Source organism: Callithrix jacchus, chromosome 16 (genome assembly GCF_049354715.1).
Source record: "Callithrix jacchus isolate 240 chromosome 16, calJac240_pri, whole genome shotgun sequence".
In the NCBI taxonomy this organism is placed as follows: Eukaryota; Metazoa; Chordata; class Mammalia; order Primates; family Cebidae; genus Callithrix; species Callithrix jacchus.
Window position 1 is genome coordinate 58,304,792 of NC_133517.1, and position 72,089 is coordinate 58,376,880.

Genomic DNA, 72,089 nt, shown 5'->3' on the forward strand with positions numbered 1-72,089 from the left:
CTGTTGTCAAGTAGGTTGCCTGTTTTCTTATGTTGTATATATATCAGTCTCAGCTTCCCAAGAATTTATCTAGGTACAGCATGCAGAGTTAGCAATAGCACAGACATTTAAAAAATTTAGCCAAGAGGCAATATAGAGCAATATTCTGCATTGGTATCCCATGACCAGATAAAATTAAAGCAGAAAGTGAGCAAAAGTCACATTAGGAATGATGTCAAAAGCTACCCATTAGGTGGACTAAAGGGTCTGTCCCGTTAGGTTCTGTCAAATTACCAGCAGAAACTATTCAGTACGACATTTCAACAACACCATTATCCTGCCAATTAAAGAAGGTAGCATTACGGGGGACGTAAGAGTCTCATTATGATACGGAATCTTATTCTTACATCTTGGGAAAAGCTTCCTATGGGATGAAAATGTCAACTTCTCATGGTGGTTTGAAATTTGAATGTCTGGCTCGGGGATTGGGTGCTTTGGTAAACTTCTGGTGTGACCCATACACATGGCACTATATTCCTTAAATTTCTCACATTTCAACCTAAAGGGCTTCAGGAACAGCAGTTTCAAGTTTTAATAATTTCATGAAAGAAAATTGGATAGGAGGAATCTATAAAAATTCTGGATCTAGTTTTGTCTGTAGCCAGAGAAGAACACAATGCACAGAGCTACAATCTAGAGGTGTATTATGGTTTTTCCTTTAGAAGCACAACTTTTTCCTCTCAATAACAGAAATCTCGGATGCAAAGAAACCTCTCAAGGATAGTCAAAGCAAGGCAGGTTCTTCATCTCCTCCTGAGACTATCAGGAAGTCATAATTTTACCCCTTCCTCTGTAAAATCAGAAACACTAAAAGTCTGACACTTTATGCACATTCTCCAATGTGACATTCAGTCACAGTCTTGGTAATGTAACCAATATTTTCAATTGTATCCTCTTATAAAAAGGCAGCAATTTTTTATTCAACTTATTTCTATAAGAGTATATTTCCATAAGAATACTCAAATATTTTCTGAATTTGAGAGAAATAAGAAAAAGCACGTTTCCATCTTTGTTCACAAAAGCATGTATTACTGCATTATTATAAACTATAGATAGCTTAAGGGAGAAAATATGGAAAGCAAAACACTTATGAAACAGTATTTTTCAAATAAAAATCTTAAAAACATTACCTTCAGGTACTTAACTCACGAAAGTAATTCTTGTCTGCTTCATCTTGATTAGCAGTTTTATGAACCCATAGGATTCTGTATTAGAGTTCTGGAAAATATTTAGTTCATTGATCTTAAAGTTATTAGGAACTTACATTTAGGAATATTTATTAAAGATCTTTTCATGATTCTGGTGACAGATACCTTTAGAGAAAAATTAAAACAATAGTTAGATGACAGAAACATAACATAGCCGTGGTTAAAAATCTGATGGGAGGGTATCGTAATCAGCAACTGCCAAGAAAATTTGGTTATTTTTGTCACATGTAACATAGTAACAAGAACTAGGACTGGTGAAATACTACATTTCTAAAAGTTTTAGATAATTCATACATTCATTTAAATAACATGCTCATAAATGTAACTGCAAGAAAATTTAACATCACTTATCATTTGACAATGCTTCCCATCCAATTTACCAAATAAGCCTAATCATTTAATATCTCCAAGATGAGAGATATATCTTTTAAGACTCTCCAGGGTCCCAACTGGGAAATCTCAATTTTTAGGTAAAAATACTTATTTTGGAATTTAGATATTGGAGAAATCCATCGAAGATGTGTAAAAATACTCAAAATTCTTGATATTCATTTAACCAGTGATAATAAAAGACTTTAAAAGCAATAAAGCTACATGAATATTAAAGAACACACACCTTTATCCTTTCAAAGCTCCATTTTCCCAAATTAAAAAAAAAACTGAATGAAAGCAATACACAAAATTATCTGGATAAGAAGCAAGATCTTTGATTCTTAGGCTTGACACTAAAAACCTTCTGCAATGTGATTTATTTTCCTTATGGGAAGACCATTTAGATAAACTGGAAGTTGAACTTGATGAAAAAGGTGGTTAAATTTAGATGCATGAAGAGTTCGTCCAAGCGTATGAACATACACCATATTATGAAGAAAGATAAACAAGAAAACTTGTATCGAGCAGGAGAATACATGGCTCTTAGTAATAGCAGGGGAAGTTTCCTAGTTACCTGGAACAATTCAGATGCATCAAGAGAAACTAAGTAAAGAATCGAGTTATACTGGAGAAAAACATTGCTTTTCTAAGCCTTTAAGACAGAACATTTTAGTGCCAGGTGAAAGCAGTTAGATTTAAAGTCATAGGAGCTGATAGAAACGCAGAGAGAATGATCATTCCAGTCAAGCTAAAAGATAGTCCTTTTCATGGGGAGAAAAAAGAGCTGAAGGCAAAAATGTGTGACCTACAAATCATGTGCTGCGAGATGCAGAAGTGGAACTTGTGAGACATGAGTCGAAGAAGCTTCAGGATAAATACTACCTTGAGAAATCCCATTATCACTCAAAACAAGAAAGATAGCTTTTCCAGCCTGAAACTAGGGAAATTAAATGGATCTCAGAAAGAAATGTAGCAGAAATAGAAACTGCAGTTTAGAAGATGGTTATTAAACAGATTTTAGAATGAAAAAAAGTCTTAATTTTTTTTTTTACAAGTTTTGATGAATACTTCCAAAAAAAAAAAAAAAACCCCATAGTTCTAACACGAGAAAATGCCTTTTTACTTTTTTAATCAGTATATTTTTAATACCAAAACTAAATCTTTAGAATGACTTATAAATAATTATAGCCAACTTAATTATACATAAGATTCCTTTTATCAGTTTTCTCCATGAGTATTTTATGACCTGCACAGACTGTTTACAACCTGTCTAAACTATTTTGTTTCTGTATTTTATCTTTCTTAAATAACCAGTTGTTTTGGCTGGGCATAGTGGCTCATGCCTGTAGTCTTAGCACTTTGAGAGGCCAAGCCAGGTGGATCACTTGAGGTCAGAAGTTTGAGACCAGCCTCACCAACATGGCAAAACCCCGCCTCTACTAAAAATGCAAAAATTAGCCTGGCATGGTGGTGCATGCCTGTAGTCCCAATTACTTGGGAGGCTGAGGAAGGAGAATTGCTTGAACCCGGGAGGTGGAGGTTGCTACGAGCGAAGATGGCACCACAGTCCAGCCTGTGCAATGGGAGCGAGACTTCAGCTCAAAGAAAAGTAAAAAAATAACCAGTCGTTTCACCACGGGAGACAAACTACGAGATTGTCTCATACAAGATTTTCTTTTTCACCTTCCTTACAAAAAATACATCTTCATACTTACAACTTTCTTCACATGTCTGCTACTTGCTAGTTCCTTTCTATCTTGTTTCTATTTCTTTCTAAACTGGTATTATAAAAAAAACTTGACAAAAATAATTCTTTTGTCTCAACAGAGGATATTTTTATACTTAATCTTACATATTTTTCAGACACTTTGCTACAGTTTGTATACAGAATTACATGTTAGAGTTTTATAATCTTACTTTTCAGTAAAAAGTTACAAAGCAATTTAAATACTGATGTATCACATCAGTATTTGATAAATGAGAATAATTTTTAGAAACATATTTATCCATAATGTAACTTTATGTACAACAATACTCAAATACATTATTAAATTTAAGAAACCTGGAACAAGCTTATATTTATGTTCAGAAGTTCGTTTATCTTATTTGGAATGAGGCAGACAGTAATGAGTATCATTTAATATAACTGATTACAAATTACAAAGTTTATAAATTTTATCCAATGTACATTTACTTTTTAAGCAATTTACCTATATTACTTATAAAAACTGAGGCATTAAAAGTAGTTTCATGTCATCTCCCTGTTAACCATGTTTATAGCCTGTCAGCATAAAGTGTTCATATAAATAAGAACCCTAAAAATTGAGTATTTGCTGATAACTCAGAAGATGGAATTTTCAAAAGACCAAAAACAGTCTGATCAAACAATTACAACAACAAAGATTGTTTTGGGTGGGTTTATACTTTTATAACTTTTTGCCAAACCCTGTCACCTAAAAACATCTATCAGAGACAAATGTCTGATGAGTAAACCTGAACGAAAATGTATGCTGACAATTCTAAAGATTTTTATTTTGCCAACAATTTTAAAGTAACTTATTAAAACATTGCTTAAGTCACATGAACTAAAAGGCATTTAGGTTAATTACTACATATTTTATATGACATACCTTTATCTAAGCCAATCTGAATATAATTCCTGAAGGGATTTCTGGTGGGCTATGCCAGTTTTTACCATATAAACACACATACATACAGACAACAAACGTATAGACAGAAGCACACATTAAAATACATGGGATTCAACTTAGTAACACATTTTGTTTGCTGGTTTGGTTTGCTTAACTCGTCACTGCAGGTAGGAAAAAATGTTAGCAGTTATTTTATGTTGGCCATGTGTAGCCGATAAAGCAAAAGTTTTATGCCAAAGATACCTTATCTTATTGCTCTGAGCTTAAAATTTTACCTCTGATCTGAGAACCCTAACTTTAGGGAACATTTATCTAGTTCTTTTTTAGAACATGAATCCTTCAATTAACTGTTTAATCACCCTAAGCAATTGTTAGCCAAGGAAATTAAATTTATGTTTCCAAAAGGTGTCTTAGCTGTTGGTCGGCATGGAGCTGTTAAAATTTGTAAAGCCAATAATTTGAAATCCCTTTAAGACTTATCTATTGGCTGGAATGCCATAAGCAGTAAGTTTTATTTCAAAACCTGAAGAGTTAGCAGATTCAAGGAGACAAAAATAAAGAGAACATAGAAGTCTCTACATGTTAAGTTTAAGGGTTTTTTTTTTGGAATTCATATAATGATCACTGAGCTCTGAGTGTTTCTTGATGCACTTGCTCAGTTAAAAATGTACATGAGAATGGGCCGTAACAGAGTCACCTGAAGTCCTAGAAAATCTGCTTGGCCCAAATATTTGAGAACCTTATTCCATTTGTTAATCTGTCAAAAGCAAAGAACGTTCTGTAACTTCTGTCAAAGAATGTTAGAAGTTTGGTCCAGTGTTGTAGAAGGTGGTGAGGGTCTAGTGGTTTTTAATGAGCCATGGTGCATCTACCATTTAGAATGTTTAGTTTTACTCCTAGATTTTCAGAAACAAGGGAAAAGAGTCCATTCATTTACAGATGTCTAATAAAACCAATATGAAACCAAAATTAGAGCATTAAAAATTTTAGCCCAGGCATGTAGATCAAGATGTTAAATTAGGCACACAGAGAACCAAAGTCAATTCACCAGAAAAGATGTGCCTCATAGAATGTGAAAGCCAGAATACCCCAAAACAGAAGAACATTGTCCTTATAACAAAGAGGGAGGCTTTGTCTGAAAGACGACTCATCAAGGCAGAAAAGGTGAGCAGTGGAGGCAGCGAGCTCAAAGGGCTCAAGAGATTGCTGCACACCAGCTCCAAGAATTGATGATTCTTTTCAATAGTGATCTTTCTTTAAATCCCACCTCTGACACCATTTATGTGACCCTAAATAAGAGATTATCTAAGAGAAAATTGTATATATTCAAGAATAGGGCACTGCAATAGGAAAACACATGCCATAGTAAATGTTGTGAGTCTTCAGGGGGGTTAAGAAAAAAAGACAAATGTTTATAAAGGAAAAGTGAACAGGATTACATAATTATCTTGAGATAATTATACTTGGCTATAAGGATCAAAGCAAAGGTGCCACTCGTTTCTGCTCTATAGAGAAGTTGATGGCACTTCATGTCTGCAGGTGTCAGGGGGTGAAATTGGATTCTGTATTTAATAGCATTTGAAGGTCTCTGCTAACCATATACTGGGGAAGGAAAATACAAACAAATGGCTTTAGCTCACTCTGAAAAAGGACAAGGCAATTGTTACTACAGCCACTTGACGTGATACTGCAAGATTTTTCTTCATAGAAACCTGGCTTCTCGTTCAGTTGATAGGCTTTCAGACTGAAAAATGGCTCAGATGTGGCAGTTGCACAAAGGGTTTTGACTTTCCGCTGGGGTGGTAAACCTCAACCACATGCTTGTCCATTCTTGATTGTGACAAAACATATTAAGCAATAATTCTGCTGGAGACACATCTCTCTTATCCTCAGGATTGTTTATCCTCATTGACATCTACATAGATCCCTGAAGATCAACTAACCTGTGTTTCTCCAATCTCACTACCCTTGATGACAAATTATGCCTAGGTGTGGTCTAAAGGCTGGATGCTTCCCTTCAGCCTCTGCTGCTCTGGGATTCTTTCATGTCTGTTGCCATGGGGAGCCTGGTTCTGCAACTCTGCGGTTCCCTAGTCTGTATAGAACAGCACCACCCAGCTGTCAAACGGTGCTGGTGTTCCCTACTTGCATAGGCCTCCTTACGCCAGCCAGCCAGCCACAGCAGTTTCTACATCTGCACTTCATTTCACGCAGGCCAGCATTTACGAGTTTTCAAGTAACATTCAGGCAGACATCTGAACCATGCCTCAAGTCTCCTACAAGAGTGGTAAAGATTTTGTCACAGGATTTAACTGGTCTTATTACCTGCCCCTCTTTCCAGCATTTCCACGTGTGCCTTTAGTTCCTGCTGACGAAAAGTAGCAGCCTGCGGCTCCTTTAAAGTTGAATCCTTTCCATTTTTTAGCCTTGGTGGGCTATGCTGTGGGTCTTTACCTTAGATATGCATCTGGTGGCCAGGAGCAGTGGTGGGGTCAATTTTGAGGGCAAGTATTCCTATAGGTTACTTTCTCTTATGGTAGTTTCTTACACGGTTGGGCTATTTCTTCAGGTGCAGATTGTTCACGGGAATCTGCGGACTCAAGGTTTGCAAGTGCATCTGCACAGATGTCCCCAACCCAATCTCAAGCCCTCCTCCTTTTGTGACCCCAAAGTTGTTATAGCAGAATTGTCCAACCTGATTATTCGGGCTTCTTTGAAGTTCTGTCATGCTTACAATTAACTTCTATGCCTGATTATCAGCTGGGTCTGCTCACCAGCTGCAAGTGATGAATGTGTTTTCAGATGCTACCAAGAATGCCTTCTGACTTTCATGCTTCGCCTTATGTTAGTGATTAACACAAGGGAGCCTGTCATTTTCTTTTCAATGCATCAATTCCTCCCAACAGCCACATGCTCAGGGTCTATGACTATTTCTCCCAGTCAGTGTATACCCTTCCACCTGCATTCCATCCTCTTCCACTGCAGGTGAGTATCTTGGTATTCATGCTGCAACAGCATGCCAGGGACCATACTCTTCCTCACAGTGATACATCCTTGTTTCCAGCTCAGTGATGGGTGACCCAACTCCAGAGCCTCTCCTAAGACTGCTTCTCATACAACTAACTTGGGTTGGCTTCTCTCAAAGTAGAGTCCGACATGAGGATTCACTGAAGAACACTTTAGAAGACAAGCAGACAAAAACCAACGTGTAAACAGAGTCTCAAAGGCAACAAAGCTAAGCAAGATTATCAAAGGGGGTGTTGTACTGATCACAAGGGGAAGAGTCTCAGGCTGCTGGCTTAGAAGACAAAGTCGATGATGGTTCCTCTGAGTTTATCTCCTGAAGTTTCCTCATGCCTGAGTTTTCTCCATCTCAACTGCTGCCAGTGTCTTACCTGCATTGCTAAGAGGCACTCTCAGACAGCCACCCTCCAGCAGAGTCCTCCCCACAACCTTCCATCTCCCAGACAGGCCACTTGAGTTGTTTTCCTAAAATCCTGATCCAGAATAAAGCTCTTTCCTAACTCACCAGGACTGTTATGCACATAATGCTCCCTGGTCCAGCATGAAGGTCTTACCTCTGCTAATTAATTCTGTGTCTACCAGTCTTGCAGTGCTCACCGAGACCAAAAGAATCCTCTTTTGTTTGTATTCCTTTGACTTTCTGTGGTCTTCCTGACCCAGTCTACCTGGTGGACTCTTACTCATCCCCCAAAGACTAGTGCACAAATGCTACCCAGTTGATAATCCCAATCAGACCTCCTGATCCCACGTGTAAGATGCTCAAGAGCAGCATCTACTCAGGTGTGCGTATTCATCTCTACAGACTGAGGGCCCAGCAGGACACCCGGCATTTCAGATATGTTTGTTCAATACATACATGAATATGAAAATACAATGCATGATTAAAAGGATAATATAGAAATGAGCAATTGAAAGAATGCAAGCATTTGTTCACTGTTTCCAGGTTTCAAACTGTTCAGACTTCCTTTCCTTCTTTCCCTAGACTCTGAACATAGCACAGGGTACGTGAAGAGGCTCCTCTGAAGAGCATTTGTGCTGATTGGATAGAAATGGGATTCTTTTATTCAGAATCCACTTGTGTTACCAGCCAGGCAGATGAGCCCTTTAGCCTCCCTTTCCTCTCCATGAGCTCCGAGGCTCCTAGGAAATAAATTACAATGCCCTTGGTCATTCATTAGCATGTAGAGTGGGAGTCCTGTCTGTACAACTCCAGGTACCCAAAGGGCTTTATCTACCACTTGCTATCATCATAATCTGACTAGAGAAAGCTTCATCCAGGTCAGGGCTGGAGCAAGAAGTGGAAACCTCTTCCTACCAGTGTAAAAATAATGGAGGAATAGGTGCAGCTTGTATATGTTGAATGTCATTCACTCCCCCAAAGTATTTACATTTAGTTGTTTCCGTTAAGTAGCTGAGGCTGTTAGAATAGGCCATTAGAATGGCCTGGAATATGAAGATGGTCTGTATGCTGTAGGAGAAAAATGCCAGACCTAGGGACTTGGAGAAACACACCTTTGACTGGGCCCTGCTGCTCACCAGCTGTGTGGCCCCGCCTTTATGAGATCTGGTAAGGTCAGGGAACCTCAGTTTCCCTACTGCGAGAGCCAACTTCTGGGGTATGAGGCATGCAACTCTTGCATGCTCGGAGGGGCCCATGCCTGGTTTAGTGCTCTGCTGCTGCCATCTTGAAATTCTTTCCTTTGAACTTGTGTTTTGTAGCTGAAGTCCGATGGGACAGGGGAGCATGTGCATTAGCAGGGGAGGGTCCTGCAGTATCTGTGCCCACCTTTGCTTTCTGCCCCACTAGCACGGAGTGTTTACCATGTTACAGGAGCAGAGAATTCCAGTGGTTTCCCCAGTGTGTGGGAGCTCAGGGGGCCAAGAAGTGATACAAGCAAAGCAGGTTTCATGGATGGTGGAGTGAGTGGGGGTGCTGGCAGCCCTGAGAAGCCATACTTCCACTGGGACCAGAACTTATTTGGAAAGCCAAAAGGTGGCAGTGGTGTTCTAAGAGGATTAGAGAACCAAGGAACTCTATCATGGCCTTTCACTCATGTCACTTCCCTGTATTTGCTAACCACTTATGCTGAACATGAGAACGTGGATGGAAAGGGAATGGTAAGAACCCACACTTCCTTTTCTTTCCAGTTCTTCCCCACCCATCAGTAAACCACAGTGAAGAGTCTTAAAACAGAAGCATATTCAGAAGTGAAATAAAGACAGTCGAGTTGGTTTTATGCAGTGTTTCCATTGCTTTGGTAAGAACAAAATCCATTTGTATGTATGAGCTACAAATTTTGTACTTTTGGTGATGCTGCATGCAAGTTAAATACTGTGATATTTGCCTTGGGAACTGGCATTGCACATTACAGAGATGAACAGTAAAAGTTGTGCTCAAAATTTTAATTTTTCTTTACCTAGAATGACATTAATGAGTCAAAAACACCATAACATTTCAAGAGACCTCAGAAGCAAAACAAGTTATATGTTTTAGTATGTTTACTGGCACTTTTTTCTAATTTATAAAAGGGCCCCATATTTTCTTTTCATATGCAAATTACATAGCTAGTCTTGTTTCTAGGTACAAACAGATCAGGCCAGAAGTTTCCTCTCTAATCATTCATAGGTCCGTGACTTTCAGTTACTAAACATCATACAACTTGCATGGAATAATAATTAGCTCATGTTTAAATGCAAACACGGACATGATGCAAGTCTGAAATTTAACCCCAGACATCCCGAATTCCTTTATTCTCAACCCCACATCCCACACATTTCCAATTCTAATTCATCCTACCCTTTAATCTCGCTCCGATACAACCGCTTGATTCCATTCTTCCTGCCACTGTTGGATAGAGCCACCACTGCTTCATCAGCAGCTATACAGCAGTCTTCTGGGGGGTCTTTGCGCCTCCAGCCTTGCCCTGCTCACTCCATATCTGGCTACAGGAGTCACATCTGAAACCACCACTCTGATCATGCCTCCTGCACCTCCTCATGCTTGTGATCCTTTCATGGCCCCCCCATTACCTGTGGGGGGAGGAAGTCAAACATGCCCACGTGGCCAAGAGCCAGGTTAATCTGGCCCCAGAGGTCACAAGTCCACTTCATCTCCAGCAATTCCACCAGTTGCTCATGCACTCACCTCAAGCTCCTGCCATCCCAAATAGCTATTCTTAGAAGGAACTTGACTCACTCAGAGCCTCTGGCCTTTGCACATATGCATGAGGCCACATGGCTTTCCCCTTTGTCTGATCAGCTTTTTCATGCCCTTCTAAAATTTCCAAATTCAGATCAGGACTTGCCTCTTTCAGAAAGCACTTCCTAATGTCTCAGCTGGGTGAGGAAAATAATCCAGATGCTCTCGTCATCGTATCTTGGACATCTCCTGCTTTATCATTTGCTTTTGATACTGAAATGGCATATTCTTGTGTCTTTCTTCCATTGGGCTCCCAGGAAGCAGAGATTTTTGTCCTGTTAATGTTGGAATCTGAACTACATGATAGTCTTTAATAAATATTGACCACATTCCTTTCTTCTGTCTCCACCTGCCTTCTCTCCTTAACTTTAACAGAATATCTCAATCCAATTAACAAGACAAGAACAAAAACGTTCAGGCTTTTTTTGAGACAGTCTCGCTCTATCGCCCAGGCTGGAGTGCAGTGGTATGATCTTGGTTCACTGCAACCTCCACCTCCTGGGTTCAATCAATTCTATGCCTCAGCCTCCTGAGTAGCTGGGATTACAGGCACCACATACAGGTATTTTTAAGGGATGGGTAAATATCCAACACCTGCTCATACCTACAGAGGGTACCATTTGTGTGAGAGAGAAATAGGTAGCCACATTGCAGAACACCTTAATCTGAGCCACTGCAGATCCAGAGCAAGTAATCATCCTGCCTGAGGGAGTCAGAAAAGATGCATTTCCAGGGCAGATCTGCAAAGCATGAGTAGAGAAACATGCGGTAGGCACTTGGCACACAGCAGGTGCAGCCACTCAATCAGCAACTACAAAATCACCCATCATCTCCCTCGATGACTTCGGCTTGAGTGAGATGCCATTCCCATTGTTTTTGCATTAAACAATTGCTTCTTTATTTCCCAGCACCTTGCATTCTAGTCTGTTTACCTCGGGAACATTTTTCATTTTCGTTCCCGGCCCTTATTTATTTCAGGCAATTCATCTTTTCTCCTGGCGCCCTTTGCTGCCACCTAGTTAATTGCTTGTTGTTAGAAGTTTTTCAAGTTGAAGTTTACTTTTTTATTCATTACCCAGGAAAGAGGGCTTTTGTTTTTTTCTTTGTTGTAAAATATAATGGAAATACAGTTTTGCTTTTCTTTGCATCCCCCACCGTGAAAATGTTGAGAGGCAAGCTAGCAGAAAGGCAGGCTTTCTCCCGACACCCACTGGGGCTGTGAAAGGGCCCTCTCTACTTCTCCTCCCTGGCTCAGAGACCAGGTCCTTGTGGATATTCACACTAGATTTGGAGGGAAATAAACTCTGCCTCTGCCTTTGGATCTTTGAAGGCCCCAAAGTTAAGTTTAGAAGTTCCATCTGGAAACATAACAAACGTGGACAAAGACAACACAAGAGGATGCCTGTCAGTCATTTTCACCAAATCAGAAAATCTCTGCCTGGGCAGGATCCGGCAGGCTCCAGTCCACTGTCCCACTAGCAGCTCCAGATCTGGAACCTTCTTCCCCAAATCACCGCTTGACCTGCTCCTATGAGGTTCTGACTTCTACTGAAAAGTCTTCAAGGACATCTGCTCTGACCACCCTCATCTCAATCTCAAACCTGAATTACACATCAGAGCTCTTATCCCTACCTGAAGTTATGTGTTCGTTGCCTTATTTTTGCCTCATCACAAAATAAAATTCTACCAATTCTGTGAAAGAAGGGACATTGTCTTGCTGCCTCCTCTACTCCCTGGTAGTGACTCAAGTACTTGGCTAATAAGGGAGAGAAAGCAGTCTTGGCAGAATTTACTAGAAAATACTTCTTTATGGGTCAAAATGGTTGAATTTCATCAATTTAATATAGGTCAAAAAAGATACTATAAATTTCACTATAAAAAATAAAATACTTCTTTATATGAAAATGACAAATGGCAATATTGATAGTAAAATACTACAATTTATTGGTTAAGTTTCAGGTATCATATAAAGAGGTTTTTGAGTCACATATCATTCCCATTTTACAGACAAGGAAACTCAGGCTTAGGTGAGTCCTGAAACCTGCCGGAGGTAACATTGCTTGGAAGTGATGGATAGAGAGCATAACCCAAGCCTGACTCCACTGAGCACAAACCTTCACTGTGATGCTAAGCCCAGTTGTCCCTGCCTGCCATTTCTTTCACAGAGTACAATCTGAGTCTTGCAGCAAACTCCAAACAAGTCCCGAGATCAAACCTTGCAAATCTCACCGTATGTTACATAGGGTGAATTTCACTGCACACGTGATACATCTACACAGTCCTTCTCATGTACCCTCTGAAAATGGAAACAGCATTATAAGGCAGTTTTGAGGGGAAGCAGCATGGAAGAGACCAACACAGATGAACTTAGGTTCTTTCTGAGCGTGGTTTGCCCCTCTCCGGCCTTGGGGAGGCCTGGACTGCTTTGGAACATTTTTTAGCACCATCATATTTGAGGGGAAATGGTAATAACAGCAAGTTACAATAATAACAGCAATGGAGTACTGACATGCTGTACAACGTTAAATGCTTTATATAACTTATTTCATTTACTTCCCTCAACAGCCCTGTGAGGTAGGCAGCTCCATATCAGAATGGTGCAGCAAGCCCTGAGATGTTATATAACTAGGCCATGTCACCTAGCTAGCAAGAGACAATGCTCGCATTCAGACTCTGCCAGCCTCTCCAAAGCCTATGATGCTCCAATTACTCCATTCTCCCAAAGTACATTATGTCCCCTATTAACATTTTTTCAAATTACCTTCCATTTTATGCAGAATGGCAAGCCCAGTTCCTTCCTGCGTTCTTCAGTTTAATATAAAATAATGACCCTTAAGCTCTGCCAAACAATAAGAGGAGAAAAATTCAAATGAAATAGGGGGAAAGAAAAGCATGCAAAGGAAAGTGGTTGCAGAAAGGAAAACAGGAAAACCAAAGATAGTTGTTTTGCTGGTTTGACCAACCCCACGTGTGAGCGTTACCGTGACACCACCTGCCATAGTAGCAAGCCTTGACCCTGATCCACGACCTCCATTTCTGCTCACAATCTGCTGGAAAGTTCTGCCTCTGCATCCTGACTTCCTAGGGGAGAAATGAAAGCTGTATTCTTACTTTGTTGTTTGTTGGCCACTGAATATGCATTTGAACACAGGCATTCTAATTTCCTGAATTCCATACGCCTCATACCCATTCCATACCTCTTGTCCACAGACCAAGAGATGGGGGTTACACTTGGAGAGGGCTAAGGGGCAATTTGTCATCCAACTTCTCCTTCTGCATCAAACTCACTTCTGATGCTTGTTTTACAAAGTACTTGATAGAGACCCTTTAGGCACGGCATTATTCTACAGTAACATTTATTTAGTGTACAGTTCTGCATGATTTGACAAATGCATAAAGTTATGTAACTACCAAGAAATGAAGACACAGAAAAGCTCCACTCTCAAAAAAATTCTGACAGGCCTTTTTGTGGCAAATCCATCCCCCCACCTAGAAGCTCTGTCAACAACTGATCTGTTTCTCCTATAGTCTTGCATTTGCAAGAATTTCACGTAAATGAATCACACAGGGTGAAGCCTATTGAGCCTGGTGTCTTTCATTGGGCTTAGTGAGTTTGACATCTGTCAATCATTTCTGGGTGCAGCAGTTAATTCCTTTTTATTAAGATTCCATTATGTGGGTGTAATAGTGAGTTTGTCCATTCAGTGTTAAGTATTTGAGCTGCTCCCAGTTATTGGCAATTATGAACAAAGTCACTGTCAAGATTCAGGTAAAGGTTTCTGTGTAAACCCGATTTTCCTTTCACCTGGGGTAAATACTTAGGAAGGAGATTACTGGTTTTGTTTAAAAAAAAAAAAAAAAAAAAGGCCACGTTAAAGAAACTGCCAGTTTTCCCAACTGGCTGTATCATTTACCTTCTTCCTGGTAATGTATGGCAGTTCCAAGTGACCCCCATCTCAACCAGCACTGTCTCATTGTGGTTTTAATTTGCATTTCCTTAATGGCTAATGGGGCTAAGAATCTTTCCACCTGCTTATGTGCCATGTGTGTATCTTCTCTGGTGAGTGGTATGTTCAAATCTGTGACCACTTACTGAGTTGTTTCCTTATTCCTAAATGTTGAGTTTCTTTGTATATTATGGATATAAGCCTTTCTGTCAGATGTGTGATTTGCAAATGTTTTCCCCAAGTGTGTAGTTTGTCTTTTCCTAATATTGCCTTTTGAACAGACAACTCTGTATATAAAGCTAACCATGAGTTCATACCAGAGTCTCTGACCTGATCCCATCCCACATGGTTCATTCTAGCGTTTGCCTCTCAGTTACCTGTAACTTCTCCCTCCAAGAATGAGAAACCTGGCCCCCATCTTCTACCATCTGTTTATTTAGTCCATCCAGCAACAGTTTCTGAATGGTTGATCTATACTCCTGTGAGATACAAGTTATTAAAGATTACAGTGTTGATGTAGAATTCCTTTTGTTTTCAATCTGGCAGTTTCCAGTCAAGACACCACTTTCTAAAGGTCGGCACCTTTATCCTTCCCCGCTGTGGTGAGGTTCTGTATTACCTCTGTAACATGTTCAATCATCACAGTAGTCCATCTTGAGATCCCAATTTCCTGATTGATTTTTCAAAACTTTTACACATTAAGGTCCGTGTTTGGTGCTATCAATTTGTGAGTTTTGAACAGCGCATAGCATATTTCCACTGCCATAGTACGTGCCATACAAACCAGTGCCACCATCACGAGGATATGCCCTGGGCATCCTCTAGACATATGACCTCCTCCTCCCAAAACCTTTGACAAGTACTGATGTGTTTTCAGTCCTTGGAGTTTTGTCTTTGCCAGAATGTCATATGATTGAAATTATACAAGACGTAGGATGTAGCCTTTTACGTATGGCTTGTTTGTGATATCCGTTTAGGATCCATCTCTGTTTTGGGTGGATTAATAATTTGTTACTGCTAAATGGTATTTTATTGTATAGCTATACTGCACTTTGTCTTATCCATTTAATGGTTAAGACATCTTGGCTTGTTTCCAGTTTTGGGCAATTAGGAATTAAGCTATTATAAACATTCTTGTGTGGGTGAGCAGATACCTAGGAGGGTGATAGCTAGGTTGTAGGATAAGCTTATCTTTAGCTTTAAAAGAAACTGCCCAATTGTCTTCCATAGTACTTGTACAATTTTCTATTTCTGTCGGAGATGAATCAGAATTTGTTGTTCCACATCCTTGCCAATAACTGGTATTGTCAACTTTTTTTTTGCATTTAGTCATTCTAATAGGCGTATGATCTCATTTTGTTTTTAATTAGTGTTTCTTTAGTGACAAATGTCAAGCATCTTTTCAAATACTTATTTTCCATCTGTATCTTCCATGCTGGATGTCAGTACACATCTTTTGCTCATTATTAAAATGGGTTGTTGTTTTCTTATTACTAGGTTCTAAGGATTCTTTCTGTACCTTGAATAAATCACTTATCAGATATGTGTTTTACAAATATTTTCTCATCTGTAGTTTCTCTTTGCATTCTCTTAATGTCTTCACAGAGCAAGATTTTTTTTTAAGATAAAATTCAATTTATTAATTTTTTCATGGATTTTGCTTTTGGTGACATGCCTGAAAACTGATTACAAACTCAAGTTCATGAGGATATTCTCTCAAGTTATCTTGTAGAAATTTGTGTTTTACATCAGGTGTATGATCCATTTTGAGCTATTTTTCTGGTGTGAGATGTGAGGTATTGCAGTTTTGTTTTGCTTTTGAAAGTCCAATTGTTCCAGTACTGTGTATTAAAAAAAAAAAAAAAAAAAAAAAAAAAAGAATTTCTTCACTGAATTTCCTTTTCACCTTATTTAAAAACCACACTTTGAGTAGACCATTGTCTGGGCTTTTTATTTTATTCCGTTGATATTTTCTCTTTTCACTAATACTGTAAATTTGCAAAAATCAGGAGTGTTGTCTTAAAGTTGGGTAATATGAGTTTTGTTTTCTTTTTCAGAATTGTCTGGCTATTCTCATTTAGATCTTTGAAGTCTTTGTAGTTTTTTGCATACAGACCCTGCACATGTATTGGTGTATTTATATTTAGCTTTTTGACCTTCCATGGTTTTCAAAAAACTTCAAGTTCTAATTGTTCACTGCTGATATATAAAACAGCAATTGACCTCATGCTGAGACCTTGCTAAGCTTGCTTATTAACTGCAAAAATTAGTTTGTAGGTTCCTTGGGGTTTTTAGATAAACAATCATGTTATCTACAAATGGAGATGGTTTTACTTGTTTTCCAACCTGTGTGCCCATTTTCTTCTTGTATCATTGCACCAGCAAGGACTTCCAGTATAATGTTAAACAGTTTAGGCAAAAGGACATCCTTTGCTTCTGATCTCAGGAGGAAAGCTTTCAGTTTTCCACCATTCTGCACATTGCCTTCAGCATGTTAGCTCTAGATTTTTCAGGAATACCCTTCACTAGGTGAAAGAAGCTTCTGCATATTCTTAGTTTGAGAGTTTTTATCATCAATTAGTATTACATTTTGTAGAATGTTTTTTCTGTGTATGATTTCTTAGTCTGTTAAAATGAATAATTATGATTTATGAATGTTGAACCCTCATTGCCTTTCTGGGTTGGCTCTCACTTTAAGACTATTTAGGATATCTATTTCTTCTAGAATAAGCTTTCTTTCAAGAAATTATTCTACTTCATCTAAGTTACCAAATTTATAAGCATCCAGTTGCTCGTGGTGTTTCCTTTTTTTTTTTTGACTTCCCTGTGGATAAGTAGCAATGACCTTTTTTTCACTTTTGATAGTAATTTGTGTTTTTCTTCAGTTTTCCTGGCCATCAGTTTATCTACTTTAAACTTTTCAATGAGCCAACTTTTAATTCTAATTTCCTCTATTGTTTTCCTGCTTTTGATTTCATCATTTTGGCTCTAATTTTTACTATTTCCTCTACTTTAGTATTGTTTTCCTTTTTCTAATTTCCTGAAGTGTAAGCTTAGGCTACTCAGTTTAGGTCTTTCTGCTTTCCTACTATATAAATTTAATGTTCTAAATTCCCTATAAGTACTTTTTTTGCTGCATCTTATAAGTTTTAATAATCACATTATTTTAGCCTCAAAAATGTTTAAATTTTCCTTAAGACTTCATTTTCTGGCTACCTTTCATGCTTTATTTTGGTTTCCTTCAGTTGGAGTACAATATGCCCAGGTAACTTTGCTTTTGGTTTTCATCCCACTTGGTGTTTTCTGAGCTTCTTGAATCTGTGGTTGTGTGCCACCCATTCTGAAGTATTTCCAGGCATTACTTCAGCTATTTATGCCCTGTTCTTTCCTGTTCATTTGGTTTTTCATTTTTCTGCCTGTGATGTGGTTACCATTTTATGTTGTCCCACAGTTATTGAATGTTGTTTTTAAATAATGTTTCCTTTGGATTTTTGTTTAAGTGATTTTTCTAAAATTATCTTCAAGTTTATTAAGTGTTTCCTTAGCTGTGTTGAAGCTACTAATTGGCCTCTTAAGGACCTTATTTCTGCGAGTTTTGATTTCTAGAATTTAAGATTTTTATCTCTTGACATCAGCCACCTTGTCGTGCATGTTGTCTACCTTTTCTCTAACTTAGCATATCATTTTACATTTCTGATAATTATTCCGACATCTGTGTCACATCTGAGTCTGATTCTAATGGATTGCTTTGTTTCTTGAGTCTGATTTTTTCTATTGGCATGCCTTGCATGTGTGTTGAAAGTCGGATATATAAGACAATGGAAATGGGAGGTATGTCAGCCTTTAGTACGAGAATGTATGTGCTTGTTTTCTGTGTTTATTGCACTGATGAGCATCCGTGGATTCAAATTCCTCTAGTGACTGTTTTTCTTCCTCTTCCTAACCTTGGACTTCCCTGGGCCTGCTCCTCAGGCAGTGTCTGCTCCACAGCTCTGTCAGCTTAAACCCACTGTTACTGGACTCTTATCAGCATGGTGTTGCTGTGTCAGTGGGAGAGAATTTTTTTTTTTTTTTGAGACAGAGTTTCACTCTTGTTACCCAGGCTGGAGTGCAATGGCCCAATCTCAGCTCACTGCAACCTCCGCCTCCTGGGTTCAGGCAATTCTACTGCCTCAGCCTCCTGAGTAGCTTGGATTACAGGCACGCACCATCATGCCCAGCTAATTTTTTTTTTGTATTTTTAGTAGAGATGGGGTTTCACCATGTTGACCAGGATGGTCTCGATCTCTTGACCTCATGATCCACCTGCCTCGGCTTCCCAAAGTGCTGGGATTACAGGCTCGAGCCACTGCACCCGGCCCGAGAATATTCTTTATTCAGGTTTTGAAGGGCATGGCCTTTACAAGCATTCCCATCTTCCCTTCAGAGATGGAACATTCCCTCATTATCCCTAACTCATTTTCCTTCTCCAGTGTTCTCAGTCCATGTACTTGGGGCCCGCTGCCGACTGATTAAGGCTTGAGCCCACAGAATATTTTGACTTATTTTCCTTATTGAAATATAATTCGCATCATAAAATTCACCCTTTTGCAGCATGCAATTTGGGGATTTAGCATATTCACAGGATTTTGCAACCATCACCACTAATTCCTGAGCATTTCACCACCCCAGAAAAAGCACCTGCACCCATTAGTAGCCCCTTCCTTAGCCCCAGAATGTCACTAATTGACTTCCTGTCTCTCCAGATTTGCCTATCCTGCATATTTCATATAAAGAGAACCATGTGTGGCCTTTCGTGTCTAGCTTATTTTACTTGGTATAATGCTTTACAAAAATTAGTGATAGATTTTTTTTAAACAAAAAAATTAATGGAGATTTATGTTCCTGGAATGGGTGTCACAGTGAATAAATATGGCTTTAAATTCTTTGCAGGAGAGGGAGGAGGGAGAATGCATATGCTAAAAGCAAAAGATGACCGATATTGTTTGTTTCAAGGTATTGGAGGGAAGCTCAGGACTGCCTCTGGCTCACATCTGAATTTGGCTAATCTTGTATTTGTACGACAGCTTGGGGCACCAGGGGCAGGCTTTGCATGGAAGCAGCAGGATGTTGATGGCTGAGGTTTGCTGAGTGGGTGAGCCAGTCACCCAGATGTGTGTTTTTTTTTTAAACAAACAATAATCTATTCTATCTTATTTTCTTTTAGCATCTAGAATCAGATCTATGGATTTTTATGTTTATTACAAATTCTTCTCACAGGGGATCTGCTTATAGGAAGTTTCTAGTTTAGGCTATATAATTTTATTTCCAACTTTTAAGTTCTAGGGTATGCATGCAGGTTTGTTACATAAGTAAACGTGTACCATAGGTGGTTCACTGCAGAGATCATCCCATGTATTAAACCCAGCATCCATTCTTCCTGATGCTCTCCCCTCCTCCCACTCCCCACCCTCCGACAGGCTCCAGTGTGTTGCTCCCCCACGTGTTTTCATTACTCAGCTCCCACTTAAGTGAGGACATGTGGTCTTTGGTTATGAACCCAGGTTTGTCTTCTCAGCACCTTAGGATAATGCTCAACATTGTTTTTTTTTTTTCCAGTGGCTTTATGCTGAATGTCTTAGGCTCTAGCACTGCTTACTTTAAGAATATCAGTGATTTCTTAGAGTAAGAAAGTAAGTTTGTACACAAACCAGCTGAATGCTAGGCCCACTTTTCTGGAATCTTGGGTCCTAAGTCCTGGCTGCCTTGACACCCCCAAACCCCATTGTTGGGGTCTTTACTGCCCTGTAGGATTTCCATTCCGATTTCTCTGCCTTCCAGCAGTGGTCCTGTGTCAGTTCCTTTATCAGGGATTTGTAACCCCAATAATCTTAAGCATGAATTAGCAAATACACTGAGGGGAAAGGCAGGTGCGGAATGAGTATGTTTCTTCAATTCCTTTCAAGTTTCGTTTTCGCAAATCCCAAGTGTTGCCATAGCAATCTGATGCCTTGGAACACGTCTTCCAGTCTTCTGTGGGCTCTGCTTTTGAGGTTACATTGCTCTGCCGCTGGCCACTCCATCATGGCTGGAAGCAGAAGTCCTCAGGGGACAATTCAATCTAGGTGGTGGTATTTCTAATGAGCTCTAGAAATAGAGCCGATACAGGAAGGTCACTTGGTAGCTTCAGAAAGGGAGCTACCGTAGAGGCAGGTTGTAGGCAGAGTAAAAGGCACAAGCAAAGTAAGAAGGAAGAAATGGTGAAAACTGGGGTAGGAAATGGGTAGTTCAGAATGGCTGGAGCCATTTCGGTCCTCACCAGGAGTGGGGAATGAAGCTGGAGGAAGTGGTTTGGGGGCCAACTTTGAAGAGCCTTGAACTTGGGCTCCCCCTCCCTGCCACAGCAAGAAGCTATTTAAGAGATTTCAGCAAGACTGGAATTTCTCAAACCTTTCAGCAGACAGTTCTGACAGTTGAGTGAAGCATCCTGTGGGTCTGAGATGGGGGAGACCAGAGGAATCTGGGAAACAGCAGGTTAACAGGGATGTGTAGCATTTGTAATGATGTACTTGTGGGTGTGGGGGAGTGCGGCAGGACTAGACAGGGGGAGACCTTGGGGGAACCCTGAGAGTTCTTCCTGAGCTTAATGTGGCATTGTCTTTTCTACTAAGCTGGCCATTCCCGAGTCATGAATCTGGAGACATACGTGTTAACTTACATTGTAAAAAACAAGGCAAAATTAACATGCAGAGTTTATCTGGGCCAAGGTTGAGCACAGCAGTCCAGCTCTGGACACACTGGGAAGCTCCAGAGAACAAAGGCAGCTAGAGATTTTAGTGAAAAGAAGGACCAATCAGGAGAGGAGGCAAGGACAAAAGTCGTGTTTCAGGTAATCTCAGTCTCACAGAAATAACGCTGATTGGTCATTGGCTAATGTTATTCAGCTTTAGAATGTGAGTTATTGTGTCCAGTGTTTGGCATTGTTTGGTTCTGGCTACTTGCTGTCAGCTGGAGCCCATCTAGCAAGTAGCTTCCAGAAATGCTTACTTACCTTAAGTGGGGAGTGGGAGGTGACTGCCCCATTTCAATGCCTTCCTGGGTCTGATCATTTAAAAGAGCTCACATTCCTCAGATAAAATTTCTTTCTCATTTGTCATTCTTCTAAGAGGGAAGCAAGTGCCTGGCTTTGTATCCATAAGAATGTATAAAAGGCGGAGGCTGAGAATGCCATTTCTCATTCATACCATTATAATGACCAATTAGTGTTTGCTTTCCTCTGGGACAAAGGTTCAAGTCTGGAAGTAATTGCCTGGTGAGTGTGCATCTTTCTCAGGAGAGCCAGTTCACTGCCTGGCAGGAAGCCTCAAGAGGGAGCATTCACCTTGATTAATTCACTAGCATCCAGGGGCTTGTAGGCTCGGAAAGATGATTTCAGCAGCCCCCAGGGGTGTCAGCTTCCCTCAGAGAGCACTCACATTAGCTAATCGCACAGGAGTGGATGAAGTAAACCAAATGCCACTTGATTAAATGACAATGAGAAGTAATCCGGCCACACTGGTAGACGTGTGTTCAGGTGTCAATCCCATTCTCCCTAGTAAGCAGTCCTGTCAGAAATTCCTGAAACCTTTGAATAAATTCCAAGAAACAGTTACTAATTCAGGAAAATACTCGGAGCTATGCACACAAATATTTACATGTGTAAATGCTGCGACGATGTAGTTTGCGATAGAAAACAAACACCCTGCACTGAGGGGCTCAGCTAAATACGTTATGGTCGAGCCAAATAATGAACCAGCAGGCAACAGTTTCAACTTCTATAATTAGTGTGCAAAACACAGGCAATATATTCACTTAACAAAGCAGATTGAAAAAGTATGTGCCATCATTGAATGTGTGTGTGCCAACAGGAGAGAGGCTGGAGTAAAACACTACATTTTTGACATTTATCCCAGTGACTGTCCCTGTATTTGCTTGAATTTTCCATTCATTCCTAATGAGCATTTGCCATGTTTGTGTTTTAAGCATGTTTATGTGTGTACACTTTACTTATGTTTACACATCACACATCAATATGACACGGCTGTAGAAGTAGTTTCAGACGGCAGAGTATTCTGCCTGACTCCAAAAGATTTTTGCTAGATCTATCTGAAATCAAGACTGCCAATTTCTAGCTCTTGGAGCTTAGATTTTAAGATAGTTTACCTTTCTTTGCATTTGTTTATTCAAAACGGGGAAAAATAAGAGCTACCTTATATGATTTTTGTGAGCTAAAATGTAAAGCATTTAGCATATCATGAGTGCTCAAATGAGGGAACTATTTTTATTATTGTGAAAGGAGAAGATGACTCAGTTTTCTTCCATGCAGGGGCTCTTGCAGATGTGATTCTGTGACTCAGAGCAAAGGCTGCTGATTGGATGGCTCAACATTTTCCTGGCTTCAGGGCATGCAGCTGCGCGTATCCCTGGGGTGAGGGCAGCTGGGCACAGGGCAGTGCTTGCTGGGCACAGACAAAGTTGGCCTTGATGACCCTCCTTTCTTTGTGTTCGCCGTGGATTGACCTGTCCTGCCGTGGGGTGTCTGCGTATGCGAATGACGTGAGTCAGGGCAAGGATGGTTATAGGCCAGCCCTTCTTAGGAAGAACAGGGGTGTCTCTGCTCATCCTCTTTTGTCTCCCTGATGACCTCAGAATTTATAACCACGAAGCACTGACAGGTATAAACGTGGCACCTCTTATGAACCCCCTGCATACACAGCATGTGTCTTGTTTCAAGCACTGGCAGAGGACAAGGACAATAACATAAGCTCTGGAACTTGTGGCCCAGGCCTCACTGACATTCTTGCAGTGGAGTTTTATTTTTTTTAAAAGCAATGTTTAAATTCAAGCTCTGCCTAGTCTTTCTAGCTGTATCATTTGGGGTGAGTCACTTCCTCTCTCTGGGCCTCTGCCAATTTCACATCTCCCACCTGAAAGGGCCTTTATGCTTCATCATGTCCAGACTCCTCTTTTTTTTTCTGGTGAACAATCACTCCACCCTCAGCCCAAGTACTCTGTGGCCTCATTGATCAGTCTTGGCTCACCCTCACCTCTTCTCCAGTGCGGTGGAGGATTGGAGTCACAGAAGAGAGGACCCCAGGTGGGAGGAGGGAGCCGATGACTCATGGAGGGGACTTGACAGCCACCTCCTTTGCACAACAAGGAAAGTCATCAGGATGGAGTCTCATGCCCTGAGGAATTGCATTTCTGATTTTGTTATTGACCTTTGTTTTGCTAATTACAGCTATGACTGTATTGGGTCCCTATTAGAAGGGAGTGCAAGGTATACCAACGTTTTGTATCTAATTCTTATGTCAGTGTTTCAAGGACATTAATGTTATCCGTATTTCCAAGATGAGGATATTGCATATTAGAGATTAGATTTAGAGATGACTGGCTGTCAGACAGCTAGTAGTGAGACGTATAATGCAATTGGTGATTATTGTAATAGGAAGAAGCTGGAAAGCTTATTAAATCTCACTTTCTCTTTCACCAGTGAGGAGAATGAGGCTTAGAGATGGCGGGGAGCAGGTCCAAGTTCATATGGCTGAATGGTAGTTCAGAGACTCAGACCTTCCTGCCTCTTCCAGCCTTCATGCTACTTCTCCATGCACTCATTGGCTCCAAGACTTTTACTTGTTTTGCCTCTGGGCTGCCTCTGTGAGGTTCATTTTGGAAATTAGCTTTCTCTTTAGTATTCAGAGATGTCCATGGACTCAGGCATATCCATCCACAGTTGTAAGTCCTTTCGGAGAAAATCTGACTCAGCTTTTTAATACAGAAGAGATCAAAGAAGTGTCCCTAAGGAGCCACCTGCAGCCTGATCCTGGGTGTGGAAAGAGAAGGGCAGAGATCCAGAGGGCCTTGGTGAGACAGAGGAGCTGAGGAGAACAGTACTAAATAGTCTGGTTTTTTTATCCTGGTAATTTTGGTCACCTTATTACCTGTCTTTGGAAATTACTGTCTTCTTGGTTCCTGAATAGTGTGCTTAGAACAACCCTGGGGTGATATTTGTCATAGTTCAGGGTCAGACTCCATAGCAGATTATATTACATGTATATTTAGAGTGTGCGAGTATACAGCAGGTGCTTAATAAGTACTTGTTGAATAAACGAGCAAAAGAATGAGCTCTGACTTCCACGCATCCAGGTTGTGGACTCAAAGTGATCAGAGAACCAAAATGTCTCAGTTCAGCAGAAGGACCACAGACTGATGCCAAACAGGTGTGACTTCGCACGCGGGTGCCAACTTCCGACATTTGAGACTCACTTTTTTCTAAGGATAGCAAGTCCTTGGCTGTGTGGTTTTGGGAGGATTAAAATGCTGGGCCCAGTGCCTGACACGGTAAGCACTGAGCAAACGTTGGCAACGATAAAGGCTGGGCTGAGTGGGCCAAGTCCGTCAGACGGGCAAAGGCTGGGGCCCGGGTGCAAGGACCTCCCCCAGCCCCCGTGCAGGACTGTAGCCTTCGCTTCTAGCAAATGCAGTCAACCTTGCAGCCGTGGGTGAGCCGCCGAGGCCTCCTGGCTTAGAGGGATGTGGAGGGTGGATTCCACAGGGTTATAAAATCTATGAGCAGAGAAAGGCGTGGGCTGGTTTTGTTGCCTTTTCTAAATTGTGCTGTTTGCACTGAGTTCTGTTTCAGTGAATCCTGAGCGCGCCTCTGTCTAGAAACCAGAGTGAGACGACGGAGGCGGCGGGAGGTGGAGGCCCCGCGGCCGCCTCTTCCTGGGCCTGCAGCGCCCTCTCGTGGCTCAGAGCCCGAGCATCCGCTCCAGGTTTCCTCTGCAGGTGCTGCTGCAGAAGGGGTGCTTCCTGGGCGTCCTTCCTTCCTAGGGCTGTGCGGTGCCACTCCTCTTTGGAACCCGGAGCCCTGAGCGGGAAGGAAGAGGAGGGAAGACCTCCCATCGTGTTCCAAGATGGGCTCCTTTGGCGGACCTCAGGGTGTGCTGCCAACTGGCCGGATGACCCGCAATTTCTGCCTCAGCTCTTTGAGCCTGGGTCCTCAGAGCTGTGTTATGAGATGGAAGAGGGCAGATAGTGCATGTGGAAGCACCTTGTTTTCGGAGGCCCAGTGGTTTCACATTAAAAATTAGTCATTTTGCCTTCAGTATTTTCCTTTCTCTGCTGGATAAAATGGCTAAAATCTGGAAAACAACCTTTTGTTCTTTTGATATTAGTCAAGTGCCAACGAGTGATTCGTTTGCCAATCTCTAAAACCTATGTCCTAGGTTCAAATTAGTTCCTGTCTTGCCATTTGACCTGGGAAGTTATCTAAACCCTTTGGTGACTCAGTGTCCTCTTGGTAAAGTTAGAATATTATGATCTTTCTTACAGGGCCCTTATGAACATGATGTTAGTATTTGGGAAGAGTTTGAATAGTATGTGGAGCTACTATTTTTGATGTCTTCTCATTACAGTCTCATTACCATCATTTTGATTAGTGCTGTGAGAGAGGGAGAGTCTAGTGGAGACTGGGAAGGGCCTGGAGATACGACGCTGTTAGATCCCGAACAGTTCCAATTTCCGTGGAGTAGAAAGCAGGTCATGTTAAGAGGCAAAGCTGAGGAAGGGTCTGGGTACCCATGGAGTTTGGAGTTTATGCTAGAGAGATCTTGGAGACTTATAAGGGAAGATGTGGGGACAAGCATCGTGTCCCAAAAAAACATGCTTACATCTGCGGTCCAAAAACCCATAGGTTTGGTTGACGGCAGCCACTACCAAGAAATTATTTCTTCAGTGTTTCAGAATACATATGACAATACAAATTCATACACATTTTATGCTCCAGTTTCATGCCTGTGACACTGGAGAAGTTCAGCAGGCAATACAAGAAATCCAGTCGAGTTCCATGGAGTTAGTTGACTTGGCAGCAGATTTTTCAGATTGCACATCCAGGAATCCAGCGTCCTTTATGGTTTTCTTCAATTTTCGCCAGAGCCATAAATCTGACAGGGGATGAGCATGGTGAAAGCAGCCTGAGCTGATTAAGTAGCCAAGGCTGCTCTGTGTCCCACAGGGTGCTGCTTCCATGTGGCTTTTCTGGACACTCCAGAACAGAATGTCAAGCTACCCTCTGCAGCACAGATGGTCCCTCTGTTATCAGCAGAGAACCGGACACTCCGTGCAGTGGCTCACCATGCAGGTGAGCAAGTCAGGAGCCAATTAGATGCTAAGAAAAACAAGCCCAAGGCACACATAAAGGAAAATATTGCAACACAGGTTCCTATCAATCAAGTATGTGATGCCTTCCTACAGGGCCTTGGACAAGTACTGTTCTAAGCATTTGTTCTAAATGCAAGTCCAGTGAGCCCCCTAAAACCTCCTTGTCTGATTTCAAGAGTTGTTCAATGTCCTCAAATTAGAGGCAAAGCAAGAGCCTTTCCATTTCTTTCCTGACCATGAGTCCGGTGACCTTTCAGAGATTGTGTGACCCCAGTAAAGCCATTGGCATAAATATTGAGCAGCTTTGGGTGCCTATCTGGCTTATCCCAGCCAGAAAAAAAAAAAACACTTCTCACAGTGAGCCAGGGACCTACATTTCCCATGGTGCCCAATGCCTTTGTTAGTTTTATTTTCTATCCTAAGTGGTTGTAGCAGGAAGGCAAAAGCGGTTTATAATCTCCAGACCTATCATTGATTGGAGAAATATTTATTAACTATCCACTGTGAGCCAAACGTTGTTGTTACGTGCTGCATAGGAAGTTCTATTAATTATTTCGTATCAAAAACCTCGGTGTTCTGCACCTGAGGCTACAAACAGTAAAGAGCTGGTCTTTATTCTTGCCTGGCAAGACCTCCTCCTGGTCTAGTAGAGGGAATATGCAGTGACCAGAGAACTGCAATTATATGAAGTTCACAGTGTAAGTGTGCTCTGGGTAATCTGGGCTACCTCCATGGAGGCCCAAAGGCACCTGGGTCCCCTTGGAGAAGGGGGTGCAGGTATAGAATGCTTCTTGAAAGAGGCAACATTTGAGCTTAGAATTTAATTCTGGGCTTCTCAATCTCAGTAGTATTGACATTTCGGGCTGGATAATTCTTTGTTGTGGGGGCTGAGTGTCTCCAAACACTGCCAAATATCCCTGGAGGCAGGGCAAAAGTTACACACAGCCCCTCGCTGGAGAACCACTGATTTAGCTCAATGAAGGCAGACAGGAAAGTGTCTGGACAACTTTAGAAGCTTGTCTGTGGTTGCAGGTAGTAAGGAGCTCCATGAGGCCTTTTCCAGAAGAACTGGGCTTTAGAAAGGTCATCCAATTGCTGTGTGACAGACAGGGCAGAGGCAGTAGCTAGCTAGTGGCACTGTCCATATGCCACTCGCCTTCTAATTAGGCAGGAGACCTTGGGCCAGCCACTGGTCTGATCCTGCCCCAGGCAGCCTACTTACAAAACAGCCGCCATGACGCCTCTGGTCTTCCTGCAGGCCCTACCAGGAGAGGTGTGATCTAGGAGAACTCTTCCTCCTACAATGACAACCGCCCATGAGCTAAGGGACTTTGAATCAGAACCTGGATCTTGCTAATGTTTTTCAGCGTGAGGCTGTTTGAAATTCTGAGATACAAAGCTGTATCTGAGCCAGAAGTGGAGAGGGGAGGTCATCTGGTCCATTAGTGGGTGAGTCTGACAAATAAAATTTCCCTCCAAGATCCTCTGTCCTTTCACAGTAAATCTGTGGGCTCCATACACTGTTAGATGGTTTATCCTGTCCTGGGTGATGGCACACGTGAAATGGTGTAGAATGGACAATGGGCACATTTTATTCCACTCATTCTTTCTGAATGCAGACAATGGAGGTGGTATCACAGGACAAAGACTTCTAAGCCATAAGGAAGTGGTTGGCCAACTCAGTCCACCTACTTTTTTTTTTTTTTTAAGACAGGTATTCACTCTTGTCACCCAGGCTGGAATGCAACCATGTGATCTTGGCTCACTGCAACCTCCACCTCCCGAGTAGCTGGGATTACAGGCACCCATCATCATGCCCAACTAATTTTTGTATTTTTTTTTATTAGCTGTGGGGTTTCACCATGTTGGTCAGGCTGGTCCTGAACTCCTGACCTCAGATAATCCACCCGCCTCAGCCTCCCAAAGCTCTGGGTTTACAGGCATGAGCCACTGTGCCCGACCCACCTTTTACTCTTTTTATCACTGCACTGACCAACACAGGCTTTTCCTCCTTCTGAGACACATTTTCTAGTTCTGATGAAGTTATTCTCCTGTGAAGTCAGTTTTGAAATAAAGCCATGTTCTCAACTAAAACATCAAAATCACCTAGAGCACTTTAAGACACAGATTGCTGGGCTCCAGCCCCAGAATTTCATACCAGGTGATGTTGATGCTGCCGGTCTGGGTACTTTAAACAGCCTGTTTAGTGTGTCATGTACCATCTGCCTCTGAAAGTATAGATGGTATGGTGTGTGGACAAATACTTCTTCGAAGTTTCATACATACCGTTTACCCCAATCCTGGTTGCTCACGGCTGGCTTAATCAGCACCCCCATCTCCTATTCTTAGCCTGTGCATTAATGTGCATTATTTCTGGTTTTAGAGTTGGATAACTGAGTGACTTCTATTTTTACCATAATTAAAGGGTTTGGGAGAAAATGAGTTTAGCTGTTTATGTATGCCCTCAAACAGCCTTGTAGGTTAGGGCCAAAATGCTGAGAAAATAAAGGTGCTGCTGGCCTTGTCCACAGTGCTGAAGGACACAATGGAGAAGATTCGAGTTCATAGGATTACACAGCCCCAGACAGAGCTGGGATAGGAGTCTGTACTTTTCCTCCAGCCCTACCTGACATGCAGGTGCTTGCTAAGTCTAATGGACCAAGGAGAGGAAAAAAGAAAGGGATTCAGCATATACCCCAGTAGGCTGTTTTTCAGCTTCAAAGTCAATGTATGCAATGAAAAAAAGAAACAGGACAGATGACCCAGAGCTCCCAGGACTGAGGCCAACACATGGTCATTTGCCATTGCTTCCCACTATAAAGGTCCCTCTGCTTCTGTCGTGGTTGTCAGAGTGCTGGACTGGGAAGGAAGGATATTCAGGCCTGTGGACTCTGAAGACAATAGGTCTGTTCAAACCCAACTGGGTTACCGTGAAACCATGACCCAATCTCATAATCCTTGGTTTCCTTGGAAATTACAGCAGCCCCTGCCTCTGAGAGTTAAAGTGAGGACTAAAGTTAACACAAAGGAATGTAACATGAAACATATTCCTGAAAAATACTCAGGAAATCATGGCTGTATTTGCTGTTACCCCCAACAAACAACTAAAATTTTCATGCATGAAAAGGCATCCTCTGTACCTTCTGAGTCAACGCCTCTTATTCCCAGAAGTTGTTCCACAACCAACAGTGTCAAAGCTCTTAGAGCCACCCCAAAGGGTTTCTTTAATGCCCACAACTTCTTGATCTAGTATAGAACTTCTCAAGTTTTAAGGTGTATTCAAATCACATGTGTATCTTGTTAAAGTGCCTTTGCTGGTTAAGTATGGTCCATGGACCAGGAGCATTGGCATCACGGGAGTGTAAAAATTCCAAGTCTTGGGTCACATGCCAGGCCCTATCAAATTAGGATCCTTCGACAGGTGATTTGTCTGCATGTTAAGATTACGAAGCCCAGACCCAGAGAATACTGTCAGACACTATGTTGCTGTTAGGGTGTTTAACCATTATTCAGTCCATGCTTTGTCTTTTTTTTGAGATGGCGTTTCACTCTTGTTACCCAGGCTGGAGTGCAATGGCACGATCTTGGCTCACCGCAACCTCCGCCTCCTGGATTCAGGCAATTCTCCTGCCTCAGCCTCCTGAGTAGCTGGGATTACAGGCACATGCCACCTTGCCCACCTAATTTTTTGTATTTTTAGTAGAGATGGGGTTTCACCTTGTTGACCAGGATGGTCTCTATCTCTTGACCTCGTGATCCACCCGCCTCGGCCTCCCAAAGTGCTGGGATTACAGGCTTGAGTCACCATGCCCAGCCCATGCTTTGTCTTTTCTTTCCTCTATGATCTTTTACTTTCTCTCTAATAGATAATTCTATTTCTTCGCACTTACCATCAAGAGTAAGTGCTAAGACATGTATTTAATCTTTGTAGCAACTTCATGAGGTAGATGTTGCATTCTACAGATGAGTGAATTGAGGAGTAGTAACTATGTGACCTTGTGCAAGCAGCACTAACTCTCAAATGCCAGGATTTGACCCCTATCTTTCCTGTCAATTATGTGCATTAATGCTTTGTTACACAGCACATACCAAGTGGCAGGCCTTAACATCTGTACAAATAACCACCCAGATGGCCTACTTTGTATCTTCTTCCAAACAGATAAGACAAATTCTAGCATAATCATCAGGTACTAACATCGATCTCTGAACGTTCGGTTTTGAGAACTGATGTTTAACTGAGGAGAATGATAGGATTTGGCTGTGTCCCCAAAGAAGTCTCATCTTGAATTCTCACATGTTACGGGAGGGACCCAGTGGGAGGTCATTGAACCATGGGGGCAGGTTTTTCCTGTGTTCTCCTGATAGTAAATAAGTCTCATGAGATCTGAGGGCTTTATAAGGGAGCACTTCCTTGTACAAGCTTTCTGCTTGCCACCATCCATGTAAGATGTGACTTGCTCCTCTCCTTGACAGCTGCCATGCTTGTGAGTCCTCCCCGGCCCTGTGAAACTATAAGTCATCCATGCCCACTAAACCTCTTGTATAAACTGCCCAGTCTTAGGTATGCTTTTATCAGCAGCATCAAAATGGACTAATACAGAGATCAAGTCCTCACCTAGCTCTTTTCTCTTACCTATGATGTCTCTGTGGGAGTACAGAGTCCTTGGAACCCCAGGTGCTGAGAAATAGGGTGGGTGGTGAAGTTCTTGATCTGAGCTCTCCATGGGGCGAGGGAGAGCATTTAGATGGGATCTCAGAACAAGGAGGCATCTGGAGAGGTCAGCAGGATGGACAGGAAAGCAGCAAGGTTCTCAGCATGGACCATAGCTGGCTGGGAGACCCTGGTGAAGAGGCTATGGGCATCTCTCTGCCTTTCTAAGACATCCCTTCACTTGGATCCCTTCACTCTCCTGTTTATAATCCTTCAAAGGCTTCTTGTCCCCTAATGGCTAAAATACAACTCTATTGCCTGATGTTTGAATGTTGCTTGCCTCTCTACCTCCTTCCCACCCCTTGACACCAGCTGTACAGAGCCCTAGGGGCCCCCAAAGGTGCCCTGCTGTTCCTCACCTTTGCTCATAGTGCCCCGGACACCTCTCCACTTTGGCTTCCTGCACAACTTGCTCACATGTGCACCACCTCCTCTGGGAGCCCTGTCCCCTGTACTCTCAGCATGCCTTGCCCTTGAGTCTATTGCCATCACTGCACACAGGATTACATCTACATATTACAGATACGGGTCCTCACGAGACTGAGCTTCTTGGAGACAAGCACAGCAGAGCCAAAAACAGTGCCTGTGGATATGACACATGCTTTCTATTTTTGTCAACAATTGAAGAATTAGGAATAAATTGTTTTCCAGGTGAATTAACAGATCTAAGAGAAATGTAACTTCTCCCAGGTTACTAGGTCTGAGCTAGAACTGAACCCAGTCCTCTCAGCTTCAAAAGCTATATAGTCACTGGTTGCATGTGTAGCTGATGGACTTTCTGTCCCATAGCCTCATGAGTCTGATCTGTCCATGACCAGCTGGATGGACACTGGGCCTCATGGGATAGAGTAGGCTGGGCCCGGGGAACCGGCATTTTCAGAGTGACTAGACTTCCAGGTGATTGTGCCAGGTTAATACTATGCCAGGTTAGAGAACTTGGGTCATGCCATTTTTCATTGTTTTTTAATCACTTCAGATCCTGATGTTGAGTTCAAGTGGAGAACATAGGTACAAGATCACTGGGGTGATCCACAGAGTAATGTTGAGATTCATTGTCCCTGAGGTGATACAAACATCTTGGTCGGTGGACTATTCCTGAGAACACAGTTTGGATGAGGGTAGGAAGAAATTCATCCAAGTATCAGTATCTCATGAAGACTTGAACCCCAAATCTTAGCAGTCTTGTGTTTGCCTGAAGAGCAGGACTGGCTAGTCATGGAACAGATTCAAAATGAGAGGTCACATTCTGAGAACAATGGAATTAACTACAAATCGATAACAGGTCTAGAATATTTTTACATGTTTGGAAGCCAAGAAGTTCCTAAACAACTCATTAGTCTAAAAATAACTGAAACGGATATTTAAAAATAGAAACTGAATGCAAATGAACACACAGCATATCCAAAATCTATGTGTGGATCTCCATTTGGGGCATAGGTATGGGAATGATAACAGATTAGTTCTGTTGGTTTCAGCTCAGTCTCAGTTTCCCCTCAGTTCTAGGCAGAGTGCAGAAGTCAAGGGTGTCCATGTATTATATTTCTTAAAGAGACCTCAGTTCATTCAATCCTAGTTTCTCCATCTATGAAGTAAATGCAGTAATAGGGCCCATTTCACCAACTGCTCTGGCCATTAGAAAGGCAGAGCCTGGAATGGTGGCTCACACCTGTGATCCCAGCACTTTGGGAGGCTGAGGCAGGTGGATCATGAGGTCAGGAGTTCAAAATCAGCCTTGCCAACATGGTGAAACCGTCTCTACTGGAAATACAAAAATTAGCCAGGTGTGGTTGTGGGTGCCTGTAATCCCAGCTGCTCAGGAGGCCGAGGCAGGAGAATCGTCACTTGAACCAAGGCAGCAGAGGTTGCAGTGAGCCAAGACCCTGCCATTGCACCCCAGCCTGGGTGACAAGACTGAGAATCCGTCTCAAAAACAAAAAAAGGAAAGGCAGGGTCTAATACATAGAAAGTAATTTATGGCATTAGTGAACTGATACATTACATATTTTAAAGATGAGACAAAGTGACTTGCTCAGGCTTACAGAAATTACTAGAAAGGGATAAACTTAATCTGTGGACTCTGATTTGATTACATAGTGCTGTTCCAAGAGCTGGAAGGAATTGTGACTGACTCTGAACTGTGTACCCCGAGCCCCTTCTGGAGTGACGTGACTTAGCACCGAAGACTGACAGCTGAGGTCTGGGTGCCCTCCTTCCCACTTCCAGCTTTATACTTCTCCCTGTGATTTTCTTTGAACCAAGTTATTGACTTCCAGTTCTTTAAAAGCACCTCTTAACCCAAACTCCTCATTTTACACGTGGGAAATAGAGCCAGGGAGGACAGCCCTCCCCAAGGCAGCCATAGAATTCCAGCAGAGTTGGGTATAACACCGAGGCCCTATTCGCTCTGTGTTTTTCACTGCACTAACCTTCCCACAGCTTTATTCTTATTGATGGATTATTTTCTCTTTCATTTTGGAGTCTAATTGTCCTCCTGGGAGAGAACAATATGCTCTGTTTCTATCCTCATTCCTTGGGGGGAAGCTCAGGGCCAGGAGACCATTGGCCAGAGTCTTCTGTTTCCACAGGAATGATCATTTCCAAAGCCAAGTCACGGGCTAATGGCCTCTGAGCTCCCCCATCCTTCTGGGCTCAGGGAAGTTATACAATTTCCCCAAAGTTACCAGTGAATACATGGAGAGAGTGGAGTTAGAATGAAATGTGTGACTAAACCTGTGCTTCCCTGGCATCTCCCCTTCTGAGCCTGGCAACCTCTGACAGCAAGGGCGAGTGCTGGAAGAGAAAACACCTGCTGGGAAGCTCAAATCCAGGGCTTGCAGAAAAGCCTGCCAGGTCAGGCCTGGGCACTGATCTCTATTCCTCACATTCTTTCAGGGCTGAGAGTTTGAGACTTCCAGACCACTGATGGCCATGAACTCTACAACAGAGCAGGTGCATCCAGCATAGGTTACCCGGGCCCTGTGCGGCTGGGGTCTCAGCTCATTTTGGTTACCTGGGCCTTGTGCAGCTGGGGTCTCGGCTCATTTTGGTTACCCGGGCCCTGTGTGGCTGGGATCTCAGCTCATTTTGCACAGAGGTTGCCAGGAGAGCCAGAGAATGTTCTCAGTGAGGCTGCTCAGTGAGTTCAGCCCTGAGGTCTGCATTTCTGAGAACGGCCTGCCTTTGACATTCACCTGGACAGCTTTGGCCATCAAATGAATCCCACGGAGAACCTACTTCAAGTGGGCAGTGAGGACCATGAGTCCTATCCTGCTTCTCAGAAAACTGGGCATGGCCAATCGCCTGCATGTGAGTTTTTCGATGTGTTTGGAAAAAGCTCCCTATAAACAAGTTACTGTGCAAATTGTTGCATTTAGCGGATCATTGCCATCCTTTCAAGTTAATACCGATAAAGAGAACAGGTTGGATGTAACAGAGGTCTTGATACAGGACAAACAAGCAAACCCCAAAACAGACTTTTGTGCACACCCACGCATGCGTCTTTCAGAAAAGGTGTACTTGTACTTTTCTGAAAGCAAGGAAACTGTTCCGCACTTTTAATAGGTAGTCTAGGTAGCTTTCCTAAAAGGTTACAGTAATCAATGGCCCCAGAGAAGCTTCTGAGCCATCGATGGGCTGTCGCATTCTGCTTGGATCCTTGGTCATAATTTCCTCTGTGGTCACCTCTGCCCCAGGAAAAGGTGAATAACTAGGATGAGAGGATGCAGAAACCAAGTCCAGCAGGTACCCAGCACAACAAGAAGGCTGAGGTGGGCAGGCGATAAGAAATAGAAAACAGCTCACGTATCCCACTGTGGCTCAGAGACAAGTCTTCGTCTATTTGAGCCGGGCAAACCTGGTGTGAATTCCTGGGCAAGAGATGACATGAGCTCTGATGTGTGGGGGTTAGGGGTGGGCAGGGCTGGAGAGGCCAGGGTAGGACACGGTGGGAAGGCTAGCTGCATATTTCGTCAGCAATAGCGTTCTTTCACTGGTATCCCCTTGGTCTCTGCCCCCTATACCCATTTGCTAATCTTTTTCTCAATTGACCTTGGTTACCAAGGTCTGAATGACCATCTGGGCTTCTAGGAGCCACCAGACCTGTTGGCAATTCTGAAGTAAAGAAGCTTCTCTAGGGAAGACAGTCTAAGGAAGGATCCTGAGAGAGATGTTGCATTCATAGCAGACAGAAAACTGCATCCTGTTGGAAGCCCTTTAATGTAACTGCCCCCTAGGGACCCTTCTCTTTGGCAAACACCACATTGCATTGCTGTGCTAGATGCAGACTGGAGGGAGCAGGAGCATACCCCAAGAATGTGGACAAATGCACCTTCCTGGGGCCCACCCTTCGGAGTCCAGAGTGTTGCCGGCTGCCGGTCTGGGAGTGTGTGTGTTAGCCAGCACTCCGTGTGTGTCTTCTGTGGGATGCTCAAGGAACATACAGAGAAAATCTGATTTAACTGCCCAGCTCTCTAGCAATCAGGAGCGGTGTTCCTCTGCCCCTGGTGGTATGTGTGGTGTAGGATAACCAAGCAGAGCCCCACGTAGGATGGGCTTCCACGTACACAGGGCTATCAACTCCAAAACAGGAATTTAAGTGGTGATACAGTTTGGATATGCATCCCCTCCAATCTCATGCCGAAATGGAATCCCTAGTTTTGGAGGTGGGGCCTCGTGGGAGATGTTTGGGTCACGGGGGTGGATCCCTCATGAATGGCTTGGTGCTCTCTGGGAAGTCATGGAGAGAGTTTGGTTCTATTACTCCACAGGAGCTGTTGGCTTAGAGAGCCCCCGGCACCTCCTCCCTTTTTCTTGCCAGTGCCTGCTTCCCCCTCACCTTCCACCGTGAGTGGAGTCTTCCTGAGGCCTCACCAGAAGCAAAAGCCAGCACTGTTTCTTGCATGGCCTGCATAGCTGTGAGCCCATGAAACCTCTGTTCTTTGTAAGTTACCAGTCTTGGGTATTCCTCTGTAGCAATGCAAGTGAGTCAGTATGGGTGGTTTAGTTAAAGCAAAGCAGCCAGCAACGCTCTTCTGGGGTCAGGCCCATCATGTGTGTTTGCCAAATATGTGTAAAGAAGCCAGAAGCTCATCTGTGTACAGCTTCCTCATTTTGAAATCTTTAATGCCCCAGAGTCCAGCTCTCCACACCAGACTTCAGTCGCCCTGCAGATATGCTGCTCAATCACCAAATCACACTGGGTAAATCTTTGTCTGGGTCTTAACCTGGGAAGTTGCCTTCTGGAGCCCTGGTTAAATATTTTAAGCAGAAGGGATCTCAGACACAATAGACATATGCATTTGTAGAACTCATCAGATTCATGAGAATTGACTTAAACCCTGGTGACCTGTGCTGGGGGATATGTGAGATGCTTTGTCCAGGAAATGGAGGTTTCCCTTACCCCTACCTCCAAACCACACTCCAACAATGTCACACTCACCTGAAAGTCCTCTCCTATCTTCGAGGGTCATGGTAGACACTAGGGAGGGGGAGGGGGAGGGGGAGGGGGAGGTAGAGGGGCATGATCCTTGTGCTCAGGAGCTCAATTTGAACAAAGACATGTTTAAAAGCAATCATAATCTAAGCTGTTAAATGCAGGGATCTTGGTATGTGGTTGAGAAGCTGTGTTGGCAAGAAAGAAGCTGTGGCCAGCGGACATTTCAGAGACAAAGGGATCAAACTGGATGTAAGTATCTTGAGACAATCTAGGGGTAGGCGGCCTCCCCAAATACCAGGAGGCTTGTAAATGTTGCTCAATATGGAAAGAGGGGCTTTGCACATGTGATTAAGTTCATCTGGAGATGGGGAGATTGTCCTCGCTTACCTAGGGTCCTAAATCTAATTCCAAGTGTCCTCATAAGAGAGGCAGGAGATTTGATACTAACAGAAGAGCAGGTGACGTAGAAAAGGAGATTGGAGTGACTTGGAGTGATGTGGCTACCAGTAAGGAATGTCTGGAGCCACAAGAAGGTGGAAGACTGAGCTCTCTCCTCTGGAACCTCTGGAGAGAGTGTGGCTCCAGTGATTCCTCAATTTTAGCCCCATAAAACTGAGTCATGACTTCTGGCTCTTAGAACTGTAAGAGAACTTTCTGTTGTCTGCAGCCACTATGTTTGCGGCAATGTGTTAAAGAAGCCACAGAAAGCTAATACGCTGGCCAATTCACGTGAGGGTAAAAAAGGGGACAGGTCATGTTCCAGGCAAAGCGGGGCATAGGCCACAGAGAAATTTAGGGGAACTGCAAATAATCACTGGTGGCTGGAAAATTCATCAGACTAGACCAATGGGAAATGAGTAGGGCAAGATGTTCAAAGTCAGATGAGCCACTGCACACAAGTTCAAGTCCACACAAATGCTTTCTCCAGCAGCCCCGAGCAAAGCTGTGCTCCCGACTCATTTCTCCCCTTTGTCACCCCATACTCTTGGTCTCTGTGGGAGATGAAACACAGCCATAAAGGCCTCCCATGGAGAGGTGGGGTCTAGTCTCCCACCCCTTGAATCTGGGCTGGCCTTTTCTGATTGTGTTGGAAGTGTCTTTCATGTTCCACCTTGGCCTTCTTAGAATGTTGCCATTACTCCACAGAGAAGCCTGGTCTGACTTCTTAAGGGTGATTGGATCACATGGGGACAGAGGCCCAGCCACCCTTGTTCAGCTGAATCCAGCTCACCTCTGACTGTCCAGCCAAAGGCTGAAGTCTAGGCAAGACTGGAGGAATTGACAGGGCGACCCACAGAAAGCGGGAGGAGAATGAGCTAGTATTTTAAGCCTCTAACTTTTGGGGCAATTATGCATGAACAGAAAAGCTTCGATGCCCCCAACCCCATCAGATTCTAGTCTGAGATTCTATCACAGCCCATCACTCCCCTCCTTTGAGCCCCCTCTGCCCTCGGTTTTGTTTTGTGGCTGGACTCTAACCCCAGTTCCTTTTAGTCTGTTCTGGACTTGAGGCCATGTCCTACTTTTGGATCTATGAAACATTTTCTAATATAGGATGTTTTTCCAGGTATAATTGGTAGTAAAAATCACAAGCTTCAGCACAGTTCCAACCTCCAATGTTTCCTAAACACAGGTTTTAAAGGGTATTTGTAACATGAAGCTGTGCAAACTTATAGGTAATAAAGTTACAACATCCAGCCTCATTTACTGTGCCATTAGTATGTGCCCAGTATGAGAGTTTGTCACTCCTGCCTCACTTGCATATCACAAGGATTGTCTGGATGAGACATTAGCATCCCCAATTACCCAAGGCTTAGGAAGATTAGGGACTTGCACATAGGCATTATAACTAGTATAGGGGCTGAGCCTGAATTTGGTTGAAGGAGGATCTGGTTCCAAAGTCCAGTGCTTTTGAGCTAAGCTTCTCCAAATGACCAATACTTAATAGTTATTACTGAACATCTGAATAAATGAATGAATGCATACTTGGGTAACTCACTCATTCTCTCCAAGCTCCCATCTGCTGTTGTGGCAGCCTGGAGAGCGTGTGGCCTACACTGGAGCTGTGAGCAGAGAATGGCCTGCGGTGCAGCCTGTCTAGGGCAGTGTATTAATCGGTTTTCATGCTGTTGATAGAGACATACCAGAGACTGGGAAGAAAAGGAGGTTTAATTGGACTTACAGTTCCACATGGCTGGGGAGCCCTCAGAATCACAGTGGGAGGCCAAAGGCGCTTCTTACATGGGGGCAGCAAGAGAAAATGAGGAAGCAGCAAAAGTGGAAAACCCTGATAAACCCATCAGATCTCATGAGACATATTCACTATCATAAGACTAGCATGAGAAAGACCTCCCCCATCCCTCCCATAACATGGGAATTCTAGGAGAAACAACTCAAGGTGACATTTGGGTGGCCACACAGCCAAACCATACCATTCCACCCCGACCCCTCCAAATCGCACGCTTTCTCAAAAGCACCCCTAAGTCTTTACTAATTTCAGCACTAACCCCAAATTCCACAGTCCAAAGTCTCATTAGACAAGGCAAGTCCCTTCCACCCGTGATCCTGAAAAATCAAAAGCAAGCTAGTTACTTCCTAGACACAACAGGGCTACAAGTATTGGGTATGTACAGCCATTCCAAATGGGAGAAATTGGCCAAAAAAAAGGAGTTACAGGGCTCATGCCAGTCCAAAATTCAGTGTGGCAGCCAATTTTAAAGCTCCAAAATATGATCCTCTGACTCCAGGTCACGCTGATGCAAGAAGTGGGTTCCCATGGTCTTGGGCAGCTCCGCCCCTGTGGCTTTGCAGAGTACAGGCTCCCTTCAGGTTGCTATTGAGTGTCTGCAGCTTTTCCACGTGCACATGGTGCAAGCTATCAGTGGATCTACCATTCTGGGGTCTGGAAGACAGTGGCCCTCTTTTCTCACAGGTCCATTAGGCAGTGTCCCAGTAGGGACTCCATGTGGGGACTCTGATCCCACATTTACCTTCCACAGTGCTAGCAGAGGGTCTCCATGAGGACCCACCCCTGCAGCAAACTTGCCCAGGCATCCAGGCATTTCCATACATCTTCTGAAATCTAGTCAGAGGTTCTGAACCCTCAATTCCTGACTTCCATGTACTTGTAGGCTCAACACCACATGGAAGCTGCCAAGACTTGGGGCTTTCATCCTCTGAAGCCACAGCTTGAGTTCTATGTTGACCCACCCCTATCAGCCACAGCTGGAGTGGCTGGGACACAGGGCACCAAATCCCCAGGGTGCGGACAGCTGAGGGACCCTGGACTCAGCCCACGAGACCACTTTTTCCTCCTGGACCTCTGGGCCTGTAATGGGAGGGGCTGCCATGAAGGTCTCTGACATGGGCTGGAGACATTTTCCCCAGGGTCTTGGGGATTAACGTTAGGCTCCTTGTTACACAAATTTCGGTAGCTGACTTGAATTTCTCCCCAGGAAATGGGTTTTGCTTTTCTACTGCATCATAAGGCTGCACATTTTCCAAATATCTATGCCCTGCTTCTTTTAAAACTGAATGCCTTTAACACAACTGAAGTCACCTCTTGAATGTTTCACTGTATAGGAAAGTCTTCTGCCAGATACCCTAAATCATCTCTCTCAAATTCAAAGTTCCACAAATCTCCAGGGCAGGGGTAAAATGCTGCCAGTCTCTTTGCTGAAATGTAAAGGTCACCTTTACTCCAGTTTCCATTAAGTTCCTCATCTTCATCTGAGACCAGCTCAGCCTGGACCTTATTGTCCATGTTGCTATCAGCATTTTGGGCAAAGTAATTTAACACGTCTCTAGGAAGTTCAACTTTCCCACATTTTCCTTTCTTCGGAGCCCTCCAAACTGTTCCAACAACTGCCTGTTACCCAGTTCCAAAGTTGCTTCCACATTTTGGGTTATTTTTGTAGCAACATCCCACTTTGCTGGTACCAATTTACTGTATGAGTCCGTTTTCACATTGCTGATGGACGTAACCAAGGAGTGGAAATAAAAAGGTTTAATTGGACGTCCAGTTCCACGTGGCTGGTGAGGCCTCAGAATCATGGTGGGAGATAAAAGCACTTCTTTGAGAGAATGTTTCACTCTGTTGTCAGTCTCGAGTGCAGTGGCGCAATCTCTGCTTCCTGGGGTCAAGCAATTCTTCTGCCTCAGCCTCCCAAGTTGCTGGTAATATAGGGTATGCATGACCACACCCAGCAATTTTTATTTTTAGGGGAGATGGTTTTCACCATGTTGGCCAGGATGGTCTTGATCTCCTGAACTCTTAATCCCCCTGAAAAGCCACTTCTTACATGGCAGTGGCAAGAGAAAACGAGGAAGCAGCAAAAGCAGAAACCCCTGATACACCCATCAGCTCTCGTGAGACTTACTTTGGAGACTAGCAAGGGAAAAGGCCAGCCTCCATGATTCAATTACCGCCCCCCCCCCCCCCGGGTTCCTCCCACAATACGTGGGAATTCTAGGAAATACGATTCAAGGTGAGATTTGGGTGGGGATACAGCCAAACCCTATCAGGCAGGGAAGCTGCCCACTGAGTGTTAATTCCCCTTTGTCCCTGATCCTACGGTGTATCTGGCTATTGACAAAGGTGTTTAAGCTGGAGCACAATTGTACTCAGTGATATGAGAACTTGAAGCTCCCACAGATGCAGGCACCATCTCTTGAAGCCAACAGGAGGCCTGAACAGGCGCTTTCTCCTTTAGCACCCACTCCTCTTCCCATAAGGGATGCAGAAGAGCTAGGACACCATGGAGCAGGAGCACATCACAACTTTCCTGCAGACTTAATGCACCAAGAGCCTGGCCTGTCGACACGTGCCTGGGATGAGCTGTGACTGAGCCCAGGCTGCAATGGCCACCTGTCAGAGCACTTCACTGCATTCTTTTTGCATCATAGATGAGGGATGTGTGCTCTTGAGTGCCTGCACTTGCATTCAGGTAAAGTTCCTCTAGCCAAGGCTCCATTTTGGAGCATGGAATCAGCACACCTGAGTAGACACCACCATGAAGGAACTGGGTGAGGGTCTTCAGGAACTTCTGTAACTCTCCAAGAATTAGGGGTACAATGTTCCCAGACCTCAGAGTCACGTGTTGAGCATGCCCCAGACCATGTCTGAGCAGACTTATTTGATGTGGGCAAAGCACTTAACTTTTCTGGGCCTCAGTTTGCTCAATTCTTAAAACAAGCAAAGTACAATCTAGAAGCTCATGAAAGGCCTGTGATCCTGGGCTTTCCTGGCTACTGACTCATAGAAGCAGCCAGGTAGTTACTGTGACAACCTGTCTACCCCCGAAGCCATCTACTGGGCTCTCTAGCCAGGGCAGGGCAGCTCTGGACAGGTTTGCTGTGAGGCTGCCTGGCTGTGGATGAGGAGTCTCAGACCAGAATTTGTCATCCAGGTGGGTGTCTTCTCAAGAGGTTTCAGATGGCACAAAATTGCCACTACAACTCATTTTCTTAGCTCAGTGACATTTTAGGTGATCCAAGTGTGCCTTGTGTGAAAGGTTAAATGAAGACCAAACAATATTCTGGACCCATTACCATTTTGGTCAGCATTGGGCAGTAAGAATCCTACCTAGTGGCTAGACACAGGGCTATTTAGGGATCAAACCATATTGCCTTCCCTAAGGATTCAGGCTAAAGATGGTTCTAGATTTTCTTAGCTAATGCAATGGTGAAGAAATTTAACATTTTAATCAGGCTCTATATTATGGATGCTACTGGTTTCATAAAAGGTCTATTTCCCATCACCAATGTTAACTAGCATAACATTCAGTATTGATTAAAGGTAAAGGTTACCAAGTACCCACCCTGGAGGTGTGATTTCTAGTTGGAATGCTACTTGACCATCTGGAATGTAAAGTCCATAAGGCAATCTCACCTTGGGCCATTGCTTTAATTAGCCAGCACACACATTTATATTACTCTGTGATAAGGTCTGATAAATAAGTCACCTGCCAACATCAAATGATAGTAATACCTGCTTCACTTGGTTGTGAACATGAAGTGTAGCAATGTTTTCTGTTATCTCTGGTTAATAATAACCAAACCACGTTTGAGAGATGAAGCACCTCACTGTGGACACATAGTGAATAAGTTGTAGAATGAGAGTTAAAAGACAGTTCCTGCATTCCACACCTGTCATTGAACTTGGAGACTGTTGAGGATGGAGAAGCAGCATTCACTATATTCTGAGTGATCTTGGATGGGCAACTTGCCCTCTTTCCATGTTGGTGCCTGCAGTGGCCACAGAGGTTGATAAGTTGTTGCTGTGACAGGGTTCTTGTAGCTTACTGGAGGCAGCAATGCTCTGAATGCTAAGGTGATAGGCACATATTCCATGAGGGTTGCAGTGGGGATTTTCTATATCTGAGTGATCTGTTGCTGTCTTAGATCTTTCAGCAAGCATAAAATAGGTGTCAAAGATAAGACAGTTGAGGTCTAAAAAATAATCTCTGTAGCTGAAGGAAGTTCAGTGAAATTCTCTTTTAAACATGATCTTCTAGCTGAGTCTGCGAAGGAGTCTCTTCAGAGTGCTGAGTTGTAGCCAGGATGTAGGTCCTTCCTCCTTGCTTAGCGAACCCTATACCTCTTTTATCAAGAGAAGGATAGTCACTGACCTTTTCAGATTTCTCCAGGGAGTGAAAATTTCCCCTTGCAGACCCTCAATTAGCTTTCCATCAATACATATTTCTGAACTTTATTTTTAATCACATTAAAGTGATGCAGCTGTACATTAGATACTTGAAAACTAGATATAACATCTCCCCCCACTACATCAAAATGCTTATATTCTGTGGCCTGAGGAATTTATTTTCCTTCTTACATAGACAAAATCATGCTGTTTAATTTTTGTTTGGAAACAGTCTCACTCTGTCACCCCGGCTGGAGTGCAGTGGCGCAATCTTGGCTCACTGCAACCTCTGCCTCCCAGGTTCAAGTGATTCTCGTGCCTCAGCCTCCCCAGTAGCTGGGATTACAGGTGTGCACCACCATGCCTGGCTAATGTTTTGTATTTTTAATAGAGATGGGGGTTTGCCATGTCGCCCAGGCTGATCAAACTCCTGAGCTCAGACGATCTGGCTGCTTCTGTCTCCTAAAGTGCTGTATGTTTACTTTTCTATCCTGTTTTTCCTGCTTGTCAATATTATAAATATGTTTCCCTGTTGCTCTGGAGTTTTTCTAACTTGTTTACCAACAGTAGCCAGAGTCCATTGATTGCATCTATGATATTTTATATATCCACTTTCCTTTTAAGGCTCTTTCCAGCTTTTTTCCTTTTAAGAATAATGCTTCAGGGAATATTTATGCATAAAGGTTGCTTTTCTTTCTCAGATGTAGAATTCTATCTTTGGGCTCAGTTCCCACAGTGAGGTACTGGCTCAAAATGTATTTTTGTGTCTCTGAAAGCACATTGCTGAATCATTTTCCAAAGTGTTCATTACAATTAAGAGAGGCAGCGAGAATTTTACCCCAACCCCACCAGCAATGGAGTTTGTTTTCCCTTTTACTATGGTTACTTTAAGAAGCCAAACACTTTATTGGATTTGAGTTTCTGTTCATTGAGATTTGCCATTTATGTATAAATACCTTCTAGTTAGAACTACGGTAAGTATCGTAGTTTCTGGACAACCTATGTACTTTACATGGGGGTCACTTAAGTATTATTTGGCATAACAAGATTCAGGCACAAAGCAGTCTGAGTTGATTGCACAGATGTGGGACACATGGCATAGGAATGGGATTTGAGACTCATGCTCTGGAGAATTTGGGGAACTCACCAGCTGCAGAGGAGCAAGAGAAGGGCTGAGACAGAGTCCACACAGTGTATTGCACTTCACTGCAATTTACAATTAGGTGACAAAGTGACAAAGACTGGAATGAAGATTTAGACAGAGGCCAACTTCTGAAGCTGCAGGCTTATCCTGCAACCAGGGTGCATGGCAGAGACAGTCATTCACTCTGTGCAGGCAGGGGTGCAGGCTAGCCTCAAGAGGACCCTCAAGGCCAGGCTGGAGGGTTTGAACTTGATCCTGTGGGCAAAGTGGAGCCACTAATTTCTGTGGAAGGAGCATGGCTGCCACCTGACCATGATACAGTCACTGGAGCAGGGAGATTGGTGGGTGCAGCAGTGGTTTATGCAGGATGGGATGAGGCCTGGGAAAGCAGTAAGAAACAAGACGTGCTTTTCTGTGTGAAGAAAAGAGTAAGATGTTTTGATAGCATATGTCTTTTCCCCGGGAAAGAGCTGCTCTCATGCCCCATCGTCATGCATGCTTCCCTGCCACAGGGAACTCGGCAAAAGCCTAAAGTGACTCATGAATTTCATCTCCAGTGCCCATCACAGTGCCTGGCACACAATAGCCGATTATGGAATGTTAAATAACTGGATCAAGAAGCCAATAAGTAAGTGTAGAGAAGGGCAGGAGAGGCAGAAAGAGGAAGATGGATACAGACAAACAGAAAAACAAGAGTGATGTCGTGTCCCTTGCTAAAGGCAAGGGAAAGAAATATAGCAGAGTGTACTGTGTAGAATTAATAGAAGTGACAGTAAACACTGGGTCAGGAGACCTGAGTATTAGTCCGTTTGGCCAATAGTCAACCCCAGCAGAATAGTCCCTGCCACCAACTCTGAGCCTCAGCTTTCTCTTTTGTAAAGGAAGGATGTTGGTTACAAGATTGCTGTGGCATCATTGATTCCAACATTCTACGATAAGAACCTGAGTTTTTATGCAGGCAAAGTTCTGTTTGTGTTATGATGTGGTAACATTTCATACCGACTGGAGTTTTAGTACTTTTAGGTGTGATATGTTGTGTATATGTGGCCTCAGACTTCATCAGATTCAGATCCCTGTTATTTCACTTAATGACTACTGTCTTTTCTCCCATCCATCCTTCCCCTCAAATCACTCCCCATAAGGAGAATCAGAACTTCTTGGAAGTAAAAATGATTGCTGGCCAGAAGTAGGAAAAAGATGAGTTGAGCCTGGAGGAGTTGGTACCAGAATTCAAGGAAGTTATCAAAGACCAGTTGGCCATGGCAAAGGGTACACTGTCAACACGAAGGAGGCTCCCTCTGTACAAAGATGATAGTCACATACTTTAATAATGATTGAGTGTTTCGTAGTTGTAATTCTTAATGATACACACACAAAAACTCAAAGACGGAAAACCAGTCAAAACCAAATACAACTCATTAGGAATCATGAGATCCCCAGGCATTAAAAGGTTTTAAAAAATGAAGCATGCTTTCTACGGTTCTTAAATAGTGTTTCAGTGACCAAATAGCCCTAGTTATGAGCAAAAATTTTTTGTGAAGATTTCGAATGAGTTCTAAAGGAAAGGTAGAATCGAACAGTTGAGTCAAGCAATACGTCATCTGTTGAAACCACTAGATAGTATATTGCTAAGAATTGTTGAGACAGTTTTGCTTTTGTTGCCCAGGCCAGAGTGCAATGGCACAATCTTGGCTCACCCCAACTTCTGCCTCCCAAGTTCAAGCGATTCTCCTGCCTCAGCTTCACAAGTAGCTAAAATGTAGCTTTAAAATTCATCTTTTAAATTGATAAATCATTGTAAAAATGTATGGCACAATGTTTGGATATATGTAAACAGAACGAGTCAGTCAAGCTAATTGTCATATACCCTCATTCACATTTGTTGGAAATGTCCTCTTAGCTATTTGAAAATACACATTGAGCATATCACTCTGCTTTGCAATAAAAATCAAAACTTCTCAGCCCTGTCTATCTGAAACTGTGCTCTTTGATCAGCAACGCCTCACTCCCTCCTTGCTCCATGGCTCCTAGCCTTTGGTAACCATCATTCTACTTTCTACTGACAAGTTTCACCTTTTTAGATTTCACATTTGAGATTATACAGGATTTGTGTCTGGCTTATTTCACTTAACATAATGACTTCCAGTTCCATCCATGTTGTTGCACATGACAATTATATAGCGGAATATTCCATTGTGTGTATATATACCACATTTTCTTCATTCATTCATTCATTGATGGACACTTAGAAGTTGATTTCACATAGTGGCTACTGTGAGTAGTGCTGCAATGAGCATGGGAGTGCAGATATTCTTGAGATACTGATTTTATTTTCTTTGGAAATAAACCCAGAAGTGAGATTGCTGGATCATATTGCAGTCCTATTTTTAGTTTTTGAGAAACTACTGTTTTCCATGATGGCTTTAAATAATTACTCTTAATGTGCAAGAGTTCTTTTCCACATCCTCACCAACACTTGACAAAACAAACATGTAGTGATTATGATTTTGTAAGTGATTATATGGCATATATGAAAAAAATTCTCATTTTTTAAGAGTTCCATGCTGATGCTTGTAGAGATAAGTAACATTTTGAATTTTCTTGAAGATACTTAAATGAAACAAGAAATGAAAGGAATAGATGGGAGTTATGAAGCAAATATGATAAATTATTGATAATCATTGTTGAATCTGGGAGATTTAAAGTAAAAAGGAGACAAAGTAGTGTAACTGTTCTTTCATCTAACAAATTAGAAATGAGTGTTGTGATGGTTAATTTTGTGCATCAACTTGACTGGGCTTTGGGATGCCCAGATATCTGATCAAACATTTTTCCTGTTCTTTTCTGTGAGTGTATGTCTGGGAGAGATGAGCATTTGATTTGGTGGACAGAATAAAGCAGGTGGGCATCACCTAATCTGTTGAGGGCTTGAATTCAACAAATTTGGAGGATGTTTGGATTTATCCTTGCTGCCTGATCTCTTTAAGACACAGATATTCTGCCCCCAATGCTCGTGGCTCTCATACCTTCAGGATCAGCCTAGAATATACACCCTATTGGCTCTCCAGCCCTCAGGCCTTTAAACTACATTACTTTCTTGGGTCTCAGGCTTGCACGTGGCAGATTATGGGACTTCTCAGCTCCATAATCATAAGCCAATATCATAATTTATATATATATATTTATATTTCATCCTATTGGTTTTGTTTCTCTGGAGAACTGAGTAATAGAAGGGTATATCCATTCTGAGAGCCATGTACTATGCAGTGGGGATACAATGGTGGGTAACAAAGGGCATGGTCTACATCTTCATATTGACAAACATGAACGGTAAACAAATAATTGTAACATTATATAAGAACAGATGTGATAGTTTTCTAAAAAATAACGGCAGGGATAAAGGAAGGGCTTTCCCAGGAAAATAACATTTCATCTCTAGCTCTGAAGGAATAGTATGATCAAGTAGAACAAAGTAGAGAGGAAAAAATTCTCATTTTTTAAGAGTTCCATGCTGATGGAACAGAGTTTAAGGGTGGAAGAGGTAGGTTTGAGAAACTGAAGTTTATGGTGGTTGGAAGTACAAATGCAAGGCTTATGTTTTTCATTTAAAAAAGTTTTATGGAGTTTAAAAGAGATCTTGCTTTTTAGAGAAGTCTTATAGATCCACAGCAAAATGGAGTGAAAGGTACAGAGACGTCTCATATACCCTCTGCCCCTACACGTGCACAACTTTTCTCTATCAGCATCCCTAGCAAAAGGGTATATTTGTTACAACTGATGGAGCCAAAGTCCACAGTTTACATGAGGATCCACTCTTGGTGTTGTGCATTCTGCAGTTTTGCTTATGTAATGACATGTACCCTTCATTATAGTATCACACAGAATAGCTTCACTGCTGAAGGCATTTTTGTCCTCGGTCCTCTTACTCTTTTCCTTACCTTCATCTAATCTTCCCTCACTCAGGATGAAAGAAGTGGAGAGATTATGGGAAGATCCATGATAATACACATCATCAAATAGACCAACTGGGCAAAGCTTTATAGGCTGCACCTAGTTATCCACTTGTGTGAAGACCCAAGTAGTCCAAGGTGATAACTATGGATTCATGTGCACTCACAGCTGACATGGCCAGCTGCTCAGACATGGAAGGACAAACACTGGAAGTGTATAAGCTTTGAAAGAGTTATGAGGTTTTTATATATGGGAGTATCTAGTAGCACAAAGATCTTGGTGACAGTTTGAATATATGTCCCCACCAAATCTCATGTTGAATTGTAATCCCCAGTATTAGAGGTGGGGCCCGGATCCCTCATGGCTTGGTGCTGTCCTCTTGCATTCTAGAGATCTGGTTGAAGTGTGTGGCACCCTCCTCCAGTACTTTTTTTTGAGAGGGAGTTTCGCTCTTGTTACCCAGGCTGGAGTGCAATGGCGCATTCTCGGCTCACCACAACCTCCGCCTCCTAGGTTCAGGCAATTCTCCTACCTCAGCCTCCTGAGTAGCTGGGATTACAGGCATGCGCCACCATGCCCAGCTAATTTTTGTATTTTTAGTAGAGACGGGGTTTCACCATGTTGACCAGAATGGTCTCGATCTGTTGACCTTGTGATCCACCCACCTTGGCCTCCCAAAGTGCTGGGATTAGAGGCGTGAGCCACCGTGCCCAGCCCCAGTACTTGTTCTTATATTCCTACTTTCACCAGGTGACACGCAAGCTTAACGTGTCATGAGTAAAAGCTCCCTGAGGCCTCCAAGGAAGCCAAGCAGAAGCTGGTGCCTTTACAGCCTGCAGAACCAATTAAACCCTTTTTTCAAAAAACAAGTTACATAGCTTCAGGTATTCCTTTATAGCTATGTAAGAGTGCCTCAAATACTTGCTATCATTTGCTACCTCAACCGGAGATTATACATCACAGATAAGGTGCTAAACAAGCAATTGGACCAAACAACTTGCCCAGCTGATAAAAGCTAGGCTGTCATTGGTTATCTAATTGTTACTACTCATTCATCGACACGTAATTCAGATGACCATGTTGACAGGAAAGAAAGTTATACACATGGGGCAAATAGGCTGGTCTCTCATTTACCATGATTAACTATTCTGAACCTTGACTGCCCTGCAGAGACCAATGTTTAGACCCTGAAGTGGATTATTTACTCAAGGAGACCAACTTGGAGCTAAATTGAATATAGCACTCCTTCGACAATTAAAAAAATAATTATCTATTCTGATGGAAGGCATATTCTGGGCATGGGTTTGCTTCTCTTTTGTGTTTTAGCCAGAATCCCTACACAAGGCCTTATGGAATATTTGATTCACTGGCCCGTGGTCCTACATAATGTATCTCATTAGATCAGGGTACTTGTGTTATATAGTATGAGGACTTGTATAAGATATACAAGTCACATAACATACTGTTATCTTATGATCACTAAGCCATATAACAGTATGTTATATGTCATATATGACATGTAACAATGACACATGTCAATGTTATATGTCATATAACAGTATGTGACGTTATATGACTTGTATATCTTATCACTAGCAAACTGCAGGCACAACTAGAGCCTTAGCTGAGAGGCAGTATTTTGAGAAAATTCAGCACCAGCCTCCAGAATGCAGGAGGTATATTGAATCACAGATGTTATGGTGCCATCTTCCCATTAGAAAAAAATATATAGGTCTTGAATTAAAGAGGCAGAAGCCAGAATGGCCTCACAGGACTCCGAGTGACCCAGTTGGAAAATTTCTCCTGACCCTGTCACTCTGGGCTTTGCAGAATTACATGTCCTGATCCCCGGTGGAAGGTAATTTCACTAACAGGTATAGTAAGTGTTCTGCTGAACTATAAGCTATAGCTTCCATCTTGGAACTGCAGGCTGCTGTGTCCAGGGACCAACAAGCAAGAAAAGTAGCCATTGTAGGAGTCATCTTCATAATGACTGGAATAAATAGGGCTGCTGCAATGCAAAGGCAGCAGGGAGAAATAACTTTAGCACCTGAGTCATCCATTTGGCTACCTCTTGGAGCTTCCTTTGCTGAACTATGATGGTAAATGGACAATAGGGTGTGGCTGTGCCCTGCTCAAATCTCATCTTGAATTTCCACATGTTGTTTGAGGGACCCTGTGGGGGGTAATTGAATCATGGGGCCAGGTCTTTCCCATGGTGTTCTCATGATGGTGAACAAGTCTCATGAGATCTGATGGCTCTATAAGAGGGGAGCTTCCCTGCACAAGTTCTCTTTGCCTGCTGCCATCCATGTAAGATGTGACTTGCTCCTCCTTGCCTTCCACCATTATTGTGAGGCTTCCCCAGCCATGTGGAACTGTAAGTCCATTAAACCCTTTTTCTTGTATAAATAACCCAGTCTTGGGTAGGTCTTTATCAGCAGTGTGAAAGTGGACTAACAATGAACAAGTGCAGCAAGACAATTCAAATTCCCCAGGGATGAGAGTCTGGGTCACTACCAGTGAGCCACCAATATGAGCAGAGTTATCAGGTGAAAGTAATGAGAATCTAGAATGAATAGCGGAGGAAGGAAACAATGAGTGTTAGTGTGGGCCCAACATTAATTCCCATGGAGGTTGTAATTTATCCAATTGATAAGATTTGGTTGCAGACACAGAGCCAAACCATATCTGGAGCTGTAATCCCCATGTGTTGAGCAAGGGACCTGGTGGGAGGTGATTTGATCATGGGAGCTGTTTTCCTCATGCTGTTCTTGTGATACTGAGGGAGTTCTCATGAGAGCTGATGGCTTAAAAGTAGCAGGTTCTCCTGCTGCCTTCTTGTGAAGGTGTCTGCTTCCCCTTCTACCACGACTGGAAGTTTCCCGAGGCCTCCCCAGACATGCAGAACTATGAGTCAATTAAGCCTCTTGTTTATAGCAGTGAAAACATGGACTAATATACCTACTGACCTTCATTTTCTAAGTTTCCTTCATTTTCTAAGTTTCTACGATGAAGACAGGCCTGTCACAGTTGTCAAACATCTGTTCACTGAGTTTGCATGAAAATGTTTCCCCCTTCCCTTGTCCCACCCCATCCCCACAGTCTAAGTTGCCTGGTCATCAGGAAACGCACTAAGAGGCTTTCAGAAACTCAGTAATTTTGTGTTTTCTTCTACTTGTTCTTGCTTCCTTCCTCTTTTCTAGGGGTGCCAACCTTCAGAACCATTTCTAATAAGGATTTTCTACATTAAACTCCTCCCAAAATTATGCTTCATGAATAACCCAGCCTGTAACAGGTTTGTCCAATGTCCTTAGAAAGCATAGCACCTAGAATCATATGCCCATCATTATAGCCTATGGTTGCACTTTAGGAACTTGATGTTATAGTTATGTATTTATAAGTTACTTGTGAGATAGATCAAAGGGGGATTATGTGCCTATAAGGAAACTGAACTCAAAGCTCAAGTCAATTGCTCAGGTGGTGAGAGCTGCAATTGAAAACCAGCGTCTGAATGTTAACGAAAATTGCACATGTGTGAATGCCTGTTAGCTAATAATCAGCTGTAGGATTTCACCAATCATAACTGACTCATGAGTTACTTCCTCTGATCTGTATAAAAATGCAATGAAGATTTTGTCCTTCAATTCTATGAAACAAATGAGGAAATTGCAGCTCAGCTTATTCTCCCCCTCCTGTCCTGCTCCTCCATTTCCTCCTCTACCTTCTGACAGCCTACAGCTTTTGCAGAATGATTGTTCAGAATGTTAATTCCAAAACCCTATCAATCAGATTCTCAGTGGACTAAAAAAATCTCATGTTTTATAATTATTTTACTAAGGGATGAATGAATTAGTTATTTAAAAGTGCTGAACCTCATCATTGCATGTAACATTTGCACGTTTGAAAGCACTATTCACATGAATTTGCAATAAAAACTGATAAAGGGACATTTCTAAGTATTCTGGAATTCTTAAGCAGACTAGATATTCAGGGTAACATGGGGTGGGGGATAAGAAGGCACAATGGTATATCCAATATAAGTGGGTAATGAGGCAGACCTGTGAACACAAGCATGTTCTTTTCACCCAGATTCGTAGGCAGGCACTTTAGGAAAAACTCAGTACCTTGGCCTAGAAGGTAGTTTAGAAGATGCAAGTGAGAAAGAGGAATGGTGCTCAACAAAGATGGGCGAGGCCAGGGGAACATCACATTTGCTCAGAGTGGCTCCCTGCAGAGTCGAGGTGAAGGTCAGACCCAGGCTAGTTACCAGCATATGCTCAAAGTGCAGGAAAAGGCCGTTCTGACTCTTTATGGAAGCAGACAGGGTGTACATTATAAATAAATAGTCTGTATGTGCTGAAAAGTCTCAGCTTAGGAATGAGGACTGGAGGATGTTAAACATCTTTTCAAAGTCGCTCCCTCCCATTTCAGCTCTGGAGGAATAATTATTCTTTCTTCTGGTAGGTATTTTCAGTGCTGTATTTTATGGTACTGTTTTAAAAATAGCTCTTAAACCTGAAGACTCATGCATGATATGCCTGCACACTTGTGTCAGGATCTTGTTTTCTACCCATTAATGTACAAGGGAATGTGGTGGTAAATCCAAAAATAGGTTTCACTTGAAGTCACATGGCAAAGGGATTAGATTTCTTGTTACTGTTTGCATGTGTATGTGTGTTAAATACACTCCTTAACCACCTTCTCTCATTTGACTTTCATCTTGCCCTTCTATTTAGAAAACACATGAATACATACATCATGAGGGACAGATGAAAATGTGAAATAGATGAAACTTATTTTCCTGGAATAGTCTTAAGGTTAGAAATGTTTCCAAATTCTTTTTCAAAAAAGAATGAAAAAATATCTTAGACATTACAAAAGATAGAAAAACAACGTATTTTACAGCTAAACTCTTCAGGTCTCCCTCATTTTCACAGGAAAACAGACACAGAAGGTTGGGATGACTTACCATTACCTACCCAGGGATGATTTCACAGATAAGGGGATAGGTTCAAGTTGTCTCCATGTGAATAAGGCAACTATTGGGCTGCAGAGTTTTGTATTGTGTCCAGAGATTTCCTCCATAACTAACTTATCACTATGAAAATATGCCCCCTAGAGAAGAGGAAGAAAATGATTATAGAAGAAACTGACCTCAACATTCACCAGCACAGTGACTTAGAACGAGTTACTCATTTATCTTTTCTGTACCCAGTTGCCACATCTCTGAAATGCAACTGATAACACGGTTTTACAAGGGAGTGAATTCATCAATGTGTATCGGACTCTTCTCTTTCCCACTCTAAGAGATCCCGAAAACTTAAGTGTCGTGCAGCCAGGACAATGCTTTCAGGTCCCATTTGCAAAGAGCTGAATATCCACAGTGGCTAAAGTAAAACGGTTCAGGAGAACATGACATGGGTTTTCAACTTCCAGCACAAGTTTGTCATTGGCAACAGTCACCCCTGGGGAGATGTAGACCCTAGTAGCCCAAGAGCATTTACCTTGAGAAAGTCCATCCTTACGAATGTGGCGATTCACCTTTCTTTTGTACAGGCCAGTCTGGGGAATTAAGCAGAGGTGTAATGGCCCCACCAACTCACTACAGGCATGCTAATTTCTTCCGTTCCAAAAGGAGACCTGATTAAAGACCATGCTGGCTTCAGGGGAGGTAAGTTTTCTGTACTCCATTGGGCATTTTCTAGTTCAATGACTTCTCTATTAGAACTAGTGTAAGCATTGTGTCAGCTACTAACTACATCCATTTTAATTACGTATGTGGACACTGGGGAAATGACTAAGACTGTTGGACCATATGGAGTTCTGACTCAGAGCTGGATCAGAACTCTGTCACCTTGCCTTCATAATGCCTTATTTTCTCTGTGAGGGCTTTGTGACCCCTACAACTGTGCCAGCTCAGATCTATATCCAAAACCTTTATAAGTAAATGCTCCTTCCCACTGCCCAGTTATTCAGAAAATGACCACAGAATCCTTTGGGGAAAGGACTGAGAAAATCACTGTTATAAGTGATTTATTCAGAGTTTACTTAGATCCCTAACTATGGGTATTGTGGCATTGCTAGATCCATCCTCAAGGTGAACTTGTCCCTCCATTCACTGATATATCCTCAGACTAAACTGGCTCAGTTCTAAGCCTTGTTACTGATGGTTACTTGCCGTCTCTCCCAGCCTCTGCCATTCTGTCCTCCCGTCAGCCTACTGCCACTAAGGGACCCAGGTCTGTTACAACATCTTCCAGCATCAGCGTCTGCCTGGAGATGCTGAGTTTCCCAACAATGTTCGTTGTTTCCCCACCAGGATGTTTCATTTAATTGAGAACAGCATTCTTTATTTCCCCTAGAGAACTGTAGTCAGTTAATGGGGTTTTCAGTTGGATATAGCAGATCCATGCTTGTGTGCCTTCTTGGCTGAGCCTTTTGATCACTGCCTTAAAACGTTGAGACAGTTCTCACATCTCAGCCTCATTCCATGTGAGATCTTTTTCTTCCCCTCCAAGCTTACATAATCTCTCCCAGGAGTGAATTAGAACTGTCTGTCCCCCAGAATGCTTGCCAACACATTAAATCCCCATCCCTGGGAGAATGCTCTAGGTCACTACTCATTCTTGCCTAGCTTCACAGTTCACGCGGATCCAGTCCGGTGCCTTGAAGATCGACTCCCAGGCAAACTTTCCTGGTTCTAGATGATATATTGTGGTCAGATCTTGCAGCTTCTTTGGTAAGTAATTGTTCTTTTACCATTGCCCCCATTGGGCTAACATAAGCTCAGAGTGTGTTGGTCTAGAGTTCATGAGAAGTAGGGCTTATATTGTGGAGGGCAAGTATTATGTTGACAAGGTATCTGCCTCAGTTGAACTTCTGTTTGGACACCAGTAACTGGATGAGGGCTGATTTTTTCTAGCAGGGTGAGTGGCCAGTTTTTCATGCCCTGAGGCCTGAGGGGATCTGGATTTTTAAATAAGTATTATGCATATGCCACCCACAAGCTCTCATCATGAGTTTTAAGGTCTCATTCCTTCCCCATCAAGACCTTGATTTTAGCTTAGGAAATTTTCCAAGATGGCTGATACAGTTCTCTCTGAAATTCTATTATCCATAAGTGTCCTGGGCCTGGTCTTCAGTAGTTCACCCCTGCCACAAGAAATATATTCATGATGTGGTCATGATGGCTTTCTGAAGTTTGCATTACATCTTAAAATTGTCATTAGATGATTTGAGTCTGTCACTTTGTGCTCAGTTTCTCCATTTTTCACTGTGGTCCTTTTAATTTCCCTTATATCTTCTAAATGCCAAATATAAACAAGTCAGTGCAAATCCATGTCTATCTCACCCCATTCTCCATGGGTGAAGCTTTAGTTATAATGTTACCATTTAACAGGAGCATTCAATGCTGGTTACCATTATAGACAGGGTCCTTCTTGCCACCTGCTCAATGAGTGATCTGGGTCCTGAATTCCCTTCCTAGGATTCGTTTCCTAGAACCACTTTTACCTTCTCTTTCATCAGGTTCCCTGTGTTTGCATGCAAATGTCTCATTAAGTGTGCAAATTGGTAATGAAGTGGAGAAAACAGGATGGGAAAGGGGAAGAATCCAAGTAAAGGCAAGGTTTCAGATAAGGTTCTGTGGAGGCTGGCTTCTGTTGATTACATAGAAAAGCTCTGGGATGTCATTCATCTCAGACTCGTACCTGAGACAAAGGACATGGGAACCCATACTCCTGGACCCATCAGTCATTGGCTAAGGCCAACCTGCGGGGATATAAACTCATGGGTACTTTCAGTTTGAGGCAGAGTGGTCCCAATAGCCTAATGGAAGTTTAAGAGATAATTGCATGTTGAAAAATCTAAAGCTGGAGATGAGGCACACAAAATAAAACCTATCTGACTCTCAACAATGATGCTATGTGAAGTTACCGATTTTGCAGCCCTTTCAGAAATAGAAGGATGGGCTCAGGTCAGCTACCCTTTTTAGAACAGTTTTACTTACAGAATTACAAAGACGGTACAGGGCTTTCCCATATAATCTGCAGTTTCCCCCATTAACCTTATACCAGTAGGGTACTGCCATAGTTCATTTGTACTGCTGAAACACAGCTATGTAAAACACTACAGACTGGGTCATTTATAAACATTTTCCCAGCCATGCAGGCTGTAAATTCTAGATCTGGATGAAGTCCAAGATCAAGTCACCAGCAGTCTGTCTGGCGAACGGCCCAGTCTGTCTCCATGATGGTACCTCGTTTCTACACTCTGTGCTGGGGATGGTATGGTTTGCATTTGTGTCCCCACCCAAATTTCACATCAATTGTCATCACCAATGTTGAGGTACTTTTCCTCAGTTGTGCTAGCTTTGGCCTTGGTGAGAGCCGATTGCATCATGGGGTTTGAGTTCTCATGCATAGTTTATCATCCTCCTCCCTTAGTACGGTAGTATGAGTTATGAGATCTGGTTTAAAAGTGTAGTACCTCCTTGCTCCCTTTCTCCCTCCTGCTCCAGCCACATAAGATGTGCCTGTGTGATGGTTAATGTTGAGTGCCAACTTGATGGGATTGAAGGATGCAAAGTATTGTTCCTGGGGGCGTCTGTAAGGGTGTTGCCAAAAAGAGACTCACATTTGAGTCAGTGGCCTGGGGGAGGCAGACCCACCCTTAATCTGAGTGGGCACCATCTAATCAGCTGCCAGTGTAACCAGGGTAAAAGCAGGCAGAGGAACATAAAAGGACTAGACTGGCTGAGTGTTACAGCCTTCATCTTTCTCCCATGCTGGATGCACCATGCCAAATATTGGACTCCAAGTTCTTCAGCTTGGTGACTCTTGGACCTACACTAGTGGTTTGTCAGGGGCTCTTGGGCCTTTGGCCACAGACTGAAGGCTACACTGTCAGCTTTCCTACTTTTGAGATTGGGAGACTCAGATGGCTTCCTTGCTCCTCAGCTTGCAGACAGCCTATCGTGAGACTTCACCTTATGATCACGTAGGTCAGTACTCCTTAATAAGCTCCCTCTCATATGTACATTATCCTGTTAGTCCATCCTTTCTCCCTCTAAGGAACCCTAATACAGCCTGCTTCCCCTTTACCTTCTGCTATGATTTTTAAGTTTCCTGAGGCCTCCCCAGGAGCCAAGCAGATGCCACGATTATGCTGCCTGCACAACGTGTGGGATTTTGAGACAGTTATACCCGAGACTAACTTATAAAGAGGTTTTTCTTTGCAGCAGTGCAAGAATGGACTAACAGGGAGCAATACTGTCTTCACGTGGCAGTAGGACAAGATAATCCAACACTGCATGGTCCTCTTTTATAAAAACCCTAACCCCATTTATGGAGGAGCTCTTCTGCATCTGTCACACATTAAAGGCTGCACCTCTTAACGACATCACATTGGCCATTAAGTTTAAACATCTAAATTTGAGGGAACACATTCAAAACGTAGTGGGAAACATTGTTTTGAGTATTAACCACTTATCAGAAGTGTGTTTGCAAACATTCTCTCAATCCATGGGTTGTCTCATTTCCTCTGCTGTGCAGAAGTTCATTTGATGTCATTTGTTTTTGCTTTTGTTGCCTGCATTTTAAAAATTCTATCCAATAAATCATTTCCCAGACCAATGTCAGATTTTTCCTTATGTTTTCTTACCATAGTTTTGTAGTTTCAGGTCTTACATTTAAGTCTGTAATCCATGTTAGTTTCTGTACATGGTAAAAGAAGGGGATTATTTCATCCCTCTGCATGTAAATATCCAGTTGTCCAACACCACTTACTAGTGATTGCTCTTTACCTATTTTGTATTTGATAGCTTTGTCAGTAATCAATTGAATGTAAATCTAATTTGAAAGTTTTTGCCAGGATCGATGGTTCCGTTCTATTGGTCTGTGTCTGTTTTTAGGTCAGCACTATGCTGTCTTCAACATACTACAAAACTGTAATCAAGACAGGTAGTGTGATGCCTCCAGCTTCATTCTTTTGCTCAGAATTGCTTTGGCTGTGGTGGTAGGAGACACTTCTGTGGTTCCATACCTGTTTTAGGATTGTCTTTTCTATCATTGAATGACATTGGAATTTTGATGGAGATTATGTTTAGTCCCTGGATTGCTTTGGGTGATATGGACATTTTGATAGTATGAATTCTTCCAATATGAATGCAGGGTCTCTTATTTGTATCTGATTTCTCTCAATGTCTTGTTTTCAGCATACAGGTTCTTACTTAATTTTGAGTATGTTCTTAGCTGTTGTAAGTGGGATGGTCTTCCCGATTTTTCAGATAGTGTTAGAGACATGTCTAATTTTTTCAAGTTCACTTTGTATCCTGCCAGTTTCCTGAAGTCATTTATTAGTTCTAGTATGTTTTTAGTGATGTGTTTAGGATTTTCTACATATGTCAGATCTGCATTCAGGGACAATTTAACTTCTTCCATTAAAATTTCAGTGTTTCACTTGTTACGTAATTGCTCTGACTAGGGCTTCTCATACTATGTTAAAAAGAAGTGTCCAAATGGCCATCCTTGTCTTGCTCCAGAACTAAGCCTTCAGCTTTTCACCATAGAGCATGTCAGCTTTGCTTGGTCACATGGCCTTTATTGTGTTGTGGTTCATTGCTCCTGTATCTAGTTTGAGAATCCTCATTACGAGGCAGTTTTGTCCAATGCTTTTTCTGCATCTATTGATACGGTCTTGTGGTTTCTGTCCATTCTGTTAATATGGTTTCACATTTATGAGTTTATACACATATTGAACCACTGTTGCATCCCTATAAGTCCCACTTGATTACAGTGAATGCTCCTTTTAATGTGCTCCTGCGTTTAGTTTGCTAGCATTTTAAGGATTTTTACATTATATTCATCAGGTATGTTAGTCTAATGTTATGTCCTTGTCAGCTTTAGTAGCAGGGTAATGATGACTTCATAACGTGCATTTGGAAGTATTACCTTCACTTGAATGTTTAGAAATGCTGGGGAAGGACTGGTGACCATTCTTTGTTTGGCAGAATTCAGTAAATCCATCAGGTCCTGGGCTTTTCTTTTACGGGAAGCTACTGATTCAATCTTATCATTGGTATGTTCAGAATTTCTATTTCTTGATGACTTAATCTGGGTAGGCAGTGTGCATCTAGGGATTTATCCACTTTTTCTAGGTTTTCCGCTTGGTATGTAATTGTTTATAGTAGGCTTTAACGATCCTCTGAATTTATCAGAAATTATGAACTGATTGTTCATATCTCAGTCTTAGCTAATGGCTTTTGATTTTTGAAAAAAAAAAACAACTGTCATTGATATTGTTTTTCTAGTATATTTTGTTTACTTCTGTTATAATCTTTCCTTTTTTTGCTACCTTTGGGCTTAGTTTGTTCTAGTCCCTTGAGTAATGTTAGGTTTTTTGAGATCTTTGATAGAGGCATTTATTGCTAGAAACTCTCAGAATGGCTTTTTCTCTGTCTGGTAACTGATACAGAAAAATATGCACCACTTTGTCTCAAGGCATTAAATTTTAATTGCTTCGTTGACCCATTGATTGCTCAGCAACATGTTTAATTTGTATATATTTGCAAATCTTCTGCATTTCTAGTTTAATACTGTGCTCAAAAAAGATGCTGAACATTGTTTTCAATCTTAGTTTTCTTTAATTTTTGGGAGCTTCAAGTTGCCTTGAGCATACACTCCCCTAAGAAACTTCTTAAGGTTTCTAAAACTTTCTTTGCAACCTACCATCCGATCTTGGAGAAAATTGTGCTTTTAAAAAAATGTATTTTGGATAAGGTGTTCTGGGTATGTCTTGCTAGGCTTAGTTCATCCTAAAGTATAGTTAAAGTCTGACGTTTTCCGATTTTCTCTGGATGATCTCTTGCTAAAAGTAGAATATTAAAGTTTCCTACTGTTTTACATAGTCTGTCATTCCCTTAAATTCTATTAATATCTGCTTTATGTGCTCCTAGTTGGATTCATATTTATACTTGTTTTATCTTGATGAATTGACCCCTTTATTAATGAAAAACTTGTCAATTTCAAATTTTGACTTTTAGCTTATCTGATGAGTACAGCTACTCCTCCTATCTTTTGTTTTCCAGTTACATGGTGTATTCTGTTCTTACACTGCTATGAAGGAATACCCGAGACTGGGGAGTTTATAGAGGAGGTTAATTGGCTCACAGTTCTGCAGGTTGCACAGGAAGCATAGTTACATCAGCTTCTGGGGAAGCCTCAGGAAACTTACAATCATGGCAGCTGGTGAAGAGAAAGCAGGCCTGTCTTAACCTAGCTGGAGGAGGAAGAGAAAAGGGCATGTGGTGTGGTGCCACACACTTTTAAACAACCAGATCTCACAAGAATTTACTATTACAACAGAACCAAGAGGGATAGTGTCAAACCATGAAAAACTGCCCCTGTGATCCCAATCAGCTCCCACCAGGTCCCACACCCTCCAACATTACAATCTGACATGAGATTGGGCGGAGACATGGATCCAAATGGCATGGAGTATCTCTTTCCATTTCTTCATTTTATGCTATGGGTGTTCTTACAGGTCAAGTGAGTTATTGAAGGCAGCATGGAGTCTTTAAAAGATCTACTCAGCCACTGTGCCTTTTAAGTGAATAATTTAGTCCACTTATATTCCAGGTAGTTATTGGTAGGTAAGGACTTACTTGACACTTTTTGGTTGTTTTGTAGATTCTTTTGTTCCTTTCTGCCTCTTGCCATCTTCGATTTTTCCATTAGTTTTTAAAATACATTTTAATTGACATAAAATTGTACATATTTGTGGGGCTTAGTGATGTTCCAGTACATATAATACACAGTGACCAGATCAGGGTAATCATCATCTGAATCATCTGTGTTGAGAACATTCAATATCTTTCTAGTATCTTTATCTACAGTATCCTTGAATCTACAGTTAACTATCATTCTACAGTGGTATCAAACACTAGACATATTACTCCTTTCAAGCAGAAGTTGCGTATACTTTAATAGAGCTTTCCCCATTTTTCCCTTTCCTATTCTTAACCTCAAAACATCCTTGAGTTTCTACTTGTAAGAGATAAACTGTAAGCTTCCATGTATGAGTCAGAACGTGTTTTACTTTGTTTATGGCTTATTTCACTCAATATTCTCCAGTTCCATCCATGTTGCCATGAATGATTGGAATACTACTCAGCAATTAAAATCCTTTGTACTTATCCACATTTTCCTTATCCATTTGTCTGTTGGCCACCTAGTTTGACTACCTTGGCTATTGGGAATAGTGCTGCTATAAACTTTGGGGTGCAGAACTCTTTGACGTAATGATCATAATTCCTGTGGTTAACTACCTAGAATTACTGGATCACAGGGTAGTTATATTTTTAAACTTTGAGAAACCTCCATACTGTTGTGTGGTGACTGTACTAGTTTTCATTCCCACCAGTGTGTACTAGGTTCCCTTTTCTTCACATTCTTGCCCCCATTTGTTTCTGTCATTCTAATGGCCATCTTAACTAAGGGAAAATGATGCATCATTGTGGTTTGTATTTAGCTCATGATTAGTGCGGTTGAAATATTTTATTGGCCATTTATTTAAGATACCTGTTCAGATTGTCTTTAGATTTTTGCTATTGAGTTTGTGTATTTTGGTTAATGCCCTCTTGGATGAGTAATTTGCAAATACTTTGTCGCATTCTATAGGTTGCCTTGTCACTTTTGCTGTGCAGAAACATTTTAATTCTATATAATTATGCTTGTCTATTTTTGATGCCTGTACATTTTAGGTTTTGTGTTTTTCAGACACATGTCCTGAAGTGTTTTCCGTATATTTTCTAGTAGCTTTATCATTTGAGGTTGTATATTTAGGTTTTTGATACATATATGGTCTGATAAGGGGTCTCATTTCATTCTTCCTCAAATGGATATCCAGTTGTGCCAGCACCATTTGTTGAAGAGACTGTCCTCTGCCCAGTGAGTGTTCTTTGTAATTTTGTCAAAAATCAGTTGACTGTAGACAAGCAAATTTGAGTTCTCTAATTCATTGTTAATCAGTCTGTTAAGGCCAGTGTCATGCTGTTTGGTTATGGTAACTTTGTGGTGTAATTTGAGGTCAGGTCTATTAGTCTGTTCTCATGCTGCTAATAAAGATATAATCAAGACTAGGTAATTTATAAAGAAAAACATTTAAGGGACTCACAGTTCCATATGGCAGGAGAGCCTCACGACCACGGCAGAAGGTGAATGAGGAGCAGTCATGCCATATGTGGTGTAGGGGAACTGCCATTTATAAAAACCATCAGATCTCATGAAACTTATTCACTATCATGAAAAAAGCATGGGAAAAACTGGCCCCCATGATTCTACCTCCCACTAAATCCTCCCATGACATGTGGGGATTGCAGGAGCTACAACTTAAGATGAGATTTGAATGGGGACATACCCAAAGCATATCATTCCTCCCTGCTACCTCCCAAATCTCATGTCCTCACATGTCTAAACCAATCATGCCTTCTCAACAGTTCCCCAAGGTGTTAACTCAGCACTAACTCAAAAGTCCACAGCCCAAATTCTCATTTAAGACAAGGCAAGTCCATCCTACTTTTAGCCTATTAAACCAAAAACAAGGTAGTTACATCCTAGATACAATGGGAATAAAGGCATTGGGTAAATGCACCTATATCGAATGGGAGAAATTAGTCAAAACAAGGGAGCTACAGGCCCCATGCAAGTCTGAAATCCAATGGGGCCGTTAAATCTTAAAGCTCCCAAGTGATTTTTTTTTTTTTTTTCCCCTGCGTCTCACATCCAAGATCACACTGAGGCAAGAGATGGGCTCCCAAGGCCTTAGGCAACTTTGCCTTTCTGGCTTTGCAGGATAAAGCCCCACTCCTGGCTTTCATGGACTGGCATTCAGTGTCTGCAGGTTTTCCAGGTGCATGGTGCAAGCTGTCGGTGAACCTGCCATTTTGGGGTCTTGAGGATGGTGGGCCTCTTCTTACAACTCCACGAGCAATGCCTCAGTGGGGACTTGGTGTGGGGTCTCCAATCCCCCATTTCTTTTCTACACTGCCTTAGCAGAGGTTCTCCATGAAGGTTCTACCCCTTCAGCCAACTTCTGCCTGGACATCCACGTATTTCCAGACAGCCTCTGAAATCTAGGTGGAGGTTCCCAAACCTCAATTCTTGACTTTTGTGCACCCATAGGCCCAAGACCACATGTAAGCTACCAATGCCTGGGGCTTGCACCCTCTGAAGCAATGGCCTGAGCTGTATGTTGGCCCCTTTTAGCCATGGCTGGAGCTGAAACAGCTGGGACACAGGGCACCCATGTCCCAAGGCTGCATGGAGCATTGGGGCCCTAGGCCCAGCCCAGGAAACCATCTTTCCTCTCTACACCTCCAGGCCTGTGATGGGAGGGGCTTCTACGAAGGTCTCTGACACGCCCCAGAGACATATTCCTCATTGTCTTGGTGATTAACATTTGGCTCCTTGTTAGAAATTTCTGTAGTCAGCTTGAATTTCTCCCCAGAAAATAGTTTTCTTTTCTCCAGCATCATCAGGCTATGAATTTTCCAAACTTTTATGCTCTGCTGCCTCTTGAATGTTTTGCTGCTTAGAAATTTCTTTCAGATACCCTAAGTCATCTCTCTCAAAGTTCCACATATCTCTAGGGCAGGGGCAAAATTCCACCAGTCTCTTTGCTAAAAAATAGCAAGAGTCACCTTTATTCCAGTTCACAAGTTCCTCATCTCAGAGGAGCAGCATTTGGCCAAAGCCATTCAACAAGTCTTTAGGAAATTCCAAACTTTCCCACATCTGTCTTCTGAGCCCTCTAAATCTTTATGAAATTCCCAACTTTTCCAGTTTCCTGCTTTCTTTTGAGCCCTCCAGACCATTCCAACCTTTTCATGGTACCCAGTTCCAAAGTCACTTGCACATTTTTGGATATCTTTACAGCAGCAGTCCCATGACCAGTTTACTGCATTAATCTGTTCTCATGTTACTAACAAAGACACTAGACCGAGTAATTTATGATGGAAGAAGGTTTAATTTACTCCCAGTTCCACAAGGCTGGGAGGCCTCACAAACATGGCAGAAGGTGAATGAGGAACCAAGTCATGGCTTGCATGGTGGCAGGCAAGAGGAAGTGCCCTTTATAAAGTCAGCATATTTCCTGAGACTTCACTATCATGAGAAGACCATGGGGGAAAAACCTGCCACCGTGATACAATTACCTCCCATGACACATGGAAATTATGGGAGCTACAATTCAAGATGAAATTTGGGTGGGGACACAGCTAAACCATATCATCAGGTAATGTGATGCCTCCGGCTCGGTCAGCATTGCTTTGGCTATCTGGATCTTTTGTTCCATGTAAATTTTAGAATTTTTGTATTTGTGAAAACTTCTACATGGTAACGATTGCAATTAAAGTGAAGAGACAACCTATAGAACAGGTTCAAACTAATCAACACAAGGGATTAACAACCCTTGCGGGGATGTATTAGGATATATTAGGAACTGGAGCGAAAGGTCTGAACAGACATTCTCAAGAGACTTACGAATGGCCAACAGGAATATCAAGAATACTTGACAACACTAGTCAGAAATGCAAATCAAAACCATCACATCTCACTGTAGTTAAAATGTTTTATTTTTAAAAATGTGGAAAAGGGGGAATACTTGTATAGTGCTGATGGGAACATAAATTGGTAGAGCCACTATGAAAACATGCAGGTCCTTCCAAAAGCCACAAGTAGAACTATCATGTGATTCAGCAATCACATTGCTAGGTATATATTCAAAAGAAAGGATATCTATTGTAAAGAGATAGCTGCCCTCATGTTTATTGCAACAACAGCCAACATATAGAATCAACCTAGGTATCCAACAGGTGAATAACTATCGAATATATACACAGTAGAATACTATACAGCCATTGAAGAATTAAATCCTGCAATTGATGGTAATATGGATGGAACTGGACATTGTGTTAAGTGAAACAAGCCAGGCAGGGCTTGAAATCTCCCCAGAACAGGAAATACATGAGGTGATGAATGTCCTGACTTGATTACAGCCTATGCATGTAACACAATGTCACATGTACTCTACAAGTATATATAAATATAAAGTAGTGAAATTTTAACATTTTATGTTATCATTGATGTTAGAGCTACAAAAGTTGATCTTATGGAAATAGTAAAATGAAGGTGACTAGGGGTTGGGAGTAATAGTGGGGAGGTAGGGATGAAGAGGCTTGATTAACTGGGTACAAAACGCAATTAGAAGGAATAGAATCTCGAAAGGAGAAAGGAAGAAACCAGCCAGGCAGACAGTGAGGGTGGGTGCTTGGTTGACTTCTTCCAAACAAAGGAATAGCCTACAGGTAGAGACAAGGGAACTTGCACAGGGGTTCTTGCCCAAGACATGTCCACCCACACAGATAAGCAAGGCTATACAGGTGACTTGCAGAGACATGCACACAATGGAAAATTTCCATCTCCTGACACACAGTAAGGGGAACAAAGCAACATGGAGTACCTCAAGCCAAGGGCCTGCATGTGCATTAGGAGGACAGGGTGGAGCTACCCGAAATTCATGCCTTATATGCAAATAAGACCCGCAGCCCTCATTGCTTTCTTATAAAAGCCTTTGCATTCAACTGTAAGAACAGTGACCCTCTTCTGCATCCCTTCTCTGCAGTGAAGAGCTTTATTCTCTTAAAACTTTCACCCCAACTTCATTGGTGTCCATGTTCCTTAATTGTCTTGGTTCTGAGACAAAGAATGCTGGCTGATACCTGGGGCTACAAGGGACTGCTGCATTGTGGTGCACTGGTGAGACTAAATCTGGCATCTGGTAGCGCAATAGGGCAACTATAGTCAATTTATTCTATTTAGAAAAAGAATTGGAATGTTTCCTACACAAAGAAATATTTGAGGTGACGCCCGATTCGATTATACATTGTTGTATCAAAATCACATGGACCCTATTAACGTATACAACTATTGTATATCCATGTGAATTAAAAGTTTTCTACCCTGGGAAGCTGAACATATCAAGGATGTCATCCTGTGGCAGAAGTCAGAAGGGCAACAGCATGAGAAAAAGGCTAAACTCATCTTCATAACCAACTTATTCTCAGTGACAAACCCACTCCCACAGTAACATTCATCCATTCCTGAGGGCAGGGCCCTCATAACCTAATATCCTCTTAAAGGTCCTCACATTGGAGTTTGTTTTCAACACATGAATCCCGGGAAACACATTCAAACTGTTACTGGAACAAAAGCTGCGAGTACGAGTCATCCAGGTCCCTTGACAGTGAACAGGGAATTGCTCAAAACCCACCAAGTAACAAAACAGTGAAACAGGAACAAAGCAGGAATTCATTGAAGCAAGAATGCGCTCCACGGGGCGGGAACTGGCATCAGCAGATGGCTCCAGAGCCTGGTTTTCTGGGTTTTAAGTACTCCTTTGGAGGCTCCTATCTGTTACCCCTTAGGATTTGGTCTGTGGCTAAAGGATAAGGTGAATTTAATTAGAGGCTGCGGCGAACTGGCACTCCATGCAGATGAAGAGATGGTTCCTGCTTGGCAGGAGGCCTCTCCAAGGCACTCTTCCCACCTGAGACGTGGTGGAAGTGGGAGGGCTGCAGGGAGACTAGCCTTTGCTCCTTTGTTCCTCCACCCCTAGGGAGATGGGGTTTTTCCTTTTGGTTGAGTTTAGGAAGTTTGGGTTAATTGGCCTTAGGTTCCCTGCTTCCAGACCCAGGTGTTTTCCTTTTTGTCTAGCTTTGGGAGGTCAGCACCAACTGACCTCAGGATTCCCTGGCCTCAGACCTTGGTGTCTCTTTCCTCGATTCAGCACGAATTGGCCTTAGGTTCCCTGCCTCCAGACCCTATTCTGCCTCAAAACCACAGCATTCTGCCGCATTTCCCAAAGTTATGTCCTTCCCACACATTCATCCCAATAGTCCCGAAGTCTTAACTCCTTCCAGCACCAACTCAAGACCACAAAATCCAGTCTCATCTGAATCCAGTATGTGTGAGACCCAAGACATGGTTCATCTTGAGGCACATCCCTGTGATTCTGTACGATAGGTTACATGTTTCCAAAATACAGTGATAGGACATGCCCAAGATAGACATTCCCATTCCGAAGGACAAATAGGCAAGAAAAATGGAGCAACTGTTCTCAAGTTTAAACCCCAGCAGTAAAAGCATTAAAGTTTTAAAGACAAAGAATTGTTTCCTTTGACTCTATGTCCCATATCCTGGCCTGGGGCAGGGTTTTGGCCTTCAAGGCCTCAGGCTGCCCCCATTTCTATGGCTTATGCTGAACTAGTTTTCCCAGTAGCTCTCAGGATTTGGAGTCTTGTGCCTGTTTTCTTTTCTTAGGCTGAAGTTGCATCTGGACTGTCCTACTTCCATGTTTCCTCTAGGCTTTGCCTCAGTTGGGGCGGATGGCAGTGTTGGGGTTGGCTCCACTCCATGACACATCTCTCTAGGCCCCCGAGGCTGACATCCTTTGAAATCTGCGTGGAGGCCACCACAGCCCCACAAGCTCTCATATCCCATGCTCCTATGGAATTAGCACCATGTAGATGCCCAAGGTTTGTGGCTTGTACCTTCCAGAGCAGCAGATTGAGCTGCACCAGGGCCCATGTGAGTCACAGGTGGGGCAGCTGAGGAACACCTCGTTGAAATGCAGGCAGAAGCCCAAAGGCAGCAAGACGGTGGAGAGAGCCTTGGCATAACCACTGAAACCATTCTGTCCTCCTAGAGCTCCTCTGATGCGGAGTCTGCTCCAAGATCTCCAAAATGCCTTCAGTTACTCTCCCATCATATCTTGATAGACAGCATTCAGCTTTCTTTTCTCCCTAATAACCTCATCAGCAAATGGTTCCTCGACAACAGGCTTGGTTTGTTCTCCCAAAGATGCCTCTTACTGTTTGCATAGCCAGGGTACAAAGAGTTTTGCTTCTCTTTAAAATTATAAATTCTGGCCAGGCACAGTGGCTCATGGCTGTAGCCCCAACACTCTGGGAGGCTGAGGCAGAAAGACCACTTGAGCCCAGGAGTTCCAGCCCAAAAGATCAGCCTGATGGCACCTGCAAAAGGCCACAAGACGTTGACCAAAAAGGCAATGATTAACTGCCAACCATTTCACAGAAATGCTTTGTTCATCGTTTGCCCTCCTTTAAGAAATCCAGGTCCATACATACAGCTAGGAGAAGGAGCCTTTAAGCATGAGTTCTTTGCCTCTTCTGGGTTGCTGACTTCATGAATACAGCTAACTTTTTCCAAAACCTTGTCTCCTCAACATTGGCTTTCAAGAGATGTGTGGCCTGTACCTAAGTTTAGTTACACTTCCATGCTTTTGATTTGTTCAAGTACGGCCCCACTCAGTACCTGTTTTAGTCTTTTGTATTGCTGTAACGAGATATTACAGACTGGGTAGTTTATAAAGAAAAATTTCAGTTTTGGAGACTAGGAAATGCAGTATCAACATGCCACCATCTGGTGAGAGCCTTATTGCATCAACCTAAGGCAAAAGGGTAAGAAATTGCAAGATGTAGCTAGAGAGGGACAAGCTCACTCTTGCAGTAACTAACCCATTCCCAAGATAATAGTATTATTAATCCATTCATGATGGCAGAGCCTCCTAGTGATTGTGTCACCTCTTAAAGATCTCTCAACACTGTTACATTAGGAATTGAGTTTAACATGTGAACTCTGAGGGATAAAAACCATAGCAACATAGGTTTTATGATTTATGAGAACTTTTATTTCTCCAAGTAATTCTTCCCAGTTTTTGTTTCAGTATCATTAGGTTCTGCTAACCTCCTCTCCTCTGGCCCCTTCCACCCTGGCTTGTCAGTATTTCCTCTATGTCTCTGGTTTCTTGAAGTTGTAACATGATATGCCTCTATCTAGTTTTTAGGTGTGTATTACGTTTGGTGTTGAGGTTTCTAGTTCTGGTATTTTAGGAATTTGTAGCCATTAAGTATTCCTTCTGTTATAAATATTCTAGTTACACATGCATGCACCACATCTTATACAAGTTGTCCCACTGTTCTTGGATATAATATTTTTATTTTTTCTCTTTGCATTTTAGTTTGGGAAGTTTCTATTGACCTAAACTCAAAAGCTTATTGATTTTCCTGGCTGCATCAAGCCAACTGATGAGCTCAAAGGCATTCTCCCCCTTTGTTATCTGGATTTTGAACATTAGTGATTCTTAGAATTTCCATTTCTCAGCTTACATTACCCATCTGTTCTTATATTTGTCCACTTTTTTACATTACAGGCCATATCAGTCTGCTTGAGCTTCTGGAACAATATTCCACAGACAAGTTGGCTTGAGCAATAGGAATTTACTTTCTCTCAGTTCCAGAGGCTGGGAAGTCCAAGACAGAAGTTCCAGACAACTGCTGGTGGGGGCTCTTCCTAGCTTATAGAGAGCTGCTCTGCCCTCCTGTGGCCTTTCTTCTGAGCACTCCTGGGGAAAAAGGGAAAATGTGAGCTCTGTCTTCTAAAGACACTAATCCCATTGAGTCAGGCATGCCCTCATGACCACATTTCACCATGAGTGTAGGCCATGTCTCCACAGCTAGCCAGTCCGAGGATCTGGGGGTTATTCTAGCTTCAACATGTAAATTTCAAGGAGAGAAACCAACTTTCAGTTAATCAAGCTCTTAATATATTCAGATGTTTAAAGATTTGATAATGCCAACATCTGTGTCACAGGATTCTAACCTGGATCCAATTTTTTTTTTAAGACTGTAGCATTGGGCCTAACTTGTGTCTTTGTTATCGTTTAAAGCTGGTTATGGTATTTCACATCATAGGAACTGAGGTACAGCCATCTCTAGTGTGAGGACGTGTGTTAACCTGGCTAACATTTGACCTTTAGTGTTTGATGTCGCTACAGGTGTTAGAGGCTTCAAATTCTTATAATGTCCTTGTTTTTGTTTGACTTTGGGCTTCCCTACTTATTTTTGCTCATGACAGTCTGTCTTGAAGCTCTTTCAGCTCTAATCCATTATTACTTTACTGGGGCTTTGTTGATGTGGTGCTAAGATATGGAAGAGGGAGAATGCCATACAATCTTCCAATTAAATGTCACTTGTATAGTGGGTTTCTCTGGCCTGTGATCTCCACAAGGTTTTCTTCTTGTATAGCCCTCCAACCTTGGGTGAGACAGGACAGATGGAGGGGGCTGGAGGAGAGGCATATCCTTCCCCACGGCTCTGGAGAGAGGATCTTTGTTATGGGAAAGGCTCTGGATTTATTTCACACGATTACTCTTCCACTCCATTGCCAGGGCCAAGGAGGGAATCTTTCTTGGATCTCCACTGAGAACCTGATGGGGTTACCGGAAGCCCCTAAAGTGTGGGGGCCCCCTAGGGTTTGTCCCTCATACTAGCCCATTCAGCTCCCAGCAGTTTATTAAAATTGTCACTTAACTCCTACCAGTGTATAACTCCAGTAGCTTCTACTTCAAGTAGAAAGGCTTTAGCTGAGACTCTGGATTTGCTTGTGTCTCCAGATTTCAGGGTGGCAGTTGCACTGCAAACTTAGCTCTCCAAAAGGTATCAAATACCTGTCACAGATTTTTTGCTTTTTCTTAAAGATAAAGGCATGAGATTCAAGATCTTTAACATTTTGGAGCTGAAAGCAGAAGTCACAGGTATCCTTTTCAATTTAGATCCCCACAAAAGCAGAGCCAAGGACAAGTCCCCTGGTACACGTGGATGATGTGGAAGATGATCTCAGGGAGCAGTTAGTGAGAGAATGAGACAGGCAGACGCACTGCAAGTTTACAGCACCAATGCCACAGCCATAGGCACTACGCACTGGATGTTCTACTGTGATAAACAATGCTGGAAAATAAAATCTCAATAGTTTTTCAAATCCAGAGATTAGTTGATCTAGTTATCTTTCCATAAGCACAAATACATTTCTATTTCTGTATTTGTCTTGGGTATGAAAATGGCAAATATTGATGCCTGTTCTGTTGTATTTCCACATATGCTTTCTCACTTCATTTTATTGAGTATGCAAGAGAATGTTATCCACCTCAACAAATGAGGCTATGACTTCAGAGCAGCCGGATGACTTACTCAAAGCAACACAAGCAGTAGAGAACAAAGCCAGGATTTGGGCCTGTGCTCTTCTCACCATAGACTCCATAGGCTGAAGTGATGCTTCTCAGAGCTGCGTAAAACATTCTCTCCTGGTAGTCCCCAAAGTGGAGCTGTGGCACATGTTTGTTTAATCTGGTCACAGATCTCAGAAAATATTAACTAGAATTGAGCTTCCCTGATCCTTCCTTTCCCTGAGGCAGGAATTTTAATTTATCCACCTACCTAGTCATTTACAAATACTCATCCACAGGGGAGGTATCTTTAATTCCCACAAAGATACACCATAGTCTCATTAAGTAGGGACCCAGAAATTCCTCCCTGAAACTCAAGTCTGGCTTTCAGACATGGGTTGGAGTCATTCCAGCGTAGTATATGAGCTATGATTATGTTGCTCAGAACTTGCTTTTGGAATGTGACACTGGTTTTGTTCTCTGAAATCCACCCACTCATTAATA